Genomic DNA, 72,089 nt, shown 5'->3' on the forward strand with positions numbered 1-72,089 from the left:
TATTTGAGAATTTATGCCAATATACTTGAGCTTTTTAAGTAATTTGTTGTGCGGGACGCGGTCAAACGCTTTTGCGAAATCAATAAATATTGCATCAACTTGGAGTTTGGCATCTATTGCTGAAGCAAAATAATGAGTTATTTCTAGAAGCTGGTCACCCTGGACAAACCTTTGCGAAAGCCGTGTTGTTTTGAGTAAATCAAATTATTTTCTTCCAAATAATTTACTATTGCTTTATTTAGAATGTGTTCCATCAATTTGCAGCAACCGCTGGTTAGTGAAATTGGCCGGTACATTTATGCCTTCAGTTTGTTGCCGCCTTTATGTATCGGAGTGATTTTTGCGCAAAGCCAATCGTCGGGCAGAGTGGCTGTCCTGAGGGACGTCGTAAAGATTACATGCAAGAACGGCACCAGTTGTTCAACATATCGTTTTAAGGAAAACATTAGGCACGTTATCACGGCCTGCACTTTTCTTGACGTCAATCTGCAAGAGCAAGTTAAGAATACCTGGCTTTGTTATCTCTATACCCGGCATTAAGGAAGAGGACGCTGTCGCTGGTGCTGCTACGGTAGGGGCACGTGTAAATACAGATTGGAAGTACTGATTGGAACAGCTTGAGATGGATTCTGCGTCGTTTATAACAACCCCTGCAACTTCCAGTGTAGCGATAGGGGCAACTGGTTTGGATAAATATCGCCAAAACTTATGTGCCTGATTTATCATAAACCTTGTCAACGGGCTTGGAAAAAAATTTTCTCTTGCATTTTTTATTTCTTCTTTTAATCTTCCCGCGAGTTGGCCTACTTCTGCGGAACAATTTTTTCTTTCGCATTCTTTCTAACCTTCTTTTAATATGAATGATATTACGTGTAATCCAGGGCGTTTTCCGTTCTGTGCGCTTCCATTTAGTAGGAATGAATTTAGCTTCGCAAAAGAGTATTGCGTTTTTTAACTTTAACCATAAATTATTAATACTGGCACTGGGCTGAGATGAAAATTCCTCGAACGCTATTTCTAAATGATCGATAACGCTTTCGTCGTTTGCTCGGTTGTATTGCTTGACTGGGACCTTCGAGGAATTTTTAGTGTGGTTCGCATTATGATTTTGGCTACCAAATGTTAGCAAAAGCATTTGGTGATCACAAATATCATATTCTACACTGAGTTCAGGAGTTAAATTACGCGATACAAACGCAAGATCAAGTACTGAATGGACAGTTCCTTTTATGCGCGTGGGCTATTTTACTAACTGTTGCAACGAGAAAGTATACATTATGTTTAAAGGCCACTCACAGCTGCTTACTTCGTGGCTGCCAGTTGTAAGCTGGTCCCATTCAATGCCTCCCAAGTTGAAATCACCTAGCATGACAACTTTAGTGCGGTTGTTTATATTTTGGTGAAGGAAATCGTGAATTTGCATAAGGTAACTTTCAGGGGCGTTATGTTTTCGATAAATTCCACCTACCAGAATAGGAGCATCATTAACCTTAATTGTGCACCACGTGCTTTCATGGTTAGGGCAAAAAATGTTAGTCCGTTTTTTATTCCAATGGCTACGCTCCCTCCACGACCGTCACGATCCGTTCGAACCAGGGTATAAGACGGAAGAATTACTTCGGAATTATGTATGTTAGAATTTAGCCACGTTTCTGTTATAACGATTATACAAGGGAGTACAGCAATAACACCTCTTCTAACTTTTCTACTTTGTTAGAAATACTTCCCGCATTAAATCACAGTAAGGAAAGCGGTATACAATTCCTGATGCGTCACACGTTGGAAGCTCCGACATCTTCGGGTAAATCATAATGGGATTGCTTCAGTTCCACTCGCTTATTTTGCGCATGATCCTAAACGTACAAGCTATTGTTTACTTTCAGTTTGTCATACACCAGAGTAATTTTATCGCCGTTGTCGCGGTTAACTTTTGCTTACTGGCACAGCTTCCGACGCATTTCCCGGGGAGCTAACGAAAAATCATCCGAAACAGATATGTCAAAGCCCTTCAACTTAAAACAATTCCGTAGCACCGCCATTTTCTTCTGTGAAATCGTAAAATCTAATCGCAACAGGCTGCTCTCGCGTGGCATTTTTCGTGCAAACGCGGTGTATGCGTTCGACTGACGTCGCTTTGACCCCCAGCACTTCCTCAAAAATGTTGTTCACCACACTTTCTAGAAGAATTCCGTGATCTTCATCGTCCTTTTCTTTTATACCATACACAACCAAGTTATTTCGGCGACTGCGATTCTTTAAGTCATCGATTTTGTATTCATTTCCTTCACCTCAGAACGAACGGTAGTGATTGTTTACACACTCATCTACCTTCTCAAGAAGTGTGGCCTCAATGTCCGCAATCTTCTGCTCTACGCTCTGTAGACCATCCTGTAAAGTATGTTGTGAGGACTTGATCTCAGTGACAACCTTGAGGATCTCGTCAACAGGACCAGGATTTTCCTCGACGTCACCACTGAGTTGCAACAACAACCTGATAATGCGCACAGTCAGAGCAACAAAGCATAATACACTGGGGGCTCGGTAGCACAAAAAGACAACGACAACTACTTTTGACTGACTTAAGAAATAACCACCTATACCTAACCTGAAGAAACAAGATTGACGATTTCAGCATCATATGCCGGGCGGTGCCACCCAGCCCACTGAACTCGGTGCTTGGATGAGTCTCCTTTTCAAGCGGCTCCCATGCTGTCGCGGTGTCGCTTCTGCGACGAAGGGTTGTTCCAGTCGAGATGGCCAAGATACGCCACCAACGGGAGGTGTCGTCTTCGGCATCGTTGTCACCAGGATGACAGGAATCACGAGCTGGTGAAGCACCGCTGTTGTCTTTGAAGTGGAGGTGAAGTGGTGCGCAGCGGGACGATGCTCAGCGGGAACATACCGTGGCCACAACCAGAGTCCTTCAATGCTTCTCTGGTCATGAAACTCCCAGCCAAGTTTCGTACGGGGACAAAGGCTACCGTAAGGGGCGCCACCGCAGATCGGAGGGCATCGGACGGCCGCCGCTACTCTGTAGCCAGACCGGCAGGCAGAAACGCAGTAGGAGCATGCCCGTTCGCACCAAATTTTTTCGCAACTCACAAAATGAAAAGTCCATTTGAGCGGCCGACGACACGTAAAGCGAAAGCGCACTGCTGATAAAGCGGCGAGTGTCTGTTTTATCTTACTCCGTGGTCCGTTCCTTGCCAAATGCGCTCTGACCACGCCCCTGGTTGACCTCCGATCAACAACAGTGCCGCGGCGCGGCAGCGCATGAAGCTCTCCCATAGCGTGACGGTGAAGTTTCAGGAGCAGAAAGGCATTGAAGGACTCTGCCATAACTGAGCACGTCCACGAAAGCCCGAAGAAACAAGATTGAAGATTTCAGCATCATATGCCGGGCGGCGCCACCGAGCCCACTTGCGCGGCAGAGTTCAGTGACTTGCTCTTCGACCCAGGAAACCCTGTTGTGTGAGGAAACCGCGCGCGAGGTGAGTGCCGAATTTACGACGGGCAGCAGGAGGCACCCCATCGTCTGTCAATCGCGGTTAAGACTTGCAACGCATGTCGAGACGTTATGTTCGTTCGAAACGCATCTCAGGATTGTTTTGAAGTTGAATAAAATGTATGCGTCAAACCCGGGCATTGGGCTCAGGACGTTCTCTGAAATTGCACAAAAGAAGGGCGACGGGGCTTCAACGCTTTCTATATGGAACGTACTCAGGTAAGAGAATATTCATGTCGTGTTATGGCCGTGTTGCATTCAATACTAACGGGAAAGCGTTTGTTTACACTTGTTGGGATAGTCGTAAAATGTTCAAGCACTCCGGCACTCCGCTAGCAGATCAGCCGGCGCGTCATTTCGCAAAACATTCGACAGATGGCGCCGTATGCATTAGCGTGTCGCTACGCAAAACTGATGAGACACTCTACTAAAATTTCCCTTGACGTGTTTACGTAGCGGGACGCAAAAATTTAGCTTTTAGCGTACGCAAAGGCAACGAACGCTGTACTAAAATTCTTTATTAACGCGTAGCGGTTGACCGCCGCGGAGGGGTTTTGCGCGGCAAACTCGGGAAACCGTTTTCCTCCTCACACTTTCGCCACTATTTCCTCCCTCAGTTTCCACCTCCCCCTATCTTCGGTGGCGGCCTCGCTCTCGCCACAAGGAGGCCTACGGCGAAGGATGTCGGAGAGCAAAAGACCGGGCGCTTAAAAGCTGCGCTCTAAAACAAGGTATTTATTTATTTATTTATTCCCAATACTGCCACGCTCATTCGGGAGCATAGCAGGGCCAGGGCGAAGAGGTCGCGATAGCTCTGGCCCTGAAAACCGGGGGAGTCAGGACGATACTGAGTGACAGTAAGAACGCGATACGAAATTTCGGGCGCGGAGCCGTGTGCGGGGCGGCTGCGAGTTTATTAAGGGACTCAGTGCCAGCATCATCTGTGACACTGAAATGGTTCCCAGCCCATGCGGGATGGGACGTGTACGAACATACAGTGAACTGCAACGAGGTGGCAAACGCCGCGGCCCGTGATCTCGCAAAGTGCCGGGAAGTGGCGAACTATGCCGCCGGTGTTGCAAGGGAGACGACTACGAGCCTGGAAGACGAAAACCAGCAACTCACCAGCTACAGGGAAATCCTCGAATGGTATCGCGAACGCCGCCGGGTATTCCCCCCACCACACCGAGATCTCACTCGGCGGGAGGGGGTACTACTCAGGCAGCTACAAACTGAAAACGTTCTCACCCCCGCGTTGGCAAAACACATGTGTCCGGAACTCTATGAAAACGACACGTGTAGCCTGTGCAACCTGGACAGGGCCACGCTGGCCCATGTGCTGTGGGGGTGTGGCAAAAGGGGGGCGACGGACAGCGTGCTGCCGCCGCCTGTGAGACACTGTGTGGGGTCGGGGCATCCCGAAGAACAATTACGGGCCGTCCGGCAGCTCGAGGCTGCGCTGGCCCTCCAAAAGCGAAAGGGGGACACTCCGAGTAGCAATAGGAGGCCGGCAACCTAGCCCCGAGGTCTAGGCCCGGGTGCCACCGAGGTAAAGGTGGTTGCTAGATAGGGTGAACCCCGCGCCCTGCGCGGCCGGTGGGAATCCCGCATGCTGGAACGAAATAAAGGTTATTCTCTCTCTCTCTCGGGAGCATAGCAGGAGGGCGTAGATAATGAGCGTCCAAGAAACCTGTGAATCAGCAGGGTTAATTGGTTAATGAGAAAGAAGAAAAAAAAAAGACCATATTCACGCAAAGGCACAAACGATTACACAACTTTACACATACACACGCGTATATTAGAAGCTGTAGTAACAAGAAGAAAAAATAAACCAAAGAAACAAGTAGATAAAAAAAGTAATAGTGCTACTACAAAGCTATAGCAACAGAAAATACACAAGAAAAGAGCAGGCATTCGGACTAGAAATGCTACACGCGTGCCATGTTCACTTTGCGCAACAATAAATGCTATTACTGCACTGAAGAATCTAGCATTTTGCAGAACTTGGATAAAGAGTCAGTGCTTGTTATCACCCAGTCCAGTTTCTTCCACTCGCGTAACGGGAAGAAAACGAGTACATAAACGTGTCATTACTACAGGAATATTCAGATACGGTGTGGTAGTGTTTGTGACGTGTAAGACGGGTCTGAGAAAGAGATATGTATTTATGCGTATCAATCTTGTAACTGTTGCGAATAAGCTGGAACAAGAATTTCAGGCGAGCATGCCTCGCTCTAACTGACAGAGTTTTTTGTTCCTGAAGCAACCAAGAGGTTAGTGGGAGAGTCATTCCGTTTATATTTATTGTGGATGAACCTTATTGCCTTTCGTTGGACACTTTCGACCTTTTTAATGAGGTTAGTCGAGTGCGGAAACCATATCGTGTTTGCATATCCTAGGAGTGGTCTTACAAATGTCCTGTAAGCTAACAGCTTCGTAGGAGTGGGGGACGTCTTTAGGCACCCTTTTAGGTAGAACAGCTTGCGCAACGCGGCGGCGGTAATATTTTAGATGTGTGCATCCTATCTAAGATCGGAAGTAAGCGTGATTCCTAAATATTTGTGTTGCGAAGGGCATGCCGCTAATGAAGTAGGTAAAAGTAGAAGGCTGTTTTTTTTGTTGAAACAGTCATGGCAACGGATGTTTTAATATTTATGGTCATTTGCCAGTCAAAACGCCACTTCGTTATTTTACTAGGAGACGTGTTAAGCATTAGGTGGTCAGTATAGCTATTAATTTCCCTGTAAATAATGTAGTCATGTGCAAATAACTTGATGTTGCAGTCGATATTGGAAGTTATGTCATTATTAAAAATTAAGAACAATAGTAGTCGGAGCACTGACCTCTGCGGGACACCGGATGTTACAGGTACGGTCTGAGATGGTGTGTTTTCGAAAACAACAAACTGTGATCTGTTCCCGCGGAAGTCTTTTAGCCATGCCGATATTGCGCTTTGCCAATCAGACTTTCCAATTTCTCAATTATTCAGTATGGCCTACACAATCAAATGCCTTAGAAAAATCCGGTAGAATTATGTCCGTTTGCGCGTGGTTATTAATGAATAGTGCGAGGTCGTGAACTACTTCTGCAAGCTGTGTAATAGAGTATAGACCGCTGCGGAAACCGTGCTGATGGGGTGACAAAAAAATCACGTTTCCCAAGAAAACATTTAGATGCTTCAGGATTATGTGCTCAAGTAATTCACATGAAGTGCTTGTTCGGGAAATAGGCCTGAAATTTGAAACGTCGTTTTTGTCTCCTGATTTGTGAATTTTTCACTACTTTTGCTTTTTCCAGTCCTCCGGCAGGATAGATGTTGAAAATGACTTGAGAAAAATTAGGCCGAGGTACTTACTACATCATTCTGCATATGTTTTTAGGAAATATTTCGGTATGTCATCCGGGCCGGTGGCTTTTTTCGGGTCCAAGTAAAGTAATAGTTGCATAATTCCAGGGTCGGTGATGTTAATTTCATCAATTCTGTCAGTAGTGTGCTGTTCTACAGGAGGTGAAATACCATTATCGGTCGTGAATACCGAGCGGAAGAAATCATTATGCGCATTAGACCTTGCTACCTTCTCTTCTGCTGTCAGTGCAGACGACGCTTCAGGACTTCCAAGAAAATGGCTCCAAATTTTCTGAGGGCTACTTGTGATAAAGTTTGGAAAGGTTAAAGTAATGCTGTTTTGATTGCTGCGTCTCTTTTTTCAGTTCCGTGACTTCATTCAATATCTTTTTGTTACCTGGCGAGTTAGCGGGGTTGATGCTCGCCGCCAACGACAGCTCTTTACTTTACTCTTCGCTTGGATAACTTCTCGATTCATCCATGGGTTTTTTTAGTTTTGGTTTTTTTTTGTTTCACAGGTATAAAGTTATTTGTGCAGTTAAGAACAATTGCCTTAAAGTAGAGCCACAACGAACATACATTTGCGGACATATCAGACCAGTTTCAAAAAATGTCTGGAATTCATGCGCAAGGTATGTTTGAATACTATCGTTGTTGGCTTTCTGGTAATTGATAAGGGTTGTATCCAATAGGGCGGGCTGTGCCGAGATGTCCGGAAGACGGGTCGTCGTGGCACGCTTCAAAAATTTCGTCACGAAGGTCTGCGGGGATCACAAGAAGATAATTCGTTCTCGTTCCGGGGCTGAAATTCCTCGCGAGAACGGAGTTTTTCAGGCTGAATGCTGGTAGGTTTGGTTTGAAGGTCCTAGGCACGGCGACGTTGCATCTTTCGAGGTAGTCGATTATGACGCGTAAGTCGGGGTCGGCACGCTGCTGGGCGGCTAGGTCGCTCTCCGTTACGATTCCGAAGAACGCGCTCTATTCATCAGAGTCTTGTGGTGGTGGATCAACGGGAGTGCGCGACAGGCAGTCGGCGTCGGAGTGTTTCCTGCCGGATTTAAAAACGACTGTAACCTCGAACTCCTGCAGGCGCAAGCTCCACCGCCCAAGACGGCCAGAGGGATCCTTCAAATTGGCGAGCCAACAGAGCGTGGTGGTCTGTTACAACCTTGAATGGCCTTCCATACACGTATGGGCGAAATTTTGAAATCGCCCATATAATAGAGAGGCACTGTTTTTCACACGCTGAGTAGTTTTTCTCCTCCTCCGACAGACCACGGCTGGCAAAGGCAATTACTTTTTCGCAACCGCTTTGTTTTTGGATGACGACAGCACCCAAGCCTATATCGCTGGCGTCCGTGTCCATTTTCGTTTCGGCGTCTTCGTCGAAATGAGCGAGCACAGGCGGGCTTTGCAGGTGTTTTTGCAGCTCACAGAATGCTTCTTCTTGCTCGTTTTCCCAGCTAAAAGGGGTGCTATCTTTCGTCAAGCGTGTGAGTGGCTTTGCAATGCGTGCGAAGTTGGCGGCGAAGCGCCGGGAGTATGCGCACAGTCCGACAAATTTTTGCACGCCCCTTTTGTGTTTCGGTCTTGCTAAGTTCGCTATGGCTGAAGTTTCCGCCACGTCAGGTAGGTCTCCCGCTTCGTTGACGACATGGCCCAAATGCTTGAGTTCCTCGGACGCCAAACGGCACTTTTGAGGCTTCAGCAGTAAACCCGACGTTCGACTACGTACTTCAACATTGCAAGGTGTTCGGCGAAAGTCCGCGCGAATACCACAATGTCGTCGAGGTATACGAGGCAGGTGTGCCACTTCAGGCCAGGTAACACAGTGTCCATGACTTTTTGAAACGTTTCTGGCGCCATGCACAGCCCACACGGCATCACCTTGAACTCGTATAGGCTGTCCGATGTTATAAATACGGTCTTCTCTCGGTCTCCCTCGTCCACTTCAATTTGCCAGTAGCCGGTCTTCAGATCCATCGACGACAAGTATTTCGCATGGCAGAGGTGGTCGAAGGCGTCTTCGATTCGTGGCAGGGGGTACACATCCTTTTTGGTGATTTTGTTCAGTCGCTGGTCGGGCTCCATCTTCGGTTATTATTCGGTGTTTCGCTAGAGGTGTCTGACGTAGTTTTAAGTTCGACGAAAAACACTACCTGCAGCGACGCAGCAAAGCCAATAATTTTTTCCGTTCTGCTTGCGGTAACGCCGGATTCAGGTCGAAAGTATTCAGAAGCTTGAAGGTATCTTCGGGTCCGCATTCAAATTCGGCCACAGCGATCACGTCACTTGCATCTTCCGTTTCTTCGAGGAACGCAATTGCAGCGCCCTTGTTTAAATGCTGGTACACGTCCGGGAAATTAACGACCAAAACATGGCATTGGCGTTGCTTGAAGCACTCAATGCCTCTTGCGACGGATAAACTGCGATCAAGGAGCAACCTTTGATCGCTCTACGACAGCGTCGACTTCAGGAGCAGCATCTTCACAGTATACCGCGATCATCAAGTTTGCGCGGGTTGGGAGAGTGACATGATCATCGGCGATCCTTACAGCAGCACGGTGTTCGGGGTTCTGTTCCGGCGTCATGCAGTGATCGGAGGAAAATGATGTAGACTTGGCCTGTAGATCAATTATTGCACCATTGTCCGTCAAAAAGTCCATTCCGAGAATTACGTCGCGGGAGCAGTTAGGCAGAATGACGAACGCCGCAGGGTACGTTGTGCCGTCTATGGTGACGCGCGATGTGCACGTTCCACTTGGCGTCACGAGGTGGCCTCCTGCTGTGCGTATGTGCGGACCGTCCCATCTGGTCATAACTTTCTTCAGTTTAGACGCAAATGGTCCGCTCATTACCGAATAGTCAGCTCCCGTGTCTACGAGGGCGACTACGTCAAAACCGTCGATGGACACCTTGACGTCAGATGCAGTCTTCCTCGAGTTCCGGGTTCGTCGGGGCGTCGTATCTCTGCTTGTACGTGTTGACGGTCGGGCACTGTGCATCGTCGTTGTCGTCGTCTTCTCAACGGACGTCTCGGTCAGGTCGGGTACGCGTCGTGCCGTGTAGCTGTCGTCGTGTTCAGGAGTCTCGTTAGGGCTAGGTCGGGTCGTCGGGTTGAGGGCATGTCGTGAATGATGGTCTTCAGCGAGTCGCTGCGTCGTTGGAGGGTTTTCATTTTTCCGCCGTTGTGCAACTTTACCTCCCGAAGTTGGTGCTTTTAGTTTCCCCCGCGTGGGCTGGGGGACCTTCCACGTGAGAAGTCCGCAGTGCTGCGGCGGTTCGGTGACTGAGACGGGTAGGGCGACGGTGAACGGTTGAAGCGGGCTGGTCCTCGGTTGGTGTTGGAGAGGTATTCTTCGATCTCAGCAGGGCGCTGGCCGTATCGGGGGCGTGGGGCGTCGACGGAGAGCCCACGCAGTCCGAGTCTTTTGTATGGGCAGCGACGGTAAATGTGGTCGGCCTCTCCGCAGTGGTAGCACAGAGGACGGTTATCGGGAGTTCGCCATACGTCCGTCTTCCTCGGCGTCTGGTTTCGGGCTACCGGGGGTCGGGCGGGTGACAGTGGGCGGCGGTACGGCGGGGCCTCTTGACGGCGTGTTGGAGCAGGGCGGGGTCGACGAACAGCCGCGGAGTATGTCATAGCTTGTGGCTCTCGGGGTACCTCGGATGGTGTAGAAGTTCCCAACGCTTGTTGCACTTCTCTAATCACGTCGGTGAGGGAAGCGACTTGGGGCTGCGGCGGCGTTGGGAGAAGTTTCCGCAGCTCCTCTCTCACTATTGCGCGGATAGTCTCGCGTAGGCTGTCGGCCGGGATCCGCGTGCTGCCAAAGTCGTTCGCATTGGCCGCGCCAACAAAGTTGCGGTCATACTGCTTAGCACGCATTTCGAGGGCTTTCTCAATGGTGCTGGCTTCGGTCACGAATTCAGCGACGGTTTTGGGCGGATTTCGGACAAGTCCAGCAAACAGTTCCTCATTCACACACGCATCAAGAAGGGTAACTTCTTTTCTTCCGCCATGCAAGAATCAGCACGCCTGAAAAGCCTCTTCATCTCCTCGACGAACACAACAATGCTTCCGTTAGGTTGTTGTGTCCGAGTCTGCAGCAATACTTCGGACCGCTCTTTCTGCACAACCGTGGCGAACGTCGTTAAAAATTGTGTTCTGAAATCGTTCCAAGAGCTCTCATGGTTTTAGATGCGACGCTGAGAGCATCTCTTGTCGGCGGCCCTGTCCTTCCTGCGTGCGGCCGTCGTCGTTGTTGTTGTCCGCACCGCTGCGCCCCTCCTCCTCTCGCCGTGATAGCGCGTCCTCTCCCCCAACATCTGTGGCGCGCGCAGTGCGGCGCGCTCTCCCACTCCACCAGTGGGCGGCGCTGCGCGAGGCGCAAGCGCGCTGTGCGCATGTGCAGCGCCCTCTCTATCCGCGGTCTCCTCTCCTTCGGGCGCGATGCGCATATAAGCGGAGTGCCGCGCTCCGGCCGGTGTCTCAGTCAGTCGACAGTCGTCTGCGCTAGCTTGCTCTCTCTCTCTCTCTCTCTCTCTCTCTCTCTCTCTCTCTCTCTCTCTCTCTCTCTCTCTCTCTCTCTCTCTATCTATCTATCTATCTATCTATCTATCTATCTATCTATCTATCTATCTATCTATCTATCTATCTATCTATCTATCTATCTATCTCTCTCTATCTCTCTCTCCCTCTCTCTCGCATTACCCGACGATTGCTCACGCAATTCGAGTAATCCACCCAACGGAAGCGCACAATGAAACAACCTTCAGCGTCGCATCACACCAGGGTTCCCTTGAGGGGAGGTGGGCGTAATTTTTTTAACCATATCCGTGCTGAATTATCAGGTAGAACACTTGTCTCAGTGTCTCCGCGTTGTCCCATCGGTTACACAGCCTGACCCGTTCTATCTGCTCCAACCAGTCTTCGGGGCCCTCTGCAGGCGACCCATGGAATGATGGGGGCTCCCTGGGTTGCTGAAGAACGAGGACAGGACTGGAAGTGCTGGTCATGGTGCCTGCGTTTATCATGGCGGTTTTCACGACGTGTTCTTTCTTTATTTTATCCGAAGGCAGTCCAAACTCTGGCTGAAGACCCTGCTGTCGGCGGCTGACACCACTTGGGCCTGCTTGTCGTTTTGAAGAGGGTTTATGGTTCATGTACCCAGCACCTCCATCAGATGTGACCAAGCCAAAAACGACGCAGTTGTCTTGAAGGAAAACAAGTTTATTGGAGCGAATTTGTGCTCCCCTAAAACTCAAAGAATACACATGCGGTGAAGCAGTAGTCAGCACAGTGACGTGCGCAAGCGAGCGTCGGCAATTCAAATGCCGTGGCGGCTGCTCTGCCGGATTTTATCTTTCGGCGCGAGTGTTTCTGGAACCGTCGATTTACATCCAGTACTTTGTAGATCAAAGAAGATTATTCTGGGCTATTTTCATTAGGGGGAAGCAGCCTGCTTATCTGAATGAGATAGCCCGTGCGGCATAAAAAATAAAGAATAGAAGACGCGCTTCGCTTGGGATACAGATAACAGACCCGGGCGTGGCCGGGCAGTAAAAACAAACAATAAATAAACAAATGCATACAGGGTTCGCGGCAATATGAATGAATACCGCGAAACGGCTGTGCTTCGGAATTTTTGTCTGATCACCCGGTCATTATGTTGTTTTATTAGGCTCATTCAAAGTACAATTATTTTTCACAGAGAATATGAAATGCCAGGAATATTTGCTTTGGGTTTTGTTTGGGTTTAGTGTTTCTTATCGAAGCCAGAGAGATATTACCATGCATCCATAAAAATACTTTTTTTGGCTTCACCGCATGCACCGGAAAACCAGAATCTTAGCAATGGAATATAAATACACCGTAACTAGCCGTTGGTAATGAAAATAAAACACACAGAAATGAGACAGATTGGTCTAGGTTGGTGTAACTGAAGGATCATCAACCACGCTTTTACCTTTGCTGCTTCAAACGAGCGGAAACGCCAAACCATAAACCGCCACACTTTGCGCTAACACATGCAAAATACACATGACGCACAACCTCTCATTCCAAGCACCTCTTCCCGTAATGGCTAGACCAGACCCCCCCCCCCCCCCGTTTCCAAACGAAAGTATTCAGCAGTTTTGAAATACAGGGCAGTGTTGAAATACATCAGTCTAGCAATGCATCCTGCCAGGATGTACATTACCAATCATACTACCGGATATACTTTTTGCTCTAATCTTGGAAGTATAATGGAAAAAGAGCTTTGGAAATCTTCCTGAGCAACATATAGAATATGCTATTCTCCTCCCTTGACACCAAGACACCAAGTGCTGCCTATGTGTCGCTTGAGAATTGTGTAGGGTACCGCAGCCATGACCTAGTGGTTAGGGCGCCCATCTCGGCTGCGGGAGGCGGTTGGTTCCAATTCCACCGCGGGGCACCCACCGGTAAAAATGGGGACAAGCGGCCCTCGACCTGGCACTCGGATTTCTCCTATGTGTCCGCTTGTGAAAAGCTCCGCACACTCCGCTGCGCCCCTTGGGGCAACAATTTCGAGCAGCCGAGCCTGCAAAGGCGGTTCCTGTAAATGTTCACTGGCTTGGGAAAAATAGGTGAATCCTGCGCTTCACAATGAGAGAGATGCCCACAGAAGCAAAACATCTGTGGTCATCAATTTGTAACATTTCCATGCAATGGTCGATGTACTTTCATGAGTTCAGTATACATCATATAAATCATCTAACCTTTGCAGGACCGCTTTACTGTGCAATGCACTCATTGGCATTGACGCCGTCTTAGATGCGACGCTGAGAGCATATCTTGTCGGCGGCGGCCCTGTCCTTCCTGCGTGCGTCCATCGTCGTCGGCGTCCGCACTCTCCTCCGCTCACCCTCTCCTCTCCGATAGCGAACACTCTCTCGCGAGGGGCATTGGATTGGATTCGATTGGATTGGCTGGGCTTGGCTTGGCTTGGCTTGGCTTGGTTTGGATTAGATTTGGATTAGATTGGATTAAAGTGGATTGTGTTGGATTGTGTTGCGTCATAGCGGCGGCAGACGCACTGGCGTCGGCGCGTGCCCAGGTGAGAGCGAACACTCTCTCTCAACATCTGTGGGTGTGCGGCCCAGCGCGCTCTCACTCCGCCGGTGGGCGGCGCTGCGCGCGGTGCTACGCATGTGCAGTACTCTCTCTCTCCGCGGTCTCCTCTCCTTCGGACGCGCTGCGCATATAACCGGTGTGCCGCTCTCCGGTGGCCTTTCGGTCGATGGTTGCTCTCCGCTTGCGCTTGAACCCCCCTCAGCGTCGCATCCCACCAGGGTTCCCGCGAGGGGAGGTGGGCGTAATTTTTTTGCCTTACTCATCTCATATCTCTCTGTCCTTGCTTCGCCACTCCCCCTCCTAATATGGGTTAGCTAGACAGAGCACTTCCTCACTTCGACCTCTCTGTACTGCCTTCCTTTGAAGGTTTTTTCTCTCTTTCTCCCCCTATCTTTCACTTTGTCTTTGTGTTCATCAGTTTTTTTGTATTCCTAGTGGCTTAGCTTTTTGATTGTAGTAATCTAAATTATCACCTTATTGTTACACAGATGCTCCCACAGGAGCAATCATCTACTTAAAGGCTGCATATGGCACAGAGCGCCAATTAAGAAAAACTCACTTTAATAGGCTGCACGTTCCCGCGCTCGTAATATGGGGCTCAAAAGACCCGTACTTGTCCGTCGACGTAGCGAATCTGAGCCGCCGTCAATGAAGTCGAGATTTCGTGCGTTACTTTAAAGCCTCCTGACTATGGCCTCACTTGGAGAAGCGGGCTGTTATCAATGCAGCGTGATTCAGCCTTATGCCAAGATGATTCAGCGTACCCGGGAAAGCGCGCCCCGACGCTGGAAGATATTGTGATTTTAGGAGTATACCGATGTGTGTAGAAATTGTAGTTGATCCCTCTTTCATAGGGATTGGTAAAACATCATAGTGAGGTGTGATCTTCACAGGATTAGTTGAATGTTTATTCTGCATCGATATGAACTAGCACATCGCTATTCATATTTCGTCAGTATGGCACCGTCAGCCTTATCAACATTAGACACTGGAATGCACGCGCCAGAGCCCTGAGTGAACCCGAATGAAAAAGCACGCGCTCGCAAACCATGCGAATGAAACGGAACGGGTAGCCAGCGAATCGAAAGAGTATGACTTCCGTGGCAGTCTTGTGGGGTGCTTTGTGAGAGAAAATCTGCTTCCGCAAATATGCGACCACTGTGTCCCTGCTCCATGGAGTGTACGGCAGACGGTTGCGTTGCGAAAAGCTCAGCTGGTGCCAACTGTCGGCTCTCATTCGCACCGCGATGCACTACTTCGCTTTACCTCTCTAAGACGGCAGCACCGTCGAAATAGAGGCGGTTATAGGAAAGATATATGCCGTGCTCATACGGCTGTCTGCGCTTCAGCTGGTAGCGAAACGGCAAAGCGACTGGCACCTCCCGTAGCGACGACGGAGCACGTGGCTCGAATCCTGGAGCAGCCCCGTAAAAACGGGGTAAAAGCGGGGCTGGTGGTCTCATCTCCGTGACGGATATGACGTCAGTGAGATCTTGGTGGATTGCGGAATAACGTTAATAATTTCGTGTTAATAAGAAAATGTGCTTGCTTCGAGCTGTCTTTTGCTAAAAAGGAAAATGGCAGACAAGAGAGGGGTGCTTCGTATACAAAGGAGTATTTCTTATAGTGCCCTTAGCATTTCAATCATATCATCGGGCGCATAAACCAATGTCGTCTTATTGTTATATTCCCATAGAAAAAACGGCTTCCGCTTCCACATTTTCCTTGGGCGACACACTTGAATAAACGTGCCAGCCGCTATATGGAAGAGTTATGTTTCAACAGTAACTACAAATTGTTGGAAACATACGGGAGCTCCAGCGGTGTAGTGCTAAAGACACCGGCTCTAGACGGTTCCTGAGCACAACCCTGCTAACGCTTCGCGGGCTATCGAGTGTTTCGGCTCCAATATGATGCCAATGCGTATCCAGGCGTACGGACCTCAGGGAAATGATATTGGGCCCCGTGTCTTGACAACAATTGATAAGAAGGCCTTGGCTCTGCAGAAGCACTTCCATTTGCAAAATGGTGTACATCTCATTTACGAAGTAAGTCGAAATTTTTATTTGAGCATGAGAAGGTTTCAATGAACGGAATTTAATGATGTTGAAGTTACTCGCTTTATCAAATACAGTGGCAATATAACCCGCTCCAAATGGCTGTTGGACATTTTTTTCTTGCTGCAATATTGGGCAATAATTTTACACCTCAGAGATACCGTTAACATTTCAGGGAACTGCAGTGTGTAAACTGCGCAGATTACCTAAATGAAAACCAGAAACCAAATACGCGCTACTCGCGTTGAGTTTTTTTAGGTAAACGAAGCATGCTGAACACCAAGTATACGACGAATGAATCACCTGCGTTCAAACATTGTGGTTCATAAAAGTCACCTTTGGATGTACACATCTAGAGTTGCAAGGACAGAAATGAATATACCCATAGAAGGTTATGTTATAAAATAGTGGTAATTATTTATAGAAGAGTTATTGCAAGGATCTTAGGATTTAATTTAGGAAAATATCTAATTGTTTGCCCAATTTTTCTCGGTTGGAGCATTTCACCGCAGCAACGCCTGCTTTGTGAACGAATTGACAAGGCTAGACATTGCTGAATGATGTTTCCGCGGCATTCTATTTTGTCACGGGTGGTATTCAAATAGAACTATTGAAAGCACACACTTTTCGGGACTATGTGGGTATTACTGTATCCCTATTTAAGAATAATTTTGCATTTTCGAGATTTTTTAGAGACTATCGGTATCATGTAGAGAAACATCGAGCACGCTTTCTCAAATAGAAATAAGTCTGCTGCAGAAAGTGTTTTAGTTGACTGAAGGGGTGGCAAATATTGCAGCCCGAGCTGATACGAAGAGCATCGCAAGCGGTTGGTGACGCCACGTGCTTGCTTCAATCAAGCACGCACTCTTTTTTGCTATTTGCGAATGTCGCAGACGCGAAGAAATGGTGTGGCAACGGCGACCTCACTGCCACTAATTGAATTCATGCCGTATGGAGCACCGGCCGTGCTGTAGCGGGAATTCCAACAATATTGATTGCTAAATGATCAGCTTATGAAATACGTAGGGGGTTCACGTTTCGGCAAATCTAAATTGTGACATTGACCTGAAATTCCCGGGACGGTCCGGAAGGGAAGTTAAGGAATGCTTCAGAAACTTTGCAGTTAAAGAAATATTCGTCATAGTCCTGCGTTTGTATAGTGCCGCCCCGCCAGTCTAAGGCAGTCGCTCTACTAAGTGACCTAATGATAAAGCTAGTCGTTCCTAGCGCCAGATCTAGTTGATTATTACCTGGAAGGGAGGGACACTTGTTTACCGTCCTGTTAGCCGTGCGTCCTCATTCCCGCACAGCTACATCTTGCAATTTATTGGTCTATTGAACCTCAGAAGTGGGGGTATCGTGAGCATCAAATACACCATAAATAAGCTTCCTTGTCTATATATGTGAGTAAACTTACGAATGGTAAAGGCAGCAAGTTAATATGTACTTCCGCCCTCAAAAAAGTTTTTTTTTCTGAAGCAACTTGTACGGCAAAAAACAATTTGGCGTAAATGCTGAGCAGGGTGACTGACAAACTTAAAAAATCTTGAGAGTTGGGATGTGAATGTGCGCCTCAGTTCTTGCTACGACATTGCCATCGCTGCAATATATGCTAATGTATCTTGTTCCATGGGTTGTACTACGTCAGATAACCTTCCCAAAGCCCTCTGCGACGGCAGAACTATTCCATTCGCTGACGAAAAAAGGTGGAAAAACAAATATTAACATTGTTTATTTGTGGTCTTTGTATTTGTTCCAAAAGGTAGAAAAGAAAGACAAAGGTGTGCCGGAAAAATCTAGTGTAAAGCCATTCCCCGGTTTTCGGGTGGAATATTTGGTTCGGTTTGTGGAAGACATAAAAAAGTAAGTCCAATTGCTGTGCCTGCTCCGCCTTCCTGATAGTATCCTCCTGAAACCTGCGCTAGCTCGTTAATAATGTTTTGAACAATTCAATCTTTCTCGGGCTATGCATAGGATAGCATCTGTGCACGTGTCTCTGTGTCACTGAACCCGATGGTTGATAGAACGCTCGAACGAGAAGTTCGTATGGGCAAATTATTTCTGAATGAAAACAGGTAGCCACCATCACAAAGTCAACATAGGTTGCCAAAATATAAACAACTACACACGTCTGGTGCACAACATGAATACGTAATGATTCCAGCAGCGTTATTTGTTCGAATGTTAGATGCGGCTCTTTTTTGCGAAATACCATAAAAAACATGGCAAAATGGTAATGACGCTAACGTGCAAAGAGCAAAAAAAAAACAAGAAATCCCTAAAAGTGTTTTATGCCCAACAGTAAAGAAATGTTGCAACATGGCGTGCGAGGTAAGTTGGAAATCAGAAAACCAGCATCGAGTTTATCATAGTAATAGTGACAAAGGAGGACGAGACCATGAATGTGGGAAGGGGAAAAATTTAAAGTTGCTAAAGGAGAACAGCGGCAGACAACTACCATTTTTCGAGATTGGCATAAAGAAAGCACACGTGCGCAATTGTTTGCTGATTGCTAGCAAATAACACTATTTGAGTTGATCTGTTTGAGCTTTATTCAAAGGGGTCTCAGTAGAAGTGAGAACATGAGAGTTCGTACTGACTCCTCAGTTGAAACCCCATTCATGTTTAGCCAGAAATGTAACTAGGATGAATTATTATTTAACCACCGTGAATAATACAGAAGTGATTTGACAAAGAACAATGTTATTTTTACAAATCCTAACGCGCAGAGCGATCACGTAATGAACAACAGCTAGTTGACCAATGTCAGCTTGCGAACACCATTCCTTCCCAAACTCCCAGTTAATTGCAACAAAATGCTTAAATGGGTGCGTTGGTGGGTTCACATTCGGATGTTTACAGCGAAAAAAGGATGATGGACGCAACAGACTGCACACGAAAAATGCAGAGCGCCATACCATAAAAAACATGGCAAAATGGTAATGACGATAACGTGCAAAGAGCAAAAAATACAAGAAATCCCTAAAAGTGTTTTATGCCCAACAGTAAAGAAATGTTGCAACATGGAGTGCGAGGTAAGCTGGAAATCAGAAAACCAGCATCGAGTTTATCATAGTAATAGTGACAAAGGAGGACGAGACCATGAATGTGGGAAGGGGAAAAATTTAAAGTTGCTAAAGGAGAACAGTCCTTTTTTGCGCTATTACACATCAACATAAACTGCAATTTATTGTTTCTAAAGCATATAGGCTATGAAGCAATATTGCGTAGCGAAGGAGTAGACAGGACGAAATAACAACGCAGCACAAGCGCTACAGGGTAAGTTAACTTTAGTTTACACGCCTGTCGTGGGAATAAATGACTTGCGAGTCATTTGCGATTCAGATAGCAAAATTGCGATTCGAGTCGCATAGCAGATAGCAAAATTGCGCGTCGGATAGCAAATGTTATCCTCGAAAGCTCTCTTTTTCCTTTGTATTTTCTCCCCTCCCTTGAGTGTGGTGCTTTCGCTTTGATATTTCATGGAAAGTACAGTTAAGTTGCTTTCAGCGCTTGTCCGGCGTTCTTCCTTGCTATTCTCTCGTGCGCTAAATATTCTTTCAGACCCGTAACCCAGTAGCAAACATCAACACTCCGACATGTAGGCGGTTGGAATTATGAATCATTTATCACGGTTATTTGGGCGAAGAGTTCATTCTGATGTCCTACCCACCGCGGTGGCGCTATGGCTAAGGTGTTTCGGTACGGAGCCAAATGATGTTAGTTCCATCGCGGCAGCTGCTGGTTCTTTTCTGGCGTAGGCGAAAAGCAAAAACACTTGTGTCGAGATTTTGAAGCCCGCAAAGAGCGCAAGGTGGTGAAAATTTTGCAGAAGCCCCCACTACGAGCGCTTCATAACCAGTGTAGCATCCGCGTGTTAAACCCAATGACCAATAAATAAATAAATAAATAAATAAATAAATAAATAAATCAATCAATAAATAAATAAATAAATAAATAAATAAATAAATCAACCAACCAATCGACCGACCGACCGACCGACCGACCAATTGAATGATTTATCCATTGATCGGTCATATTTTTTCTTTTGTTTTTTTTACGGTTTATTGACAAAAACAATGTTCAATAGCGATCTGTCTTTGTGCCAAGGCAAGAGGCCTCAACTTTTGACCTCAACTTCCTTACTGTGAAATTCACCTTGAGGGTATGACATTCCATGTAAGCTAGTCCCATTCATAGGCCAAAGTTCTAGTTTAGCATGATGATATTTTTGTGGAATGTAGGGTTAAACTGCTTTGTTCTCAAGTTTCAGCCTCTGCTTGGGAAACCAAGGTTGCCCTGGAGTAGAACTAGGTTACCGCGATGAACAACCTGGTGCAAAGGGAGGATACTACATGTCCCATTGCATTGACACCGACAATGAGATCATTGAGTCCTTCAGTGGGCTGGACCCTCCCCAGACAAATGAAGCCATGTGGTTTGGTATTGGTTTTGAGAGTAACTATATTGTCAGGGTAAGTCAGCTCATATTGCCTTACGTCTCAACATTCTTCTTATCACAATTACAGAGCGAATACGCGCTGCTAAAACCTTCTTCTGCCAGTAAATTGAAAAGAAGTGTGTGTTCTCGCGATTCAAAAGACGTAGCGCAGGAAGAGTCCCGTTTCGTGTGATGTGCACATAATAAACACCTCCGAATGCAGCCAGGCTGGCAGCAAGCATTTTCTAAAGGGTGTTGAGACCTCGCACAACGTTGGAGGCTTCTTTAGCATCATTTCGTTATGAAAATATTTTGCGTTAACTTCTATATTTTCGGAGCATACGAACTCGAAATCAAAAGTCCTTCCTTGTCATATAAACGCGCATTACGGGAGCGGAAATGGACACGGGGCGAACGCTCGAAAGCCATGTTTGTATGCTGTATAAAAGCAAGTCCCCTTGGATACTGCAGTGCACTATCTCTATAGGAGCACTATGTTTACGTGCACTAGTTTCATCAAGGCTACCAGTATTACGGCAAGAACTCCAACCTTCGCTAGACGAGAGCTGCAGAGATATTCAGCCTGTCGGCGACCCCGTGGAACAATTGTAAGGGGGGTGTCGGCGGCATGTCTGGGATGTCCCAAATTAGCGAAGAAGCAGCACAGTTGCTGACGGCAACGTCTTGAAAGAGGAAACGGTAGCCTGCTGCAAGCAAAATGGCGAAAGAGGCACAACATGTTCGTCCGTTGGTTTTATAAAGGAACTGCCACGCCGACAGCGTTCGATTACATTTCTAGTGGGGCGAAGCGTTGGTGTCTTCTTTTTCGGGAACGCTTGATAAAGGACCAGGCACCACTGTCTAAATAATTTTAGTGCCTATGCCTTAAATAAAGAATAATTTTTGCAATGTCGAATTATGCTTGTTTTGTACACTTTACTCCATCAAGTTTCAACGCTCCCCGTAATTTTTTTGCTCTCATAGCTATGTTTTCATGTGGTGTTCAATAAGCAGCCACTCATCGCGGGGCGGCTGAAAAAAATGTTGAGTGTGCATAATGGGAGATCCGCCGCGTCTCTTGTTTTGTCGAAGATTTTATTTATAAAGAATACAGTGTTCAACCTGTCGCGTTAAATAAAAGGGAGAAACTCCAATTTTATAATTCAGCGCTGGGAATAGAATCTTGGGCACTTGGTAGTAAAATTTATTTTCCTCTTGATTTGACGCGCACAGACGTATGAACTGGGAACGAAGGAAACGTAGCCTAAGGCATAATTACTCACATACCTTCTCTACGCCGTTTCGCAGATCTCCCATATCCCGTCAGAGTGGTTTATTAATTGCATGAGTAGGGGTTAGAGTTTTTTCCAGTGATCATTTGTATTCTCACTATTTGCTGTCTTGATAAGAGGCGGCGATACGCCGTCACAAATGAAGTTCCTGCGGATGTGTGTTGGTATAATTAGATAGATGTTAGATAGATCAGATAGATTAGATAGATAGATTAGATAGATGTATAATTAGAGAGACGGCTCTGCCTCCAATCTTTCCACGTAGACACAGATTCCTTACATGACGCATAAGCCTGTGTAAAACATACGCGTACCCGGATCTACACTAAAGCAAGACACTAAGAGCTCCGTTTTTTAAATGTTCCTTATCTTCGGTTTCTATTTTCATCAACCTCACGTTCGTACACCGCTATTTTGGATTGACATGCGATTTTATTTGTCACACAGCATATCGCCTCCTCAGGGTGCACAAAACCGCTTAACGATTTCACGTTGAAAAAATCCGACCCTCGAAGGCTTTGTCAAGCAAAATCTTCGTGCGGCTGTACAGTTTTGAAGACATTGTGTGAAAGTTGTATGTTCTTTTTTTGTGCATAAACGCTACTCCAACACGATTTGACAACAGTAGCTAATAGATATGTCGTTACGTAATTTGTGTCCATGAGTTCGCTCTTGAAGTTGCCATGTTTTCAAATATACAAACTTTTACGGTATTTCTTAGTGCATCAGAGTTCAGCATTTCCACTCTGATATTGCAGTAAAAAATGTACATGTTTATTCTTTGGTTGCTCGTCTGAGTAGACACGACATTTTTGCAGCCTGACTCGTAGTAATGGGGGCGGATTGTTTGGACCTTAAACGTGCACCGGTAACTATCATTGGCAATTTTTTCTTTTTAATTCTTTCCAGGGCTTTGTTAACAATGTAGAATTAGGCATTCAAAAAAACGTCCATTGGGAAAATCTGGACAGGTTGCACTATTTCAACGCCAGTGAACACCATTCAAGCACGCTCTTGGAGATACACCTTCACGGTCAACCTGTTGCGAATATTTTTCGTCTGGTAAGCCAACTTTGCCGCACACTGCAAACATGGCATGTCAATTAACCCAGTTGCGGGAGGCAGTGAGAGCTAGGACCTCACAATCCCCTCTGGGTTTTGGAGGATCCAGCGAAACTCGAAAGGGACCGAGCAGGGTATAATACGCTTACGTATTGGGCGGCTTGTGCCCGCTACAGCCTTTGGAGGCAGATGACGCTATATTAATAATGCTGCGTTTAGCCGCACATGCAACTTCAAACAAAAAAGGAAGAGTAGAGCAGAAGGTATTGCGAAATAATAGGAGGGGATTGTGCAAAAATGAGTATATAATATTACTTTAGGTATTTAAAAAGTTGTAATTTCAGCGGACAAGCTGAATTTACGCGTAAGTACTGACAAATTGTGTCCACCACAATGTATTTCTATGGGTTGGTAGTAAAGTAAACCAACTAAAAGTTCTAATACAAAATGGCGGTGAAAGGGAATACTCAAATACAAAAACCATTGTGGCCCCTATCCTACTACATCACACCAAGTAAGCCGGTGTTTAATTGCAACTGAAGGACGAATTTAACTGGAGATATACCAACACTGAATAAACACCCGCAATCGAAGTTATGTTTAATCAATACCGCATAATGCCGATTTTTTTGCTTGGAGGACCGTATGATAGAAAGTCTAGTTTTCCTCAACAAATATTATTATGAATCGTGAAACCTGCGATTTGTCTGCGAATTAATGAGTGCTAGTTAGTGGGAGGATAATATTTTAAATTTTAAACTACAGGAGCACCTCAAAAAAAGGTCATGGCTGTTAGGTTATACATGCCGCAACCAGCCTATAAGCCGAGTCGCTTCAAAAACTTTTTTAAAATTCTATAGAATATTGAAGAATGCAATGAGGCAGTGATAACCTCATTTGAACCAACCTCCTGTGAACTTTCAATCAAAGTGTTTTGTCCATCCACGGAATATCTCGTATATGGAGCTGTTGCTTTCGTCAAGGAAATTTCAGGGAGGAACAGTTTGCATTACAACTCGCTGAACAGCGCTTTCGGTAAAGCATCTGTACCTGAACCAATATATTTTGTTTAAACAGCGCCGGCAAGAAGGGAGTTGTGTAGACATCTACGTTTATACTCAAAGAGCAGCTATACTGAAAAGTGCTTCATCTGTGTAGGCGTTGTTGCTCTTCTTTCTAAACCTAGTGTTCAAAGTGTACAACTAAACACCAAAACATATTGCAACCGTTCAGTTTTCTGTTTTTGAAGCAAGTGGTACTAATTAGTTTTAGCTGCGCCGAAAAAGACTTAAAATCATGCAACTCAAACGTGTAATAATACATTTCATGTATTAAGCCTCACCGAAATGATGCATCCAGTATGCCATCGCCACGTGCATATGTCCGTGTGGTATTAAACTGAGATCAACCACGTACCTAACTTCGATTTAGCCATCATGCTTGGGTGTCAAACTCCACTGTGGAGTTCATTTATATCAATAAACGTATGAGCTAGCAACAAAGGTTACAGTGGAAGTGAGCACATAAGTTCCTTTTCCAAACCATTCAGCTCATATATACATTTTCACGAGGTAACCCTTGCCCAGAAAATGGAGCAGAGGTGTAGTGAAAATGCAACAATGAGTTACTGATTCCAGCAACAATGCTTCTACGTAATCATTGTTTATATTCTTCCTTTAGCTGACCTGGAATGACTGCGACCTGTACGCTCTTTTTTCCGGTGCAACCGTGCAGTTTAAGTGCCGTGTTGAAGATCCGGGTACCAATTCTTGGTAAGTTGAAAGTGATAATAGGTTTTATTGTGATGCTTGAGGCTTTTGAACATCATATCCCCATTTACGTTTGCGTCAGCATCTTTTATGAAACTACTAAGTGGAGTCAGCCGATGCCTCGTTTTATAATGCAGTTCACAGACCAGTATGGGAAGTCGGCTGCATCTCAAAAAATAAACTGCGCGCCAATTAGCGGGGACAGGAGCACATGAAGACAGCGCATGCGCAGCTGACTCGCAACTTGTTTCTTATTACACACATCAAAATCTTAAATACCCAAGCACCTAATCAACACGCCCTACATGCGTCACCGATCTCGACGCACTCGGCCGCACGTACAGAAAACAGGGCCCGCTTGCACGAACACACGTTCTTATTGGCAGTCTTATTCACAGTCTAGTCTTATTCACGGACTCCAATAAGACATCGAAAGGGATACGGACTAGTGCGCTTGCTCGGAAGCAGTCGGGCCAGGCTACAGAGCGGTCTTATTGATCAGTAAAATTGACAGCTGGGCTAGTTGGTTTTGATTCATCGTAAGTAGCGCTTGAAACGGGACACAGAAGACAAGACACACATGACGGCGCTATCGTATGTGTCTTCTCTTCTGTGTCCCGTTTCAAGCGCTACCCACGATGGACGGTCTTATTGAAGGCTATAGGGACAGCAGGTACCTAGATGAGCACGAGAGAGGCCCCTAGGGAAAAGCGGGGAATACGCCGCAAAACTGCCTTGTTGGCGTCGCCGTCGTTGGGCAAGCGTTTATTTTGAAGCATGATTGGATATATTCAAGAAATGCTGACCATCAGACGGTGTATTTGCGCCTTGTCACAAATACGTTAGAATGATCCGCAATCCTTGGTAGGCCAACTCACGTGGCCGGGCCCCGGTCGCCTGGCCGCGTAAACGAAGTCATCTGCTCGTCTGCTCGAAGGTCGTCTGCTCGAACCGTGGGCCTCAGAAACCCACTGGGCTGACGCAAAAAGCAGCGACGTTATCTCACGTTGTCGCAACACGAGTCGTGCTTTTCATCTCCCCGTGAATTAGAAAGTTGCGAATTGGCTTCGGGTTAATCGTCGTAGACTCGGATGCAACGAGCACTGCAGCGGCTCACGCCGCCTGGAAAAACGACACGATCGCTACAACCCGCTGCCTAGCCGGCAGCACGCTAGCGAGGGCTGCAGCTGTAAACAATTGCGCTGTAGAATATAGCCGATTGTTTATATTGTCGCGTACTATAAACACGCAGATGCTGAGCCGGGGTCCTTGAAGGAGACGACCGGGTCAGTACAAGCAGCCGGAGCCTCTTTAGTGGGATGGCTCGAGCACAGGGTTCCAAGCGCGAGCGCCAGAGCTCTGAATGACAATGTTGGTGGTGGTGGCCCGAAAAATGGCGCATACCCACTTAGGGGGATTGGCCAAGAAGAGTTATGTTTTCATTGCAATCAACAAGCGAGGCAAAATAATGGAGCAGAAGAAAGAATTTGGTCTAGGTTAATGAGAGAGAGAGGAAACACGAGAAAAAAAAACCACAGAGAGAAGAATAGGAAAACTATAGTAAAAATCAGCCCAATCGGAATGTTTTTAACACTGCAGACGAGCTGTCTCCGAAATGAAGGAGTGGATGGCGTTGCACACGTCCCTATGGCATCAGCCCCCCAAACGACAAAAGCACCGGTACAGTCAAAGGCAGTCCAAGACGTAGCAGGGGAATCTCCAGCAGCCTTCTCCGATGGTTGGAAAAACGGCGGCAAAAAAGAAAGAAATGCTCTTCGGATTCAATTTCTTGGCAAAAGTGGCACAAAGGGGTGGTTATCAGATTTGCACTGAATAAATACCGATTAAGTGGTGGCACACCACAACGAAAAGAAGTTATCAATACTTCGCACAAACGAGTTTGGCATAAACTTCTCTCCCAGCGGTACCTGAGGTGTTCAAGTTCAGGAGAAGTGTTCAGACCATGGTCGGAGGCATCTTGATTGAACAGGTATTGGCGATAGCGTGTTAACAACACGCAAGAAAACGGGGGAAGAACCTCGACGATCGGTAAAGCCAAAGCTGTTTTAGCTAATATGTCAGCGGTTTCATTGAGGGTTAACCCACAGTGGCCGGGCAGCCAAACGAGCCGAATCTCCCGCACATGATGAGAGAGCACGCGCACTCAACCACGTCTTCGTCCTCACAGTCGTCTCTTGACGCTGATGAAACACGTGACATTTACCCCCCCTTCCAAAGGAAGCATCATCCCAATGCTTGTGTGGACATACCGACAACCGGCGCAGGTGTGTTATGTCCTTGAAAAATAAGGTTTCATGCGCACTACGTGCACTACGTCCGGGCGCAAGCGACGCCGTCTCGTTGAAGTGCAGTCTTCGGGAACCACGGCGTAAGTGACGTCGCTAAGTTGGTAAAGGACACGGTAGGGACCGAAGTAACGCTTTAGAAGTTTCTCCGACAGCCCTCGACGTCTTATTGGGGTCCACACCCATACACTGTCGCCAGGTTCGAAAGCGGCGTGCCTGTGGCGGGCGTTGTACTGGAGAGAATCCTGCAGCTGCTGTTTTGTGATTCGGTGGTATGCTAGCTGCCGCGCTTCTTCGGCTTTCTGGATGAAACTCTGGACGTCCTCGTCGCCGTCGCCCTCATCGTGAGGCAGCATTGCATCAAGCATGGTTTCTGCTTCGCGTCCATAGACAAGTGCAAACGGTGTCATGCGTGTTGTTTCTTGCCGGGCGGTATTATAAGCAAATGTCACATCAGGAAGAATTTGGTCCCAGCATTTGTGTTCCACATCAACGTACATGCTCAGCATGTCAGCAAGGGTTTTGTTCAACCGCTCGGTCAGGCCGTTCGTTTGCGGGTGGTAAGCGGTTGATTGCCGGAGGGAGGTACCTGTGAGGTTCGTTATCGCGCGTACAAGGTCGGCATTAAGCGCGGCTCCCCTGTCTTTAATAAGAATAGACGGGGCGCCGTGGCGCAGAACGATGTTTTCAATGAAAAACTGGGCCACGGAGAGTGCTGTGCAGCGCTGAAGCGCTTTCGTTTCTGCGTACCGCGTTAAATAGTCGGTGGCGACAATTATCCACTTGTTGCCTGCGTGAGAGGTTGGAAAGGGTACCAAGAAATCCATGCCTATCTGCTCAAATGGTCTTTTCGGTACTTCAACCGGCTGTAGTAATCCAGCTGGTCGGCCCTGCGGAGTCTTACGTCATTGGCATTCACGGCACGTCCGTATGTACTGACTCTCTCTATAAAGTATGGTCGCCTTGACTTCACGGCACCTAGACGTCAGGCTCCGGAACCTCAAGTAATGGCGCAAGCACTTACTCCCCAGGTAACTCTCCAGCAGCGACGTACTCCAGCCGTCTTTCACGGTGAGGTGTTTGAGGACGTCGAGGACTGGCTGGGGCAGTTTGAGCGGGTCGCATCGTTCAACCAGTGGGACGCTCGCCAAAAGCTGCGTGAGGTCAATTACGCGCTCGAACATGGTGCAAGGACGTGGTTCGAGAACCGCGAGGCGAGGTTGTCTACGTGGGAAGAATTCCGGCAGGAACTTCTGGAAACTTTCGCCACCACAGACCGTCGGAACCTTGCACAGCGGCTGTTGAAGTCGCGGATCCAGAAACCCAATGAAACCGTGACTATGTTTACGGAGGACATGGCGCGGTTGTTCAAGAGGGCTGACCCTGAAATGTCGGAGCCGAGGAAGCTGCGCTACCTGGTGCACGGCGTTAAAGAACAGCTCTTCGCAGGTCCGGTACGAAACCCTCCTCGCACTGTGAAAGACTTCGTCAGGGAGGCAACAGCTATCGAGCGAGCCCTGCAAGAGAGATGCCGGCAGTTCAACCGCGTGGACGGAACTTCGTCCGGTACTGCTGGCGCAGTAACAAGCATGGCCAACGAAACAACCCTTCGAGATATCATCCGCTCAATTGTACGAGAAGAGCTGCATTTGAGTGGCATTGGCGGGCTGGAGCCTGCGCCTGCTTCGGTTGCTGATGTGGTTCGCCAAGAGATCCGACAAGCGCTTTCGATCGCGGAGCAGCAGGTACAGCCGCCACAGGCTAGTTATGTAACAGCTCTCCGTCGCCACCTGCCCATCGCACACACGCCACTGCCTCCCCTGTCGCCTCGAACCGACCCCCGATTCCAAAGAGCAGATTCCGCCACGTACTCTTGGTCCCAACAACAGAGTTCGTATGGAACGCAGGTGCGCAAGACGGACGTTTGGCGAGATGACAACGACCAGCCACTGTGCTATCATTGTGGCGAAGCAGGCCACGTTTACCGCCATTGCCCGTACCGTGAAATTGGGCTTCGTGGCTTTTCACCCGCCGCCTCATGACCTCGCTTTGGCCAAAGACCTGCGGAAATTGAAGCTTACCTTGCTGCCAGACAAAGTCCCGCGCCGATTCTCCGACGTTCGCAGTCACCTTGATTGATTGCGGGGTTTAACGCGCCGACGCAACGCAGGCGATGAGGCGCGCCGTAGTGGAGGGCTCCGGATTAATTTTGACCACTTGGGGATCTTTAACGTGCGCCCAAATCTCGTACACACGGGCGTTTTTGCTTTTCGCCTCCATCAGAAAAGAGGCCGCCGCGGCCGGGAATCGAACCCGCGACCTCGTGCTCAGCAGCGCAACGCCTTAGCCACTGAGCCACCGCGGCGGGTAATTCGCAGTCACTTTCCCCGCCGATCCTCGGACGTTCACAGTCACCGTCTAGCGGCTCGTCACCTGACCATCGAGACCCCCGAGGACCGCCGCGTGGAAGATCCCCTAGCCCTGGGCGGGGAAACTAACCGCCGCAACCTCAGGAGGCAAGGTTGCTACCGGCAGGCCATTGCAAGACCTTCGAAAACCAACTGCGCCGCCGACCGAAGACACGACCTCGCCGATACGACAAACGATGAGCTCGTCGACCGAACACGCAGCGTCCCCAGCAGAACACGCGACCTTGCCGACAGCACCCACTATCCCGCCGACGGGAGCCATGACGTCGCCGTCTGACCGCACGGCGAGTAGAATAAGTATCGGTGCTTCGGACTACTCCGTAATCAGCCAAACACTCGCTGATCGCCTAAGAAAAGTAAAGACACCGTGGTTCGGGCTCCAGATTAGATCGGCTGGTGGTCACCTGATGACGCCTATGGGCAAATTTACCGCCAGGATTGGTATCGGCGACTCCGAGTATGTTGCAAGTTTTGTCGTCCTCCCCGAGTGCTGCACGGATTTATTTCTAGGAATGACTTCTTAAGTGAGCACAACGCTGTCATCGACGTTGGGGAGCGCTCCATTAAGTTCGCCGCGAGCAATCGCCGCCCAGAACATGGAGTACGCCGTGCGCCATTCCGTGTTATGCACGCTGCTTTTACGTGCCGCCTCCGGATATGAATTGCTCAAGCAGAATGCGCAATCAAAGTAGAAACCCAAACAATCATGCTTGGTAACCGCTACTTTCGAAGAGAAGGATGGAAAGACACGAAGTCTGCGCAGCTTCTCTTTGAAAACGCGGTATTATTTGACGCTCACGGGCAGAGGTACTACAGGCTGCTAGCGTTTTGCTGTCGTGTGTAATTTTTTTGCCACGTTGCAGTTCTATTGTGAACGCGTATTTGTTGTTCCTGAGTTAATGGGCCTGGTTTTATAAAACAATACATTGGTTCCGTCCTTTCCGTGCCGCCTTTTTGTAGCTACTGCGATGACAGCCGACATAGCAGACGATCACACATTCACACCGGGCGCTTGACCGCCCGATGTCGGCTCGGGACTAATATCGGTGCGCAGACTATCATTCCTGCCCACGTGAGGAAGAAAAAAAGCCGCGCTACCCGGGAAAAACAAGTACACGCCCATAGCGCACAGCGAAAGTTAAAAAAATTCCCGCACCTTCCTTCGAGGGGAACACGAGCAAATGCATAGCATTGGGGCCTCAGTACTGATTGAAGGCAGTGTTGCTTCAATCGCTTCTTCCGTGATGCTGGAGTAGCAGACACGAGTTAACGTGGGCACGAGCGTCAACCAAGGAAGGAAGGAGCAACGCAGTGACTGAAACACGAGCGACCGCTAGCCGCTATATTTGCAGCGCGCGCAGTAGAGGGACAGCAGTATGGGCACTGGTCGGCGACTTCGGCTAGTTTCGGTTTCCGCAATTATGGCGATCCTAGCGGCACGGTGCTGCGGCGTGGCCCTTCCCTTTCCCTCAGTGTTTCTTTCTTTCCACACCGTCAACGCTTCCGCGCCTCCTCACGCATGCGCAACAGCTCACCGGCGCCAATATTTTTGTTTTCTTTCTCTGGGCGCGCACGGCGGGCCAGTTCGGTACGTGCGTGAGCGAGCCGGCGTGCGAAGGGTTGCGCGGGTTGCCTAAACGCTTCCACGGGCGGAAAGTTTCGCTGCATTATAAAATACATTCGAAAGTATTCTAAATATGGGGCAGCGGAGGAAGGAGTGTTACCACTCCTGCGCAGCTCTGTGGTGCAGCAACACAGGGCGGTACAGTTCGACCAAGTTTCTCGGCTTCTCCAAAGACGACAGGTAAGCAAATTAGCTTTGTACAAGTTATAGTGAATTCCTTAAAAGCCGAGTGATTGCACTCTTCTGTTTTCAAAATAATTTGCGCATGTAACGTGAAGTTAATGAGACATGTCACTCGTCTTGGAGTGGAAACTAATGTGCAAATATATCCCAGCTGTGCAGGTACGCAAAGTTTTAGTAGAAGTAAACGCGTCTTTGGCACGAACACACTTGCTCGCAAGATCAATTTGTGGTGGCATTGCCGTTTTTTTGATGATTGCCTTAGTAACTGCTGGAACGTCGATTCAGTATACTTATCAAGGTATTTTTTGTTGTTTCGTGCAGCAGGTATGAGTCTAGGTTTGGGCCCCAAGTCGAGGACGGTTTGCGACTTCATCGGACGTTTCCTCCGGTGACTCTCCTCAATCCATCCAATGTCATCACGACGCACCTGCTCACAAAGAAGGCAAGCTCAACTGTACGCGCTTCTTGCCTTTCATGGCGTACATACTACCACATCGATTGATGGCGTGGAGGTGCTGCGCCCTAAGCATTTTTTCCTCCCCCGTCTTGCTCCAAAACGTATATTTGCGGCGAAACTACTGCCAAGCGTTGCTTCAGAGCCTCGAAAAATCTGACGTAACTCCGCGGTGTTCAATGCAAGTCGATTTTCACATGAAGCAGTGGAAGGCCAAACCGAAATACATGCGTTGTCTGCAGCCGCCATTGCAAGCGTTTCGCTCATTAAACAATAAATAAAACCAAGTAGCATTGCCGGCTTTGCTGTTCAATATAAACTGCGCGCCCGCGCCTTGCCATCTTATCGCGAATGGGTTTGGTGTTCCATAGTTCTGAAGTTAGAATGGTCATGCCGTATCGGACAGGATGAGATAAGAGGCGCTGCCCAGACACGAGTTAGAGGGTAGCTTGTAACAACCTGGCCGATATCTGCGGCTTAAAATCTGCGGCTTAACAGGAAAGCTTCTTTTTTTTCTGGGTGTCTTCTCCCCCCCCCCCCCCCCGCCTTCCCTCCCACCCCCGGTAAGCAGACTGTTAATTCACGCGCCATTAAAAGAAAAGACGGGTGCGTTCGATTCGTGTTCTGTGTTCTACGACGTGCACATGGTTGGGCATTGTTTTTGTACGTAGATATAATCCAGCAAAGAGTGTCTACAGTGCGGTCATTGTGTTGCAACAGTTTTTTATGGCTGCATTTTGTTGGTGTGAACATGATTTCTCGGAAGTGTATGCAGGTTAATGGGCGGGTCAACGCTTTCTTTCAGAGTTTGCGTTAACTCGCCGGAAGGGCAGGGCTTGAAGCATACGTGTACGTGCTTTCTTTTAACATATAGATTCCCAATTATTGTGTCTCTGAAGTGAAACGAATTTTTTTAATGTCTAAAGAACATTCCTGTCTCGAGGTGAGCCCAAGAAATAAGTATACATTGAGTGGAACTTTCAAGTTCTTTTCTTCTCCCGCCGAGGTGTGCGCGAAAAAAAAAATCTGTGTAGGGACTAGAACTTTCGAAGTTCTTCTTTCGTAATCAAGTATTGTGTACCTAAATGTGTATTCATGGCTGTAACTTTTGCGCAACTTTAGACGGAGACCGATACAAAAAGGGACTCGAAGACCTGTACCTGTCACCGTGTAAAGTTGCACAAAAGTTACAGCCATGAATTCAGAATACCAACTAGCCCGCCTAACCGTGTTGTTGTAAATGTGTATGTAGCACGTTTTTTCCGTATTGTACAATATTGTATGCCTAAATTTGCATATGTCATATTTTTGCTTAGTCCAATACTGTGTACATAAAATGTATGTGCAATATATGGGTGTAGTACATGTGTTTTCATGACTTCGAATCAAAGACGCCCTCATATGAATTTCGAATAAATGCATAGCAAAAATAATGTTTGTGTGACACTCCAATTATTATCGCCACAAAGACAAGAATTCGACACCAGAAAACGTACTATTACCTACATGTTTTCTTCGTTCAATTATTAAACACGTTACTGCACACATAACAAACGACGGGCGGCGGCCATTTCGAGTCATCGGCGCCGCTCGTCCAACTTTCGCGCCTGGTGCCATTGCCGAGCGGCCCATGAGGCAGCGACCGGCGGCAGACGCGAAAGTTGGACGAGCGTCGGTTTCAGGGGCCCGCCGCGGGATAAATGACGTCAGCAGCGTCCGCGACGTCAGCAAACGCCCTTTCCCCCCTCGCCACTCGTTGCCATGGCGATTAATGCAACGTTTCTCAGAGGCCACGTACTACTAGGGGAGGATTTGGCGCTGCTGGCGCGAATTACGTGGGACCACGGTGGATGCGAGAGAGGCCGCCCCGTGGTATGGGGGGGAGAGCGCGCATGCGCAAGCAGCCCGCGCCCTTCCACTACCCACCGCGCTGCTATCACGCACCTGTTAGGCCGAGACCGCGACGGAGCGAACGGGCTGACTACGACGCATGCGCGCGCCAGCTGCTGTTGAGAGAGAGGAGGGAAGGAGAGGCGCACCTGCTGCGGACGCGAAACTGTTGACACCGTCCGACGCAGGAACAGGCGAGGCTAAGAAATGCTCTGCATTTAAAACAGTGGCTGGCTGCAGCCAACTGTGCCACATCAATGTAGGTAGGCCTTGCGGCTTCCGGAGCCGGCGTTGTCTGTCCCTTTCCACCCTCTCTCCCGATGGCGTTTCCAACGGCGTCGCTCTCCTCGGGACCGGCATTTATTTCTTCCAAGCAAACGGTCGAACGGCCGCCGCTCGGTATCGTTGGCCACTTCAACGGCTACTGCACTCGTTTTTCACGGTATGGAGGTCGATCTATATGATGAAATGACCGACCACGTCAGAATAAGACTGTGAATAAGACTGCTCGCAGCAGGCTTATTGGCAGTCTTGTTGCGTTCTTATTTATAGTCTTATTCACTGTCTTATAAGTTTCCGGAATGCGTCTTATAGCCTAGGGAAGATAAGACCCCGAATAAGACTGCCAATAAGATTAGACTGCGAATAAGACTGTCTTATTTGGCTTCGAGCAAGCGGGCCCAGAAGTCGGCTGCCATCAGGTGGTGTTCGGCAAAAGGTAAATCGGGGCGCAGTTACTAATGCTGATCCGATTGTCAAATTAGTTCCGGTAGATGCGTTTTGCATGCTGCGTAATCAACATTGTACTGAGGGAGCTCTAAAATTCCCGAAAGAAAGTACACGCCAAACGCGGCACACCGGGATCATCACTGCTAAGAGAGCACTGCCACTTGAAGCCTACTGATCGCCCTCAAACCTTTTTGGGTTCACCCCCAAGTGATAAAAGTGTTGCTGCCAGTGGGAGTTTCACATAAGACCGCTGTAACGTCGGGCGAAATTTTCTGTGAGAACACTGTTGAGGCAATCCGATGCCTTGGCAAACTTGCCACTGCCTCGTCCTATAACGAAAAACTAAATGCCAAATATGTTCGTGCGGCTGTTTCATTGGCGCAAGAAAACAAAAACGCCTGAGTTTTCAGGTATTTCATATAACAAACGGTTCCAATAAGGGCGACCAAAACAGTACGAGCCCAATACTGGGCCTCTAGAAAGTGAAGTATACTTTGAAGTCCACGTTTTTTGGTAGAACATATATCTGTTTCTTAAGACACACTCCTTGTTTGCCACACATTTTCACGAAAACGCGTGCGCCAAGTTCTAGCTAGGAACAGGAAAGAAGGAAATCGATCTCAGGAGCCACAATGACATGCAAGAAAAAACACCCACATGTTTAGGCGTCAATGTGTAGCGTACCGAGCCAATAAGTGAAAGGGTGCGAACATAATAACACATTTCTTGAGGAATATCTATCAATGTGGCTTCTGCATCTCAAACGTTAATGTTATATTGCGTATGTGTTATGCTCGTAGCATAAAGCACCCCTAATATAGACTCCAAGCTTTTCAATACGGGGTTCCAAACAGCCGGCGGCCGAATACACAATGACGGCAAAAGAAAATGAAAAATATACGGAGCAATGTATATATTAAAAGAAATATCCGCATTCTAACGGCACCTTGTGGCAAAAATACTAATAGCTCTCGCTAGAAAAATTTCTACTGCTCCTGAATCAAACAAAGCACATTACTGGCGGTTAGTTCGCACAGACGTTATTTTCAAATGAACAAGCATAGCTTGACGTTAATACGATAGAACCGTAGCCTTTTCAAGCGCGTCATATAAGCGTTCGTTTTATTTTTCTGCAAAGAACAATTACTTACAGTTTACGGGATATGCATCTCTGCAGCGAATATATTATGCGTAAGCAATCGTTTAAAATTTTATGCTTGAGTCTCATACTACAGATTCTCAGGCAGACACAAGCGAATAGAACTGGTCGAGCAGACTTCAAGCTCCATTTTTTCACGTGATCAAAAAAAAAATTACACCATCTCCCCGAAGGGAAATATGTGGTGATGCAAAGCAGAATTGTTGGCGTCCATTCAGCTCATCGGACGGTGCAGCGTGTCACAACCGAAGCAGCAACTGAGGAAGCGGCGCGCGGACCGGGTCTATTATATAGACCAGATGGAGCGGAGAGGAAGATATGAGAGAGGAGACGCGCATGTGCGCTTATCGCGCAGCTGGCGTGTTGCCGTTATGTTGAGTGATCTGGTGTTTAGTAGCGCCAGAGGGAATTCCACGTCCGGGTCCACACCGGTGGCAAAGCCACGCACGTACTGTTGTGTTACGGTGAGTAGGCGGTGGTGCTCGAGGCGCCGAAACTCGTCCATCATGTTCTTGTGGATGTTGTCGTCTCTGTGGTAGAATCGGTAGTCTCCGTCAGCGTTGGTGAGGTAAAGGTTGTTGACGTTGGGGCACCGGCTGAGAGCAACGTACACGCCCTCGTCTTCGCAGCTTTGTCTTCTCCGTCTTCTTCAGCGGTTCCCCTACGGGAAGATGACGACGGTGGTTGAACGCAAAGATCTCTCGTGATGGATTCTTTGGTTGGCTAATCCCTAGGGTCTTCCTGCCAAAATCATCATCAGAAGCGCTGCGGACGGGGCGAAAGCAACGTACACGCCCTCGTCGTCGAAGCTTTGTCTTCGCCTTCTTCGTCTTCAGCGGTTCCCCTATGGGAAGATGGCGACGGTGGTTGGACGCGAAGCTATCTCGTGATGGATTCTTTGGTTACCCAGTCCCTAGGGGCATCCTGCCACAATCATCATCAGAGGCGCTGCGGACGGGGCACGGACGCGGGACATCCCCCCGAGCAAGAGACGCTAACATCCTCCTCTAAAGTTTTCAGTTCGTTGTATCTATTGACGTTCAGCCTCGCGTGCCTTCGTTGTATCAGTAGCTTCTTGGCGTAGTTTGAATGAGTCAAGGACATCAGGCGCGTTCGTAGCACTTGATCCTGTCTCGGTTTTGTAGCACAGTGGGAAGAGTGCCGCGTACCTCCCGTTGCGGCCAGAGAGTCGTGGGATCGAAACCGGGCGCCGCTAACTCTTTTTTATAGTGTAGGGGGCGAGGTGCGGACAACGGACGGACGCCGAACATAGCCCCGAGCAAGAGATGCTTGGCATCTAATATTAGTATTCTATATGACATTTTTTTTTCGAAAAAGTTTTCGTGGGTTTCGGCAAAGGCAGCACACTTCGCAAGTAACGTATTACTGAAAGGAGGGCGCCTCTTCGAAGCTTTTCCTTGATTTAATTAGGGTTTAATCTCTCCCTCTCTCCTTCTCTCGACCACCAAAAAGCACATCAACACAGTCTCACATGGAAGAGGTAATGGGAGATCTAGAAACACAGATGCAAAGACTGCCAGAGATCTATACTAAAATCATTCGTCCTATCCTCCACTATGGTTAAGTTAAACATACTTTGTCACCAGCTCCCTAGAAAGGCGATGATGAGGCATGACAAAGACGCCTCGTCAAGATACGACCGAGTTTTAGCTCAATCCGAAGTGTAGAGCATTCCTAGCTTGAGCGTTATCCTAGGTGAGAGCTGTTTATAAAATAAAATGCCCTGCAAACACATGCCGAAAATAGACAATATATGCCTAGTTGTGTTCTGTGCAATGGGAGTATCGTTGTCCCCGCTCGCCCGGGCACGGTGAGGTGCGAGCGCAGCATAATAATGTCCCACACTTAGGGTGTCTTCTTAAGCTAAACTTGTCTTTCCTGCGCATGAAATGTAATTAGTGAATCTTGACCAGTTGCATAACTGCAATTTACGTGCGCTTAGTCTGTGTAGAACGGCAGTGGCCTCAGCACGTATTGCAAATAAAAAACGCCGGCTCCACCACAACGCCTCGCAGTGTGGATTTAAGCCACAGCAGGCGCTCTTTGGCTACGTAATGTTCAAATACAACCCTCACTACCGAGGGGATGGACGCAAGTGGACGCAAGTGCTTATGCCCGAGGAAGAGCAACACGCAGACCCGCTCCATCTCCGCGCAACGTAAGACAGGAGTAGGTTTTATAAGAAAAACTGTTTACATTAATTGGGCCTGTGAACACAGCATTTCACACCACGGATCCAGTTCGGTTGGCGACTGAATGACCGCCTCCCTTAGTATTTAATTTGACACTTCGCAATCATGGGTTAGCATTATCGAAGTACATTTTTGAAATAACGGCAGTTTTCCAAAGCATAAATGTTTGGATTTGGATTGCTAACGGGGGATATTTATAAATGTAGCGGCTATGTTGTATGTACAAAATACGCAACGTTTGCTCTATTGCCAGACGTGGTATTATCGCAGCTGACGCTTCATCGGGGTAGCATAACTTTACAAACACTTTGTCTACCGGCGCGTGCGCAAGAAATAACGACGCGCTGTGGCGGCTGAAGGACACGCCTAGATAAAAGTAGGGATTCAACGCAAGTGTGTAGCAGCACATTGAAGGCTGATTTACCCATGCAGCTTCTCGGGCCATTAACTTTTACCCATGCAGCTTCTCGGGCCATTTACCCATGCAGCTTCTCGGGCCATTAACTAGCGCAAATTACATGCCAACGAGCGCAACGGCACGTGATCACGATGTGGCCTACCTGCCATCTTCTCATATGTTTATTTGCCTTCTTTAGAAACGAAAACAAAGTCATTCCAGATAAGCCAACTGGAGCCTTCCATGTCGGGAACAGCGCCGACGGTGATATTCATCTCCACTGATCTTTTACATGACCGCCTACCGCCGCGATAATTTGGGAGTTCGGCATAACACACTCCTACAGAGCCATTTGTGACGATAAACAGTGCAGCGGAGATGCAAGATCACAGGTGTTTACTACCTCCCACGGATTGACCGTTGTAACGTAACAGTGTAATTTACAATGTCAGCGAACCTGGCAGATTTCCGCGTCAGCTCATGATCATTGTTCTTTAATGATTTACCTTGGATAACACCCGCCCGTAACAAAGATGACTGCCGACGACCGAGGCTACGGAAGCACTCCAACTCAACGAGCATCAGTGTAACAACATGTAACACCACTTGCCGTGATTCGCGCACGATAATTGTTTGCGCTCCGGCCGTGGTCATGTTTCACTACGAAGACAGGTTACGGCCGTTCCCACCTTACAAAGCGTCTTGCATCATCTTGTTTTTATTTCTCAATTTATTACTGCGGCTAAATAAACCACCTGTTAAACAAGCACACGAAATTTGTATTGTTACGGGAACAACATGTGGCAGGAAAATAGAACGCACTACCCAGCCGGCTATCTACGAAGAAGGCGATGTGCACAGGGCTTCAGAGTCGTCGTGCAAAGCTGGTGACCACCAATTATACTCAACCTCGTTTAGCTCCAGTCACGATTTACTTCTTTTTTCTGCTGCCTTTCAACCTTTTTTCAGTATGATGCAGTTTTCACGCTACCAGTTGCCTATGTTTTTTTTTCGGAAGGCAATAATTATTACAATCATGTGGTTTTTTTTCTCGCAGCGCATTTTTAACATTAAGGAACGAAAGCGGCCAAGCAGAAAAAACACTGAAACTACCGATAAAGGAAGGAGACGAAAGCGAGCACACGTTCAAGCTCTCCATCGGTGACAGAACGTCGGAGCTGAGCTGGAGTGGCGGTTCTACAGTGGTCTCACACACGGAACTGATGACAAGAGAGCAACGTCAAGGCCTCTCGTTTTCAGCAAATCTCGTACTTTCGGACGTATTCATGGTAAGTGCTTGTATTCTTTTAAGATTTTGGTTGTGTGATGCGCGATACTTTTAATGTAAACACATTAAGCTTTTAAAGCAACTAAAGCTTGAAAAGTTTGCATATAGTGAGCCCGCAAGTTTGCATTTTAAGCAACCCATATATTTTATTAAAAAATTGTGCGTTATGTAACATAGAAGAGCAGCCAAAAAACATATTAATAATAAAAAGCTTACCTCAAAATACACAAAGGCGTGTTACTGTTGAGTACTAAGCAACTTTCGTTGCTTTGAGCCCTCTCGTAATCCTTGAATGCGGCGTGCCTCATAGCACGCCTATAATCTCAACAAAATAAAGTACATAAACTCAGAAAAATCCAACCCTGTTGTAAACAGTCTGTGCCGCTAAGACCAATGTGTTTGGCACTGTTTTATTTCTGCTCCTCATCTCTCAACAGGTTTGCACGGTACCAGACAAATCGGTTATCTTGTACAGAGAAGTGAGTAAACTCCACAGAATTTAGTTCTTTCTGAATACAGCAATTCAGCATCTGCATTTAGTACATGCGCGTTCATTCTTAGTATTTTCTTTCTCATTTTCTCAGTTTGCAATTACGCGCAAAAATAGAAGTCAGTTTTACTGGCAGCGTTGAAGTGCGCACTTACCACTCCCCCGGTGAACTAGCATTTGTAGTTTGACATGTCTGAAATGTCACTGCGAATTCAGCGTTCCTTTGTGTGTTTCCCGCCTCAATACACATGCATCTCAGAGAAGAAGCCTTACAAGTTTTAACTGTTGTTGCTACTCCGCTTAAGCATAAATCCGACTGAGCTACACCCAGCTCTTTTGTGCTTGGCTTTCGTATGCATAGTGTTTCTGGCCAGTTTGTTCAATAGCCAGCCAGAGTTCCCTGAAAAGTGCATATTGAACCCTTTTAAATTTTCAAGACACCAGCGTGATTGTGGGGTCCGACAACAGTACCCGATAAATGGATTGCGGGAATTCTTTGCTTTGTTCAAATTAAACGCTGATTTTAAAAGACTCATTGATGAATCTGTAGTTTTAGTTTCCGACTTTAGGTTGGATTTCTTGAATAATTTTATTCAACAAAATTCGAAAGGAAAAAATCTCTCTGCCCAAATTCACTCACGCTTTCTTTTCTAACTGAAACCGGAGTGGGTCAGAAGTCAATAATGTGTGTTTTCTGGAAATCGCTTCAAATGCAGGTATTAGAACAGCACGATTTAATTTAGCCTGCACGCTAAACGTTATAACGGCGTTATTAAAACGTTCTGGAGCATCGAATGGCTTTGTGCACAAAATTGTTTCAGGCCAACTTTTAGTGTTGCACCCCTGGGTCTTCCATCTGCGGCGCGATGCGCGATTAACTTCCCGCTTACGAATAAGACGCCAATAAGTCAAAGTCGGCCACGGCGAATAAGCCGGTTGCCAGAAAACCGACGGAAACGCAACCTTAACCGAGCGTTTGTATCTATTTGGGGCAATCTACCTTTTACCTAGACTGCGCTAAAGTCGTAGTTGAGACCTTATTCATTTACTTATCGCGTTCGGGCGAATGGGCCCTGGTTTATACGGCTGTTTATATGGCTGTGTGGAGGAGAATGTAGTAGAGACGCGCATGCGCAGTGGAGTAGCGCGCAGCCCGTGCGCACACCTGGTTTATACGGCTGTGAGGAGGAGAATGGAGGAGAGACGCGCATGCGCAGTGGAATAGAGCGCAGCGCGTGTGCACACCAGGGGGAATTGAGGATAGACGCGCATGCCCAGTGGAGTAGCGCGCAGCGCGTGTGCAGGTGAACGTCCTTTCTGGGGTAAACGTCCTTTCTGGTGATTTTGTTCAGTCGCCGGTAGTCAACGCAAAATCTTAATGTGCTATCTTTTTTCTTCACCAGTACGACTAGCGCAGCCCGGGGTCTTTTTGATGGCTGCATAATGTCGTCGCTCAGCATGTCTTCCACTTATGTACGGATGGCTTCCCGCTCCTCTGAAGACATGCGGTACGGCGACTGTCGGGATGGTCGAGCTCCATTTTTGGTTATTATTCGGTGCTTCTGTAATGGTGTATGACGTAATTTTAAGTTCGACGAAAAACACTCGTTGTATCGACACAGCAAATCCAGTAATTTGTCCCGATTTTCTTTTAGCAGCGCCGGGTTCACATCGAAAGGATGCGGCAGCTTGGAAGCATCTGCACGTGCGCGTTCAAAGTTGGTAACCGCGATCACTTGACTTGTTTCTTGCGTTTCTTCGAGGAACGCAATTGCAGCGCAATTGTTTAAATGCTGGTACTCCTCGGTGAAATTGGTGACCAAAACGTGGGATTGGCGTTGCTTGAAGCACGCAATGCCTCTTGCGACGGAGAAACCGCGGTCGAGAAGCAACCTTTGATCGCTCTCTACGACAGCGTCGACTTCAGGAGCAGCATCTTCACAGTGCGATCATCAAGCTTGCGCGGGGTGGGAGGGTGACATGATCATCGGCGATCCTTACAGCAGCACGGTGTTCGGGGATCGGTTCGGGCGTCATAGAGTGATCGGGGGAAACGTTATCGACTTCGTCTGCAGATCGATTTTTGCACCGTGGTCCATCAAAAAGTCCATTCCAAGAATTACGTCGCGGGAGCAGTTGGGCAAAATGACGAACGCAGCATGGTGCGTGGTACCGTCTATGGTGACGCGTGATGTGCACGTTTTTCTGGGTGTTACGAGGTGTCCTCCTGCTGTGCGTATGTGCGGACCGCAATCTGGTCATAACTTTCTTCAGCTTAGATGCAAATGGTCCGCTCATTACTGAGTAGTCGGCTCCCGTGTCTATGAGGGCGACAACATCAAAGCCATCGATGGCCACCTTGACGTCAGATGCCGCCTTCCTCGAGTTCCGGGTGCGCCGGGGCGTCGCATTTCGGCTTGTGCGTTTTGACGGTCGGGCAGTGAACGTTGTAGTTGTCGTTTTCTCAGCGGCAGGCCCGGTCATGTCGGGTACGCGTCGCGCGCTGTGGCTGTCGTTGTGTTCGGCAGTCATGTCAGGGTTAGGTCGGGTCGTCGGGATGCGGGCGTGTCGTGAATCACGGTCTTCGTCGCGTCCTTGCGTCGTTGAAGGGTTTCCGGTTTTTTGCCGTAGAGCAACTTCACCTCCAGACGTTGCTGCTTTTAGTTTCCCCTGCGTGGGCTGAGGGACCTTCCACGAGTGAAGTCAGCATTGCTACGGCGCTTAGGCGACTGGTATGGGTAGGGAGACGACGGACGGTTGAAGCGGGCTGGGCCACGGCTGGTTGGAGATAGGTACTCGTTCATTTCACGTGGTCGATGGCCAGGGAGAGGGCGAGGTTCGTCGACGGAGAAACCACGCAGTCCGAGTCTCTTGTATCGGCAATGACGATAGATGTTATCGGCCTCTCCGCAGTGGTAGCACAGCAGACTATTATCGGCGTTTCTCTATACGTCCGTCTTCCTCGGCGCCTCGTTTAGGGCTGCAGGGAGACGGGCGGGCGACAGTGTACGGCGGTACGGTGGGACTTGACGATAGATTGGAGCAGGGCGGGGTCGACGAACAGCCGCGGAGTAGGTCATAGCTTGTGGTTCGCGAGGCACCTCGATTGGCGTAGAAGTCCCAAAAGCTAGTTGAATTTCCTCCCGGATCACGTCGCTCATAGAGGTGACTTGGGGTTGCGGCGGTGTTGGGAAGAGTTTCCGCAGTTCTTGCCTGACGACAGCGCGGATTGTCTCGCGTAGTGTATCACAGCTAATAGCCCCTGCTTTACTCGCCTCCAAAAACAGCGCATTGACTGGACGGTCGTACTGCCTCGTTCGGATTTCGAGCGTCTTCTCCATCGCGGTGGTCTCAGACGCGAATTCGGACACGGTGTTCGGGGGTTGCGACCAAGGCACGCGAAGAGTTCTTGCTTTACCCCCCCCCCCCCCCCCCCCCCATCAGAAATCTTAGTTTCTTTTCTTCCGTCATTTCTAGGTCCGCACGGCGAAAAAGTCGCTTCATTTAATCGACGAAGATCATGACCCCTTCGTTGGGGTACTGCGTTCAAGTTTCAAGCAAAAGCGCTCCACGTTCTTTTCTGACCACGGTAGTAAAGGTCTTAAGAAACTCGGTTTCGAAGTAATCCCAGTTGGTCAAAGAGCTCTAGTCGTTCTCGAATCAAGTGCGATCTGAATCTTTCAAGTAAAAGAAAACATGCCAGAACGTTTCTGCATTGTCCCACCTGTTTGAAGATCCGGACGCGCTCCAGTTTCTCCAACCGTTCTTCTGGGTCTCCTGCGGGGGCTCTTGGGAATGATGACGGTTCCCGTGGCTGCTGCAGGACGATTGGGGACGTTGATTCTTGCACCACGGTGGGGGTTGCAGTGGTCATTCTTTTGGGTCCCTCTGGCAGGAGACCAAACTCGGGCGGGAGGCCTTGCAGTCGGCGGCTGGCTCTAGTTGGACTGGCTTGGTGGCTTTCAGAGGTTGTTGGTAGCATAAAGGGTGCGTACCACGCACCTTCACCAGATTTCACGTAGCCAAAGACGACGCAGCTGTCTTGAAGAAGAACAAGTCTTGGAGCGAACTTGTGCTCCCCTAATAACTCAAAGAATACACAGGCGGCGAAACAGCAGTCAACAAAGTGACGTGCGTAGACTGGTGTCGGGAATTCGAATGCCGGGGCGTCGGCTCCGCGGAAATTTATCTTTAGGCGCGAGTGTTTCTCCAGCCGTCGAATTACATCCAGAACAAAGATGATCATTCTAGGCTGTTCACGTTAGGTCGGAGCGCTCGCCCTATCAGAAGAGATAACTAACACAGGTGGCATAGAAAGAAAGAATGGAACACGCGCTTCTTGACACACACACATCACACAGAACGGCGAATCCGGGAGATAAAAGCAAAACATAAATATACAAACCCGATGCATAGTTAGCACAATATTGCATTTAGTTTTGATTTGGTTAAACTAGTTCATAAGTATACACGTATTCACGGAGACACCAAATCAATACTGGACCTTGTTTTTGTTCGGTCCAATATTGACGGTGACCATCAGTGTGAGGTACTAGATGGTCTCTCAGATCATAAGTGTGCCTTAGTTCAATTTCGGTTCTCTCTTCCAAAGACAAGGTTTAAAACGACTCGTGTACCAATTTTTTCTGCTCGACAGATACTCGACACATTAGCAGCTGCCTATGATCGCTTTTTGTGTAGTTTATGGACACTACGTGCGACGCTAACTCTCTCTGGTTGAAATATAAGAATATGGTACACGCAAGCATTGACCACCATGTTCCCTTCCGGTGTCGACCAGCAAGTCCCTCAAATGGATCGATCACCCGAGACATCATTCATTAAAAAGGAAAATCAGTCCCCTCAACAAACGGTTCAAAATAAATTGTAATACGAAGCAAAAGGAAGAAATGTCCCAGCTCTCTCGTATACTAAAAGACCTAATGCAATCAGAGCGGCATACATTCCACACTGTTCCCTTGAGTAACATTATTAAAGAATCGCCCTCCAAATTTTGGCGAAAAATAACCCCTAAACGCTCGGAAACTATCACTTTTGTAATCGATAACGTTTGTACCTCAGATTCTACACAAATCTCGAATTCGTTTAACGAACTTTTCAAGTCCGTATTTACAGTTGACGACGAAACTACCCCGTCTTTCGATAAATATCTTGAGGACGTTATAATGATCGAACCCGGTATACTTAATCTACTCCTTAACTTAGAAGAAAAAAAAAAATCCCCTGGACCTGATGATATCCCCAATGCATCATTTATAAAACGATACGCGGAGTGGTGCGCCAAATTTCTTATTATTATTTTTATTTTTGTCTGTTTCAACTGGAGTCCTGCCGGAGGATTGGAAAGTGTCCAAAAATAGGCCCCTATTTAAACAAGGGGATAAACAGTCAATTACGAATTACAGTCCTATAGCTTTAACCAGCACTTGTTGTAAATTATTAGAACATGTCATTCACAAACACATATCTACTTTCTTAACGCATTCGATTCTCTCTTCAGCAAAACATGGTTTTAGGCGCGGCTTTTCCACTGTGACCCAACTTGTCGAAACCGTACATGACTTCACCGTGGCTATCAATGACCGTAAACAAACAGATGTTATATTTACAGATTTCGGGAACGCGTTTGACAAGATATCTCATGTAAAACTAATGATCAAACTACCTGCCATTCTTAAAAATGATAAACTTTGCAGTTGGATTCAATCCTACCTTACTTCACGTTACCAATATGTCATCTTCAGCGACACTCCTTCTAAAATAGTACCTGTCACTTCGGGTGTACCCCAGGGTTCGGGTCTGGGCCCGATATTATTTCTACTTTATGTTAGCGACATTGTTGGCGAGCGTGACATGAAAATTAGGTTGTACGCTGATGATTGACTGATTTATTCTACTGTGGACTCTGTAAGATCAGAGTAACCTTAATTTAAAACTGAACGACGTCATTCAGTGGTGCAACACATGGCAGATGTCTGTTAATTATAAAAAAGTGCTCTTATGTCAATCAGAAACAAGAAGCAACCCCTTCTTTTTAATTACACAGCCGATAATAACGTGCTAATGCGGGTAACTGACCATAACCATCTTGGTTTACATATATGTAACAACTTGCACTGTGATAAACACATCATAACCGTTTCTAATTATTGAATGTATAAACTTCACTACTTGAAAAGATCTCTTAGAAATGCTCTAAACAAGCATAAAATTACTGACCTTTAAGAGCATCGTGTTACCCATTTTCGATTATGGAAATGCAATTTGGGACCCTTTCACGGCGGCTAACTTGTCTAAATTAAATCGTGTACAAAATAAAGCAGTCCGTTTTATTTTTATATGGTATGGCCACGCCTCACTTTCCGAACTGACAGTCAAGGCTGGTTTATTGAACATTGCGGACAGAAAGAAATGATGCCGCCTAGGCTTTCTTTTTAAACTTGTAAAGAACCTTGTGGAATCGATACTCATCAATACTTAACATATTTTTATTCAGCTAATTCATCTCGCCACCGTCACTCGCTATACTTAACCCCAATTCCAGCCAAAAAACAATGTCTTTAAGTATTCTGTTTTTCCAAGAACAGTGAATGAATGAAATAACCTTGAAAGTCATTGAAAGTTTGTTGTCGAACAAACTGATATTAACAAATTTGAACGCCTACTTGACTTTTAAACTTTTATTTCTCGTTGTTCACTTGATATGTGTATAACTTGTGCTGGCTCTCGGTGCATATAGTGTGCGGCGGGCATTGATGTCTACTCATCTTTTCGCAGTGTGGGTTGTTTCAGTGCGGGCAGCGGTTTCTTTTTTTTCTTTTTTGTGCCCTTCGCAAGATCTTATCCACGCGCCACTATGAATTGGCAATCAGTTCAATCTTGTGTATCATACTCTTCTTTCCACCCTGCTACGAACCCTTAACTGGGGTCAGTAGTATTGTAAATAAATAAATAAATGTCATAATATAGGACAGAAGACTTTTTCACACCTTTACTTGGTTATTGTTTCTGCAGTTAAATTTGTATTTCTTGAGCGGAACGTGGTCACGGAACCATATGGTAGTGACAACTTCTACCTCACTAAGACTTATTGGGTAAAGACCCAAGCAAATCATCTATTCATAATAGGTCAAATTAACTTAAATCAAACCGGAATACATATACAGGGATATCTAAATCCCACTACACATTCATAAGACACCTTCACGTTGAAGAGGCACCCCAACTACTCACGGTGCTCAGCCTCGACGCCGCCGACAAGACCATTTCCATCGCTTTTCGTGCCCCGCGCAATCAAAAGAGGCCGTGGTGGATAGAGGACTGTAGGCGGGAGCGAGAGACGCAGAACAAGGCGTGTGGCATACTTCGATGGTACCCCACGCCCGATAACCTCGTATTGTTTAAAAGGGCAAAGACGTTTAAATACGTGTGCGTCGTCAGGTAAAACGACGAGTTTGCGGTGTCTCCTAACATCAGTACATTCGAGCACATACACACTCGGGATACGAGCACGCATACATGAACTCAAGCGACAACAGACACACAGCCTACCCCTGGTTAAAAAAATACAACAGGAGACATACTTCAAGACTAGGCTAATGCGCTTGGACAAACTTCCAACTCGACCAGTTCGGTACACTACACAAACCGTTTAATAAAACAGAAAACATGGAAAGAAAAGAACTCTTTTGGTAATAATATTAAGTCAAAGACGTTGAAAAAGCCACACTTTACTTGGAGAGCTGAAGATAACTCCCAACACATTTAAGCGTGAAGGTGCAGGCGTAGACAACATTCAACAAACCATAATACAACACTTACACGCAGCTTGAAGCATTCCTTCATTTTAAAAAAAAATATGTCTTGCGAGGCAGTTTCCAAGGTCTTGAAGGTAAGCCATAGTAATGTTTTCCTGAAGGAGTGCAAGGACGCTGCCTCCCGGAAGCTATAGTTTGTCCCCCCGCCCTGACGAGCTGCCTCTACAAGCTCCTGGAGAAGGTTATTAACAGGAGCCTCGTGTGTATTTTAGTGCATAATTGTCTTCTGGGGAGGTGTCAGGCCTGCTTCAGGGCGGGCCTATCCACAAATGATCAACCGATTGCTTTAGAATCCTACATTAAAGATGTCTCATACCTTAGAGTAAAAAAACTTTCGCTCTTTGCAGCCGAAAATCGTTTCAACCTTAATCCTGCGAAACGTCCCTGCGTTCTGTTCTCAAAGAGAAACGTAATTCGCCTCGATTCTGACGTTAAACTCAATACTGAATCGCTTCCTGAACCAACGGAGCACATGTTTTTAGGCGTAGGGATGAATGAGAAATTCACCTGTATAGGCACGAAGGAATACGTCTGTGCTGGAGACCAGGACGAAGACCGACAGGACTAGACGAGGGGAACTTCTAACTTTTGTCATCATCATAAGCTTGGCTACGCCATGCAGGGCAAAGGTCTCTCGCATAGATCTGCACTATCCACGTCCTGTGTTAACTTTGACCAGTTTATCCCTGCAAGCTTCCTGATCTCATCGGCCCACCAAACGTTCGGGCGCTCCCTGCCACGCTTGTCTTCTCTATTAATCCACTTTGTTACCCTTGATGACCAACGGTTATCGTTCTTTCGCAGTACGTGCTCTGTCTACTTTGTTTTGCAAGAAAACGACAACGCACATATATACTTCCCATCGGTATCACCCGCAAGCCAATCAACAGCCGCATCACTCAATTCGGCGTAACAAAAACCAGAAGTCAAGTAGAAAAGGCAAAACAATTCGGTAAGACGGGGTAACCAAACAGTAGTGCCCAGATAATAGTTCCAACTTGGATACCACACGTCGTCTAAAATCAACACGTATCATACCTAAAAGCAAAGATGCAAGAATAAAATACGAGCCAAGAAGGCATCAAAACACCATAATTAGAATTGGGAGAACGGAGGTGGTGCACAACACACAGGGTGCGTCTCCAACATCTAAAAGAGGCCTAAAATCCCGAGAAAAGTTTTTTTTCCGAGGTTCCTTTACCCATGACCCTACAGGAAAGTAAATATGTAGGTAGGAGTCTTACGGAGGGCATGCTGACGCAGACTTTCCCATAATCTGTAATTCTGATGGATTCAATAATTTTTCTCTATGCTTAACCTCACGCTCATGCTACGAATTTGATATCTGCAAGCTTTGGAACGCAGCCGCAGGTTTTTCAACGCTTATCCAGGTACCACCCCCTCTGAATAAATTTTAACGAAAAGGCTATGCTCGCACGCTTTATCATTGAAATATCGGCTAGTTTGTCCACTGTACACACTTTTGCAGGTCAAAAGAACTTTGTAAACTACGCGTGAAATGCACTTATTGCAGTGTTTTTCGTGTCTTGTTTCGCACGTTCTCTTCTTTCGTTTTAACAGTTACGGACGCAATTTTCATAACTTCACAAAATTTGTCGCGCAGCTAGTTAGTACACACTTGAAGAAGAAAGAAAACGTGGTGAAAACTAGACGAGGACAAAGCAGAGAAAATAGGACACACGCAGTCGCCGAAAAAAAAAAGTCGCTGAAAAAAACAGCGTAACATTTTACCAGCTTGGCCCCTTTTTGTACATTGTGCAGCACCCTGTGGGTGCACGGCATGAGGGGCGAATAGCTAGTTCTACTTTGCTGAAGTCCGTTTGTTAAATCCACATTTGAGTTTCTGGAAAAGTAATTTGCATACACTACTGACCACGAACGAAGGGTAATCTGCTAACTGAAGGCGTGGCACTTGAGTGGTGATGCTTCAGGCCGCTTGTGCTAACGTGATTTAGAAATATCGAAGTGAAAATCCATAACGATGGTCTTTTAACCAACTTTAAATGTTCCCTGCCGAATCGCAAAAATCGCTCTTTCGACCTTGGCTCGTATTGCCAGCAGATTTCGCGGCTGTGAGGCTAAGACTTGCATCTAAAAAGGCACGAGGTTTGGTTGAGGCATTTTGTGGGTAAAATTAAATCCATCGGCGGCTGAAATTAACTGTTGACCAACTTTGCTCACTCGGCTTTGAAGCTCGTTTTCAGTAATTGTAGCAAACATGAGATAGTCATGGACATACCTTAGTACCTTGACAGGCCCCCGCACGGGTCACCTTGAGTAATCTTGGTGACGGTGAGTGGCGACACCGCGTACCGCGAGCCCCCCATACTTAAGCTGTCACCTACTGTGGCTAGAAGCTGAAAGGTGAAGGGTTAGAAGCCGTGAACGGTGGCCGTCGGAGCCTTGGTCAAGCTCTGGCCGATGGGCTCCCTGCCTGTCTACCAGGCAGGGAGCTCCGGGACCCCTTTGACTACCAGGGTAAGGTCAAAGAAGAAAGTACCCCCGTCTCCCTGCTTTTATACTATGATATATGGTTTCCAAATTTTCCAAATCCAAAGATCGGCCCCTAAAAGGGGCCGCACCGAAGTATCCTTTCCTCCGTTGCCAACGGCGAGTTTCCCAAAGCCGGACAACTATGCTAGGTTTTTGGTAATCGAAACTGTTGATGCGTCGAACCCCCTTGCCACAAAGTCTGTCTTCCTGATCTCCAAATTTCTTGAGGGCATTGTTGGTCAGTCCTACAAAGCCAAAAAACTCAGAACACGAGAAGTTCTTGTAGAAGTGAATAACAAGCAACAAGCTACAAATCTCTTGACTCAAACTCGCATCGCAGATCTCGACATCAGGTTCACACCCCACCGCAGCCTTAATAGCTCCCAGGGTGTGATCTCTGAGTCGGATCTAATGAATTAAACTGACACCGATCTGTTGGAAGGTCTTAAGGACCAAGGTGTGACAGCAGTGAGGCGTATCATGATTCGTAGAGATAACAAGGAAATCCTAACAAAACATGTAATATTGACATTTGACCATTCCACAGTTCCTGAATCAGTAAATGCAGGTTTCATTCATTGCCCCGTAAGGCCATACATCCCCAACCCCCGCCGGTGTTTTAAATGCCAGCGGTTTGGGCATGGCACTACCGCCTGCCGTGGTCGACTAACATGCGCCAAGTGCGCACAACACGATCATCCATCAGACAACTGCCCATCGCAAACCCTCATGTATACTAACTGCCAGGGGCCCCACGGGGCCTACTCTAGAACATGCGAGAAATTCAAACAGGAGAAGGAGATCATCAAGGCGAAAGTCACTGAGAACCTTACCTTCCCAGAGGCGCGAAGGAGGTTCGCCTCTTTCCGCCTGGGGAGGTATGCCGACGCAGCTCGCCGGGGGGCGGAGCGGCGTCTGGTGTCCACAGGGACCCAGTTCAGCGAGTCTGACCTGGTCCCTCTTCCGCACCCCGCTGGGTTGCCTCACGCAGCCCAACCCGGCACCACGCCGCTTGCTGAGGCAACAGCGGTTGTGGTGCGAACCACTTCTGTTGGGACCGGTGCCACTCCCGCCTCCGCCTCCCCGTCCTCCAGTGCGTTTGAGGGTACCGAGGTGATGGACACCACGGGCCCCGCATCGGCTCCCACCGCCACCGCACCGCCCGTGCCACTTTTGGAGTCCCCGACGCCCGCGGCGGTGGCGGCTCAAACGAAGGGCTCCCGAAGTGGGGCCAAGTCCGGGGGGCCCGGTCCGTCGGGCACCCCTCGGACATCCGACGACGAGATGGATGTCGGGCCGTTCCTGCCTGCAACGCAGCGCAAGGAGCGGCCTCCGATGCCCAAGCCAGCAGCAGATAGGCCCAAAAAGCCAAATCCTAGAGTAACAGCCCCGAAAGACACGTGAACACACATACACACAGACTTCAGTAGCTTCTAAATCTCCATAATGGGAATAGAAACTATTACTCAGTGCAACTGTAGAGGCCTCATTAAAAATCTTGATGATGTCCATGAGATATTGCATTCGAACCAGCCAAGTGTCATGTGTCTTCAGGAGACGCATTTGAATCCCAATCACACAAATTTCTCAAATAGGTGCATGGTATTCAGAAAGGATAGGGTTGGCTGCACACACTCTTCGGGCGGTGTAGCCATAATAGCCCGGAAATCCCTAGCATGCCACCCTATCGCTCTCAACACCGTCCTTGAGGCTGTAGCAATACGCACAATAATTTTTAATAGGTTGATAACGGTATGCTCAATTTACATTCTTCATGATTATGCACTTTCCAGCTCTGACTTCGAGGCGCTGGTCGACCAGCTGCCCGAACCGTACATCCTAACAGGCGACCTTAATGCACACAACCCTCTTTGGGGCTCCTCCAGAACGGATGCCCGAGGTTGCCTGATAGAGAAATTTCTTACATCTTCAGGACCATGCCTTTTCAACAAAAAGCAGCCTACATACCATAACTTAGGACATAATACATACTCACATCTCGACTTGGCTATTGGTTCTGCAATTCTCTTTCCATGTGTTGAGTGGGGCATGGGCACTGACCCATATGGTAGTGACCACTTCCCCACTTCCCTAACATATATAGGTAAAGGCCCATGCAGTCCATCTTCCCATAAAAGGTTTAATGAATCAAAAGCAAACTGGAGCACATTCACACAAACATCTCAACTACACCACACATCCATAAAACACCTACACGTGGAGGAAGCCGCCCAACTCGTCACAGCGCACATCCTCGACGCCGCCGAAAAGTCCATTCCCCACGCCTATGGTGTCCCGTACAACCAGAGGAGGCCGTGGTGGAATGAGGACTGCAGGCGGGCGCGAGAGGCCCAGAACAAGGCGTGGGGTGTCCTTCGCCGGTACCCCACATCAGATAATCTCATTTGTTTTAAACGGGCCAAGGCTTTTGGGAGGCGAGTGCGCCGTGAGGCGAAAAGGGAGAGTTGGCGCACCTTCCTCACTTCCATCAATTCGTACACAGACACACACAAAGTCTGGACACGTATACGAAAACTAAAAGGACAACAAACACAGAGCCTGCCCCTGGTTAGTACAACAGGGGACACACTGGAAGACCAGGCTAACACACTCGCACAACACTTCCAACACGTGTCCAGCTCGTACTTCAGTCCCTACGTCCCCGATCGGGGACAGTAGGCCGATTGGGTGCAAAGATTCAGCAAGCGCGCATTTTAACTCAAGGTTTGAATTTCCCGCTTCAGTAGGTACAGCTTTGTCTAACCTCCGAGAGATGGCGCTCCTAGTCCAGCGAAATCCGAGCAAAGCGCGCTTCAAGATGGATACTCCCACGCACAGCGCACGCTGCCGACCTCGTCGTAAGTACTTTTAATTTTCCTCGACATTTTTCGCCTAAATTGTAATTGGAAAATTTCAGAGCTATTTCAAGTGTTCCCGCACAGTTTGAGTTAGAGTTGCGCGGCGTACATTGCTGCAGTTTGTTTGTGAGGCGGAAATAAACTCTGTGTCCCCGAACGGGGACAGTGGGTCTTAATTACTACTTTGTCGCTTTCAGCGAGGTACTTGACGGACGACGAGATCCACGCTCTTCTTGACGAAAGTGATGCCGATCTATCAGATTCTGAAGACATCGACAGTGTCGCTAAAGATCTTCAAGAAGATAGCGATTCGGAGTCAGAAATGGATGACAGCCCTGAGGACACAAATCCCCTACGACGAGGACAAACTGCACTGAAGTGGAGCAGCGGAACGTAAGTATTTTTGCCTTTCTATACTAGCCATAGGTAGAAAAAAAAGGCAATTGGAGTGTAACAGGATACAACTTTGCGTATGAATGCGTCGTCTTTCCTTTTCATTCAGGTTTCCTGCATTGACAGTAGAAGACGAAGTGCTCAGTCAAGAATGCGAAAACCCCGACACTCCATTGAAGTATTTCTTGAAATACTTTCCTGAAGAGTTCTGGGAGGAATGTGCATTTCAGACGAACCTGTACTCTGTGCAAGTAAGAGGGAAGTCTGTTCAAACGGACGCCAAAGAACTGAAGATTTTTGTGGGTATCCACATTGCCATGGGGATTCTCAAGCTTCCAAGGGTCAGACTTTACTGGTCGCGGATGTTTAGAGTAGACTTGGTTGCGCAAGCGATGCCCCGAAACAGGTTTTTTGAGCTGAGGAGTTACGTTCACTTTGTGAATAAGCTTTCGATCACTCCGAAACAGCGGGAGGAAAACAGGCTCGTTCTGGTAAAGCCCATTCTGACCTCGTTCAGAAATGCCTGCCTGGAGTTACCTCGGTCTCGTGAGGTGTCGATCGATGAACAAATGATTCCTTTTACCGGAAGGTGCCCTGTGCGGCAATGCGTTCCTTCCAAGCCAAATCCCGTGGGTCTCAAAAACTTTGTAATGGCATCCCCAGATGGCTTGGTTCTGGACTTTGCTATCTATGTTGGCAAGGGTACCGTGAATGAGGAAGACATGCGGGAGTTTGGACTTGGAGGAAGTATCATCAAGAAGCTTGTTGAAACGCTCAATAGGGATCGAGATACGTTCCTCTTTACCGATCGCTATTTCACAGTTGTGAAGATTGCTGAGCACCTGGTCGAAAAAAGCGTCTTTCTGACCGGAACAGTGATGGCCAACCGGACTGGAGGTGTGGCACTTGTAATGTCACAAGACCGGGACATGAATCGCGGAGACTCAGACTGCAAAGTACGCAGTGACGGGAAAATGTGCCTTGTGAAATGGAAAGACAACAAATCCGTTCTAATTTTGTCCACTGCATTTGGCGTTGCACCAGAAGGAAGCTGCCAGAGATGGTCGAAAGACGAGAAAAAGAAGGTCAAAGTGCCGCAACCAGATGCTGTAGCGAAGTACAATCAATTCATGGGGGGAGTCGACTTGATTGACCGTTTTGTTTCGTACTATCGCATCTCGATGCGAACAAAAAAGTGGACGGTTCGTGTGTTTGCACAATTCCTCGACATGGCCTGCTGCAATGGGTGGATTGAGTACCAGAGGCTTTGTGAGCAAAGTGCGACACCGAAGCAGCAAAGGCTTGACCTCCTGAGGTTCAAAATGGACATTGCCATTGCTTTGATCAAAGCAGCAACGGCGCCACGATCCAAAAGGTTGAGAGAGGCCGAAGTCGACAGTGACGAGGAAGATGCGCAAGCAAGTGCAACAAAGAGAGGCAAGGTCACTGCTCTCCCCCCTGATGATGTCCGGTATGACATGATGGGGCATTTTCCCGAGCAACAAAAGCTTGGATCCCACAACAGGTGCCGAAATCCAGGCTGCAGTGGAAAATCAAGGGTGAAGTGCTTGAAGTGCGGTATATTTTTGTGCCTGCAAAACCGCAACTGCTTCTTGGAATTTCACACCCGTTGAGTCCCACAGTCCCCGATCGGGGACAACCAAGTTTTCGCACTTCCCTTGTTTGTTCGAGAATAATCTCTTTTTCTAAGCATGTTTGTACATAGAAGTGTCAAATAAACGAGTTTGAGAGAAACTGCACCAAAATTGTGTTCTTGGGACTGAAGAGGGTACACTACACTAATACTTTCATGCACCACAAAACATCTGCAGAAAAGAAGCCCTTACGAGACAAGAACAAGTCGAATTCTGCTTACAACTCTGAATTCACACTTCATGAGCGGAAGGTTGCTCTTGCCACTTGTAAGCCCTCAGCTCCAGGGGCAGACAGCATTACATACACCATGATACAACACCTACATGCAGACACTCTTGGGACACTCCTACACCTCTACAACAGAATATGGCTTTTCGGGGCAGCTTCCAAGGTCTTGGAAGGAGGCCATAGTTGTGGCCTTTCTGAAGCAAGTTATCGTTCCATCGCCCTGACAAGCTGCCTGTGTAAGCTCCTCGAGAAGATGATAAACCGTAGGCTCGTGTACTTTCTGGAGTACAATGGTCTTCTCGAGGGCTGCCAGGCAGTCTTCCGGGCAGGGCGATCCACAAATGATCAGCTTGTTGCATTAGAATCATACATCAAAGCTGCCTTTATACACCAACAGTATTGCATGACCGTATTTTTTGACATCGAAAAAGCGTACGATACGGCATGGCGTTACGGCATCCTTGCAGACTTAAAATCGTATGTTGTAACAGGAAATATGTTGAACACTCTTGATAGTTACCTGTCCAAACGAACATTTCGTGTGAGAGTCGGGTCGGCACTGTCAAGAGTTCACATTCAAGAAAATGGCGTGCCTCAAGGCGGAGTTTTGAGCTGCACGCTGTTTATCGTCAAGATGAATTCGCTTCGGAAAGCATTGCCTGCATCGATCTCCTGTTTTGTGTATGTGGATGATGTCAAATATCTTTTAAATCTTGTAACATACCCATATGTGAGCGTCAAGTCCAGCTTGGGGTAAAGAAACTCTCTCGCTGGGCAGACGAAAATGGTTTCAAACTTAATCCCACAAAAAGTACCTGTGTCGTATTCTCAAGGAGACGTGGATTGAGGCCCGATCCTGAAATAAACCTCAATGCTGACCCAATCCCTGTTAAAAAGGAACATACGTTTTTGGGTGTGGTGATGGATGAAAAACTCACATTCATATCTCACATCAAACAACTCAAACAAAAATGTCTAAAAACCATGAATATTTTGAAAGTCCTGTCTCACCAATCATACGGTGCAGATAAACAACTCCTGCTGCGCATTTTTACCGCTTTGCTAGGGTCTCGTTTGGATTACGGTAGTGTTGTCTACGGGTCGGCTACAAAAACAGCGCTACAAATGCTCGACCCAGTGCTGCACCTGGGGCTTCGCCTCTCGTGTGGTGCGTTCCGTACAAGCCCTGTCCAAAGCCTGTATGTGGAGTGTGACAAGTGGTGCCTGGAGTACCAGCGAATGTATGTTGATCTTTTATATGCTTGTAAAATATCATCAATCGACAACCATCCTTTTAAACCTGTTTTTATGGATACATCCACGTGACAGCTATTTTTAAATCGCCCATCTCTGTCTCTGCCTTTCTCACTTAGGGTGAGAAGGGAAGCTTCTGAACTGTCAATCTCCTTTTTGGACACGTTCAGAACATCTACCATTGAATTTATAGCCCCCTGGAAATTTCGCCCTGTATCGTGTGACCTGTCGTTTACACAATTACAGAAAAGTAGGGTACCACAAATCGCGATTTCACAACATTTTCAGTATCTGCAGCAAAAATACCAGGCTGCAGAATTTTTTAGTGATGCATCGAAAACTTCCATCGCGGTGTCTTGTGCTGCGCACGGACCCAACTTTACGGCCTCTACATCGATGCATGTAAATTCGAGCATCTTCACGGCGGAAGCGTATGGCATTTTTCTTGTTGCTGGTCATATTGTTCAACATCAAATTCAAAAGTCCATCATCTACACAGATTCACTCAGCGTTGTACGTGCATTATCATCCCAAAAGCGTTCTAAAAATCACGTCATAAATCTAATTTTTAAGACTTTAATGTCAGCGTATGCCAAAAATCTCGAAGTGATGGTATGTTGGGTACCGGGTCACTGTGGGATTGCAGGAAATGAGACCGCAGACCAAATGGCCGCCGCTGGGGCACACACGAACACAGTGGACATTACAAAATTACCGTACATCGACCTCAAGCCACACATAAGAGAACACCTTCGCAGAACCTGGCAAGCCGACTGGAGCACACAGACAACAAGTTATACCTAATTAAACCACACCTAGGACCATACACTACTGACTCACACAACAGATTCATTGAAGTTGCTCTAGCTAGATTGCGGATAGGCCACACACACGCAACACACTCCCATCTGCTCACTGGTTCTCCAAGACCCTTGTGTAGCATGTGTGGGGAGGGCCTATCCGTACTTCACATTCTCATTACATGCAGAGCACTCCACAGAACAAGACGCAAATATTTCCCACGACTATACAGACAACACATCCCACTACATCCAGCACTGTTTTTAGCGGATGATCCTATAGTCCCTATACAAAGCACTTTTAGGTTTCTTAGCGAAATCAAATTTTTACAACTTATTTCCTATCACGCGTAATTCTTGCACATAGTTTCATGCACTGCACTATCACACCCTGGCCTTTTACACCAGCCATCCTCATTGTCTCACTAATTTTACTATTTTAATCTCTGCTCTTGTTGGGCAATCTTAGGGGTTACATCTTCAACCGTCATATATAACCATCGCTTTGGCGCTCTTTGCCCTAGTTGTCCTTGCGCCATAAACATCCAACCATCATCATCAGTACCTTGACAGGCGCGAAATCTTTAGGCTGCATCTCTGGTATTTGTCAGACAATGCTGCGTAAACATCAGAAAGAACACGAGAGATTGATAAACCTATAAAGACGCCTGATTTTGAACCCAAAAATGATCCTCATGTTTGACAAATGTAGACTTGAGGTAAAAATGAAGAAGCTGGATAAACGTTTCGCTGTTAAGATTGAATTGGGTGCGGCGGCTGCTCGAATTGTGCAGCTGTTCGAACTATTAGAATGCGGTGTGGCGGCTGTTCATGGGCTTGCGGGTGACACCGGTGGAAGGTATCGGTGTGGGTGTCATCAAATGCAAAATAAAATTGGAAGTTGCGATCGTCTTGTCCTGTCTGTCTTCGCTCTCGTCTTTTGAGCAGACTGATTTCTTCGTGGGCAGGAGACACTATCCAGGAACCAAGTCCAATTACGTGATATTTATACGTCATATCAAACAACCTAACAGACATTCCCTAAAACAATGAACATCCTGAAGGCTCTGTAGCACTAATACTACGGAGCAGACAAACAACTCCTAACGTCTTTATACGCCTTCGTAGGTTACAGGATAGGCCGCGGCAGTGTTGTGTATGGATAAGCTACGAAATCAGCGTTAGAATGCTTGGCCCAGTACTGATATTTCGGCTTCGACTTTCTTGTGGGCCTTTCGCACCGGCCCTCTACATCTACACAGCCTTTATGAGGGATGCGACACATGGTGCTTTGCGCACCAACGAACTTATGTTGAATGCTTATATGCTTATAAAATCTAATCAAAAGATAATCATTCATTTAAACGTGTTTTTCATGATACATCCCCCATCCCAGGTATTTAAGGCATCTGTTCATTTCTGTTCCTATCTCACACAACCTGAAAGAGCACGCGTCTGAACTTGCTATCGCCTTTTTAGACACCCTTAAGACGTCTATTAGCGATCTTTTAACACCTTGGCAGCTCCTCCCTGTGTCATGCGACACTTCGTTTATAAACACAGGGAAAAAACGACTCCCACTTACTCGAATGCTGCAGCACTTCCTGCTACGGCTAAATGAATATATATGCGAACGCAGAAGCATAAAGTGGTGCTTCAAAAGCAGCCTCCACTACGTCGTGCGCAGAGCCTGGACCGTTAACATAAAGTGCAACCGTCAACAGTGCAACCGTTAACATAAACAGCATTTTTACAGTGGAGGCTTGTAAAAATATTGTTGGCAATCAGATTGCCAGGTCGGTCACATGCACACATTGACTGGGCGTCGTGCTTCCATTTTACCCAAGGGAGACGTTCATGGTTGAAAATTTGTATTTTCGAAAAACTCATAGAGCTGCCATCATAAGAGCACCACGGAGGCTTCGGAAAAAATTTGCGATGGTCTAAATGGGAGTATTTTTTTTTTTCGGAACTACATATAAGAAAGAACGCTTCGTTTATATATTACTACCGGAACGTTCTTCCGCAGCTTTATGTGGGACGTTTGGCTGCGGTTCTTTAGAAAAGTGAACACATAGTCAACTGTAGCGCTTTTAAATCTAGCAATTCGAAATATATTGATAAATTTCTAGAACAGCAGATTTCATATCGTCTGAGCATAAAGTGGAAAATTATGCACCGGGACAAGTGCTATGAACGTAGTATCCAGGTTTCCGCGGGACTTTTTTGTACACTAAACTAATGTACAGATTGGGCAAAGAGCAAGAATTTTATAAATGTAAAGTATTCCGGTTGACAGTTATTCTAATAACGACTGGTGGCTAGTACAAGACAAACTATACGAGTAGAATACATTCTCTTGTTCAAGCAGCATAAATAAATGTTACGGTAGCTGGAAAATGAAGATAAAAAAGTGAAATCACTTCATTTTCAAATAAATAAGTGTACCTTTTCTGTGCAAAACATTTGCCTGTGAAGAAGTGAAACTGTTCTGGTGTCAAACATATGCCCCACCCCTTCGGACTATATTTATATTCATACTCCGCCTTTTCGTGCACATGCAGTAGGCTCTGGAATTTTACGTTATTGACACGACATCGGTCAACAATTGAAAATATTTCCCATGAGTCCGGGCATATTCGTTAGCTTACAGTAACGAATCTGTTAGAATAAGCTCTGAATTCACTGCTGGCACAAGGTCTTGTTAAATTTCCCAAGTAATTGTATACGCGTTTACATTTTGCAGGCAACAATAGGAGATCCTTGGAGGTCATTGTCGCTGGGTCATCATATTAAGAACGAGTACATATAGTGAAATTTCACCGGTTTTTATTTGAATAAACGTTGCATTCCAAACATACTTTGTCATACGTGGTTTTGGTTTGGAGCACAATCTCTGTTCAAGCTTCCATGTTGGAAAGCAAACGCTAAATTAAGAATTTTTAGCTTACTTAATGAATGACACATCAACGGATAATAAAGTAGTTTTATTTAGTTTGTTCGTTGATATTGTTATCGATTTTCTGTTTCAAGAAAATACTAGGTTGCTGTACTAAGACCTGAAAGGGTGTTACCGCGGAAGTTCACTTTCTTCACCAACGCTCACAGAAGCATTGATGATGCTGATACTTGGTTTTTAGTGCACCCTCAACCTCGTCAGCTATTCCACTCTACGCATAATATAAAGAAGTGACAAACGAAGGGATTTCAATTTGTCTTTCAAACCAGATAGGCTTATGTTGCCTATTATGTTGCCTAACGAGGTTCTTCTACTTCCCATAGGGAGAGCCACGTTCGTGACAACGTGTCATTTATGATGCACTGACATTATCGCAAACAAGACAACCCAAGTTAAAGGGACGCGCGCCGAAATGGTCATAAGCCACCAGAAGGCAATAATGCCTAAACCGAAATCTCACCTTTGGCCGGCACAAGGTGCCCATTATTGTTTTAATATTTTAGCAAATATTTATACCTAAAAGTGAAAAAAAATATACGCATGCTCGCTTTTCCACCTTTCTACAAATAAATTATAACATGTCCGTGACTCAGTTTTCTCGATTTTGGTGTCCTATCGTTTTCACTAACGAATGAATTTCCGTAAACTATTTAAATCGGCCAATACTCGTTCGGTAAGCTAAGCGATAAGGCAGGTGGAAAGGAGTAGTACATAAACAGATGTCTCAACGCCTGCGAGCTACCATAATTTACACTTCTTTGGCTAGAAGGAATAGCTCCACATTCCGTAGTGCACTTTCAAACCTAAAGAGTGTGTGGTGACTTGATACTGTTTACAACGGCTGCTCCGCGAACACTTGTATCTGCGTAATGACAGCGTACTTACCTCACATACTCGCGCTCATTTCAGTAAAATATCTTGCCGACAAGCACTACGCTCTGTTTGCATTACCCCAAGAAGTTTTAGTATTCACTGAACAAAGCATGCGTTGTAAAATTCGTTTGTATTCTGACAAGAAGTAAATTTTCCTCAAAAAGAGTATTAATAGCGAAAAATGAGGGGGAAAACTCAAGTAAAGCGGAAATTTATATTAGAAATTTTCAGGGAGATCGGGACGTTTCGGGACATGCTAATGTAAAGGATTTCTATGCATTGACCATCTCCACCTCAGTGTTGCAACTTAGTGGAAGTTGTGAACATGAAATATATAATAATGTCATTATGGCATAAAATGGCCAGATTGTGCTCAGCGTTTTGGGCATGAGTGCTAAATAAACTACTGGAAAACGAAATGGCGTGTCAGAATGGCCTTTCTTATCTTTTCGGTGTAGAGTGCATCCTTCGTGAAAATTAACGCTGACGCAACATATCCTTTCGTTAATGATGTGTCCTTTGGCCAGTAAATTTATGATAACGATACTTGTAAAGGATGAGAAATGGTTAAAGCCATTGATAGATGAGGACATGTATTTCGTGCAGTTTGTAAATACTCGTAATGTGGCATCGCCGCGCGTAAGGAAGCAGGAGCTACCAAATAAGTGCAGGTCGGCTGCAGCGTCGCTGCGACGACAAAGACGTCAGCCAGGCTTTCGTTTAGATTAAAAACACATGTTGGTTGGGAGAAGCACTAATTGCGCCGACCTCAGAGAAACGCTGTTGTCGTGTTATCTGTTATCTCTGTTGTGGCTGAGCGCCGGGGTGCGCGGGCCGAGGTGACGTCATTGTCTGAATTGTATAAAACGCGACTGTGAAATAAACACGGGGCTTTTTCTTGGTTGCGGCTACATCGGAGTGGCGTCAGTCTTTTGCTCGCATCACCGCTCCCCAAGGAGCGGACACGACATGGTGTCAGAAGTGGGATGAGCCTCCTCTCCCTCGGTGGCACCCTGCACTCGGTCATACGATGACGGCCCCGAAAGCGGCAGCCAGCCCACCAGCGGCTGCCCTGCCACCGCCTGCACCGTTCAACTTCGCCAGTACTTCGGAGTGGCCAGAATGAATTACGTCCCTTCGATGACTACCGCTACGCATCGGGGCTCAACGACAGAAAGGAGGAAGCCCAGGTGAGGACGCTGTTGTACACCATGGACACGCAGGCCAGGAAAATTTTTCAGACGTTCGGCCTGACGGAGGAGGAATCCCGAAGATACGCGGTGGTGAAGACAAAGTTTGACGCTCATTTCGTGGCCGCCAAGAACGTAGCCTATGAAAGCGCAAATTTTCAACGCTGGAAGCAAGAGCCCGGAGAACGCGTCGACAAGCTTGCGACAGTCCTTCGTGAACTAGCCGACCGCTGCGAACTTGCGGAATTCAGGGAGCGCATGATCTGGGACAGATTTGTCGTAGGCCTCCGAGACGCACAGCTGTCAGACGCTCTCCAGATGGATGCCACTCTTACGCTAGCAACCGCTCTAGTGAAGGCCAGACTCAAGGAAACAGTTCAGACAGCAACGAGGCAACGACTGGAGAACTGGGCACAATTCAACGGACACCGAGGGAGCCGTTCATCAACCGGGAGGGGCGCACCACCGAACAGCAACGACAGTCGCTGCAGCCATGGTCACGGGGACACCGCCGGCTACCAGGGTGCCGGTTCTGTGGACGTGAGAATCATGCGAGAACGTGGTGCCTCGCACGTTCATCACGGTGCCACCTTTGTGGAACCAAAGGACACTTCGCCGTGGTCTGCCAGAAGTCTAAGAAAAACAACCAGGTGGGCGAGTCTGAGTTAGAAGGCGAAGGACAAATTTTTTTTCTTGGGACACTGCAGCTGTAATGCCAGATACACGGAAGTGTGTATAGGCCTCCTGCGCTGCCCCGGGGGCGCTGCGCAAGCGGCTTCCGGGCAGTACTTCCGGGTAGTAAAAAGCTGCGTGGGTCCCATAGGATCCCGTGTTGACAGAAGCAAAATGAGCTCGATGCTCCCGATTATTTTGCGACGTGGTCACCAGCTCATCCCCGACGCGTCCGATCTATTTCAAGGAGCCATGAAGAGAAAATGCAAGTTGGTTTTATTCGAAAGATTTCGTGTTTTATAGTGCCCCCAGCGCTTGTCCGGATACAAACGGTGCTTTATTCACTGACAAATTAAACAATTTCGGTTAAAATTTTGATTTTCCCGCTCAATCGTGCGTTTTCGTGGTCCCAAGTGACATCACTGGAACCGACCGCTCTGCAGCCTAGAGTGCCCTCATTCACGCATCCGCCGTACAGGGTAGAGACACGTATACGCTGGCGCCGCCATTTTCAGTTGCTCGCTCGCCGCCGAAGCAAGTCATTGTGTCAAAACCGCGCTAAAATTATCGCCGCAACGCGGTTTACTGAAGAAGCTTGAATCATATTGTCTATTTCGCGTTGCTAGGTCTCGTGGGAAACGAAAAGAATAACGCGTTGAGCCCGTTGGCCCAATTGCGGCGGCACGGGACCGTTCAAAGGTTGTCTCCACCCTGTACAGCGGTGTTGGCAGTGTTGGTTTGCTCCCGCGTTTCTTTACGTTCCGTAACCTAGATGGCGCCACCATACCGTGGCAAGCGTTTGGTTTGTTTTTTGCCCGCATTTAAAGCTGGCTTGTTTTTGTTCTGGGAGAAAATATTCGTTCCCTGAAACAGTGCTCGCTCGACAAATGGGGTCACATAAGACACCGTTGCTTGCGTCAATCGTCCAGTGTCGTCTGAGACAACCCCAAGCCCCGTAGTGCTGTGCAGCAAAACACCAAGCATGCTGTGCGCAGTACGAACAGCAGAACGCATCAGTACTTCTATGTTTACATGTGCTTTCGTAACTCCCACTGTTTGTCCCATCATTCTTATTGCTTTGTAAAGAATGTGCCCTAAATTTAAGCTCAAATCGCTCGTTCGTCTCGTTTGTAAGTTCTACCTAATTTGCGTCTGCTTCTGCCAGCCTCCGCCAATCGCAGAGCTTAGCTCATGTGACGACATAGGTTCTGTTGCGCGAAATGAGCTGGTGGGTCGCATGACCATTCCCGTTTTTCCTAATTATGTAGCTTATTTGAGCGAAGTTTACGTTAAAAGTGGTGTCAGTATGATTCTAACGAGGCAATCTTTTGAATGAGCCAAACTTGTGTTTTCTCTTCATGGCTCCTTTCAGCGATCAACTTGGCATTAGGGGGAAAAGCTATGCAGCGCTAAACACATTGACAGCGCCAACGAAAGTGCCGGGACCGTGACGGCGTCTGCTACTGGCAGGGTCACGATCGATGGTCGTACGAAGTGAAATTTTAAGTAAAATTTCTAGTTTAAACTAATACTCTAGGTGACAAAGACTTCTCAAAAACAGCCGGTCAAAAAAGAAGAGTGACGCAATCGGCGATGATCGCGCTTTAAAAAGCCAGCGAGTCCGGCGGACCGCAGGCTCACTTACTGCGGTGCGCCGCTCTTTTGCGTACCTGCACACTATGCGTGCACTTTCATTAAACAGTGCTCGTTTGCGTCGCCGTTACGAATACATGGTGCAGCGTTAGCTTGCCGCTTTGTTGCGTGTCTCTCTCAGTGACAAAATGACGCGACCGTCAGAAGCGTGAAATCTGTTTTGCGATTCCGAAATTAGTGGCCGTAAAACAAAGTTGTAGGCCGCTCGCTTTCCTTGTTTGCTCTCACTTTACTTAATTATGCTCTTGCAGCATACATTCCCAGTTCGCACTTAATAGCCTAGAATGAGGGTCAGCAACGGTCGAGTTCCATGCAGCTGACGCGGCGGAGGGCTGGACGGCAAATCGGGGGGGGGGGGGGGGGGGCGAGGAGGAAGGGGCTTTGAATGAAAAGAGAAAAAATTCAGCGAATTTCTAATACTATTTGACAATATTCTGGCGAAGTGTGAACATGGGGGGGGGGGGCAATTTAACTGGAGGACGCCAATTCTCGTGTCGGCGTTCAGATTCGACGACCCCTGCACTAGAAAACCAACACAGTCAGTGATGATCGTATGTAAATATTCGGGGCCCCGAGCCGTGTATGCGGCTGTGTTATGTTATGCTGTGCGTGTTTTGCGTCCTTTAATAGCGCTTAATTTGTTTAATTGGCGCTATTGCCCCACCTACTCGCTCGTATACATATACCCTGCCGGTCGTAAATCGTGCGGCGTAAAACGTTACGCAAGAATAATTTAGTTTGCGAAAATACGAAACAAAATTTCCATTCGTTTCAAAGGTGGTGCCAGGTCAGCAGTGTCAGCTGAGTCGGCTGCGCAATTCTTGCGTTCGCTTGCATGCTCCCGCTGAAGCAACCTTTTGCAGTTACCTCAGGATATAGGATGAGCAGCGTTCCGTGTTTATGCTACTCGTGAACTCCCCTTTGTCGACCGCACGCAAGAAGAAAAAACTGTAAATGTCGTCCAACAGTTAAACCACCCGACCTAGCGATACTGTCCCACGCCGCGACCACCGCGACAGCTCGCTCAAAAGAAAGCCGACAAATCGGTTTCTTTTAGCGGATATTATTTTGTTTAGCCTCTACAGCTACTTTAAAGGCTATTTGATACAGTATGCTGTCATTTAAACACGCCGCAAAGCGCCACAACCAACTTTCACTCTGGCTTGTAATTGAAAACACATGGAGGGAGGCGAGGGTCGTCTGCTTTTGTACTACCCAGAGGAGTCGGCCGCTAGGGGCGCTGCATGTCGCCAAAACTCCAGCGCAGGAGGCCTATTAACAATGTACGCTTATGTGCAAAAAATGATTCGGCATCCGAGGTCACTGTCGTTCTGCCCGATTTCCTCGGTGTTCCACCTCGCATAGACAAATCACAAGCTGTGTTGAGAAGCACCGCAGATGAGCGCCTTGATGTTAAGGGTTCCTTTCTTGCTGATATAGTTTGGAAAGGCAAAACCGCGTGACAAACAGTGTGCGTTGTAGAGTCGCTGCAGTGTGTTTTGCTAGGGCTCCCAGCCATTGAAGCCCTCGGCGTGATCAAATTTGTTGATGCTGTTGATGATAAACAGTACGAGTACATGTACCCACAGCTCTTTCGTGGCCTGGGGACGATGCCCGGCGAATACAACAATCGCATGAAGGAGGGTGCGGTTCCCTTCGCCATTTTACACCTCTACGAATACCCATTCCGTTAAAAGACCCCATCAAGCTAGAGTTGGACAAAATGGCCGAAAGTGAGGTCATTCGGAACGTAGACGGCCGAACTAAATGGCGGCAGTAATAGTGCCGGTAGTAGAACCATCAGGGGAAGTGCGAATATGCGTGGACCTAACCGAGCTGAACAATAGCGTCCTACACGAACAGTTTGTGTTGCCAACTATAGACGACGCCCTTGGGCAATTGGCGGGGGCCATGTACTTTTCAAAATTGAATACCAATTCCGGGTTCCACCAGGTTAAGTTGGCAAAAAAAAAGCCAGGAGCTGAAAACTTTTATCACCCCGTTTTGCTATACCTCCACAGAGCTCTATGCTTTATTATAGCTGCGTTTCGCTTTCCCTTGCCCTTAAGTTGGTCCTCGTGAGTTCTTAATGGCTATCTCCTTCGTTTATCCACACTATCATATATTTATATTCTTTGCAGACAACTAACGCCATCTGGCGTATTTAGTGACAACTTCTTGCTTGATTTTATGTTTGTTTATATTTCCCTTGTAACGTACCTACAACTTGTATATCTTAGAATACCTAAAATAATTTATACACTCCCTACAATAGCCTATACATATTGTATGTATCCTGTGAGCGCGAAGCTGCAAAGCGTACAAAATCATTTATTTCACTTCCACATTATCCTCATCATCAAATACATCGAAAAACGCCTCGTCTACTACGGGACTGATCGTCATCATCGTTGGTTGCTGGACCGGTGTTCGGAGACGGCTTTGTCGTAAAATAAACGCCCTCCCTCGCCGAGTACCCAAGGCCCTCACACGTGGTAGAGGTTGCGCTCGATCCCCTCCTCAACGCCTTCAAGCAGACCCCTGGAGCTCCATTCAGGTAGGCGATTGCCTATAACAGCGATGGGGCGTGAGGCCGGAAGCAGTCCCGCTGGCACCTCCCCTGCTGCGCCTCTGGCATTTGCTATCACCAGCTGCCAGCGCGACCCTCTTAATTTCACCGGGCTCTGTTAAATAAAGGGAACACGTGCCTCCAGCATACACTCTGACTTCTGGAACTCTTGTAGACCGGAAGGGAGCTCCGCATACTATGACAGCACCCTCAAGCCGCCAAGGGGTATCGTCCGTCTGTCGCACCGTCCGATATGCGAATACCTCCTACTGCTTCGATTGACTCACGAGGTGACAAAGCAGCCGCCAGCTAAGCTCGAATTAGAGGACGTCGTGTTTCTAGAAGACAAGTCGCTGCCTGCCGTCTAACAACTCGCCAACCCTCTTCACCTGTTTTCCGGTCACGACGGAGTTGTCGACCATGTTCCTTCTGCGAGTGGATTTCCGTCCGCCTGTCATCGGGGCTTAAGATACGGCGACAGGGTCCGCAAATGTTCATGTGCAACAAGTCCCTGCTCAACTTGGGGGCCACGGGAGTGTGTGAAAAAAAGGAGAATGAAGTGCGCCACGCGCGCAGCCAGCGGAAGCCCGCTCGATGAGCGTGGCTCACGCGGCAGTCAATCGTAGCCATCTTTGATAGCCGGACGTATGGTTTCCTCGTTCTCTTTTTGCTACAGGCTCTATGATGAAGACTTTGATGAGTGGCTGGATCAGTATACTCGAGTCAGTGTGTTGAACCGTTGGGATGACGTGGCGATGCTACATGACGTTGCGTTTTCCTTACACAAGGTGGCACAAACATAGTATTTTAACAATAACCACCGGATCGCCGACTGGGCCACCTTTTGTCAGGAGCTGCACCAGACATTCGGTAGGCCCACCGCTGGGTCGAACATGGCGAAAAGGAAGCTGGCCAATCGCCTTCAGCGCCCTGAGGAGACGTATGCGTCTTACATAGAGGACGTTCTCGCTCTTTGCCGCCGTGTGGATGCCGGAGGCCTACAAGGTTCGTGTAACCGTGCGCAGTCATGCACGCTTGCCTGTATCTAGTGATACGCCCCGTACTGAGCCGTGTATATAAGCGCCGGTCTCTGTCAATAAATGCTGATTGCCAGACCAACCTTCGTGCGTGCTACATGGTGGCAGCGGTGGGATTCGAACCCACGCCCCCGAAGAGACTGGTGCCTGTATCTAGGGATACGCCCCCTACCGAGCCGTGTAGTCCCGGTTTCTGTAGTCCCGGCACTGGTTTCTGTCAATAAATGCTGAATGCCAGACCGGTGCTTCGCGCGTGCTACATGGTGGCAGCGGCGGCCGATAAGAGCGACGACGGCCGATAGCAAGAGCGGCAGCGGCGGCCGACAGCAGCGGATCTACAAGATAGCAAGCCACGCCGGGCGGCTTCCAGCTTCGCTTCGCAGAACTTCGCCATGGCCGACCCACCACGCCAGCAAGCAGCCCCGGTCACCACGCTACTTCCACCCCCAAAAGCCCTGGATACCTCCGCGGACATGTGGCAGAGCTGGACAACGTGGAAGCAGGAATTCGAGCTGTTCGCCGCGGCTACCTGCCTGAACCAGCAGCGTAAAGAGGTACAGGCCGCCACCTTTCTCATGGTTATTGGAGAGGATGCTCGTAAACCTACAGCACGTTTGTGTTTGACGAAAGCGAAGAGAAGTCGGACATAGCAGTCTTAAAGAAGAAGTTTAAAGCATTCTACAAGCCGTCACTTAACCTAGCGTACCACGAGTATCGTTTTGGAATACGTGACCAGCGTGACACAGAAAGCTTTAATGACTGCCTAACCGAACTGAGGGTATTGGCCATGAGTTGCGAATTTGGCGAAATGGAAGAACGCATGCTACGCAGCAGAATTACCCTTGGCGTGAACGATAAAAAGCTTCAGGGAAGGCTTATTTCGGAGAACGGGAATTTTGCCAAAAAAGTAGAAATATGCCGCACCCGGGGGCAGGGCAAAGAGCAGTGGGAGCCAATTCAAGCAGGTGCGCATGGCAAATCGAATATCAATGCAGTCTCCGGAAAAACTGAGGCGTTGCGGCAGGTCCGCCACAAAGCACGAGGCTAATCACAGATGCCCGGCGAAAGGACGCACATGCAACAAGTGTGGCCAAAGAAATCATTTCGCTGTCGCGTGCAGAACGAGGAGTGATAAGGCGTGCGTAAGCACAGACAGGCTTGCAACAGTTGAAGCCCAGGAAGAAAATTTCTGGATTGACGCGTTATCACGAAACACCGAGAAAGGCGATCGCTGGTCAGCGACAGTGAAAATAGAAGGGAGGCCCATCTTGTGCAAACTTGACACCGGCGCCGATTGTTCGGTGATATCGAAAAAGAAACTGCGTGAAATAACCCACAAAAGAGACGAGAGTTGCGACGTCATGCTGAATACGTTTTCTGGCCACCAGAAAAAGGTAACACCTCGCATACGGTTCGTTGTCGCCGGAACTGAGTCTAGCCTAGAAGCTAACTTTTTCGTCGTCGAAGACGAGGTTCCCGTAACACTCAGTGGTTCTGACGCAGGACAGCTTGGGTTACTGCGAAGAGTCACGGCGGTAGAGCAACCACAGCTTTACGAAGTTGCGAAACCTTACGATGACGTATTCAACGGCCTAGGCATGTTCACAGGAGTTACCTATCGCATTAATCTTAAGCCAGAAGCCCAAGGCGTGATTAGGACGGCAAGAAGGATCCCAATAGCGCTGCAGGAACAAACTAAAGCGGAACTCGACCACATGGAAGAAGCGCAGGTGATCAAAAAAGTAACCGAGCCAACGGAGTGGTCTAGCCACATGGTGGTAGTCGAAAAGAACGGCAAGACACGAATTTGCATGGACCCTACAGAACTAAACAAAGCTCTACTGACGTAGCACTTCGAAGATGTCGCGCCGTCCCTTGCCGGTGCTCGGTATTTTTCAACACTAGACGCTGCGTCAGGGTTCTAGCAAATAAATCTCGATGACGAGAGCTCTCGAATTTGCACCATGAGTACTCCTTAAGGCCGTTACCGGTTTCTACGCATGCCTTTCGGGATCTCGTCTGCTCCGGAAGTTTTCCAGCGTGCAATGCACAAGGTCATGGAAGGCCTCGAAGGTGTAGCCGTCGTAATGAACGACATTCTTGTGTGGGGCCGTACCAAATACGAACATGACAGGAGCCTGGTAAACGTTCTCCAGCGATGCCGACAGCACAATTTGGAGCTAAATCGCAAGAAGGGTCGTTTTTTGCAGGACACTGTCAGATACCTAGGGCATGTTCTGACACGTGATGGACAGAGCTTGGATCAGGACAGGCTGCACGACATCCTACACGTTAAAGCGCCAAGCGACAAGAAAGAGCTGCAGACATTCCTGGGTATGGTCAACTTCGTTTCCCGGTTCATTCCCAACATGTCGACGGCTACAGCTCCACTACGAGAGCTTTTCAAGAAGGATGTCGCATGGGTTTGGGAGTACCGCCACCAACAAAGCCCTATGGCTCTCCGAGGGGCGCTTTCGAAAGCTACAGTTCTGGCGTACTTCACAAAGTGCCAAACTTTAACATTGGCAGTCGACGCAAGTCAAAGCGAAGTTGGCGCAGTGATAATTCAGAATGGCCACCCCCCCCTAGCGTATTCGTCTCGTTCTCTAACGAAAGCGCAGCAGAGGTACGCTCAGATCAAAAAGGAAATGCTGGCTATTGTTCACGATTGCGAAAAATTCCACGACTACCTATTTGGGCATAGCCACAAGCTGTAGTGGAATCGGATCACAAACCGCTAGAAGCGATTTTTTGCAAACCGTTGTACCAGTGCCCACTCCGACTGCAGCGCATGCGTCTCAACCTGCAAAAGTGCCCGATAGTTGTCAAGCACACGCCGGGGAAAGATTTTAAGTGCGAATGCACTTTATAAGCGACCCCAAACCTTCCGCCGTCCGCAGTCCTCCTCTCCCTAGCAACGGCGTGGAGCGGAGAGGAGCGTCGGTAGCAACGGCGCGGTGACGTCACTTCACCACGTGACCGCGCTCGCTCCGCCTCCTCGCCGTGGTTGCGCGGGTGCGCGCCGCTCCCCGCACCGCTCCTCGCGCCGTGACGTCATGGTATGACGTCACAGCGCGCCTCCTCTCCCCAGCAGCTGCCGCGCGCCTCTCTCTCCACCGTGACGTCACACTCTCTCCTCTCCCCCTCGCTCGGCTGCAGCTGCCGTGCGCCGCTGTCCCTCTCCCCTTGCGCTCGCCTCCTCTCTCAGCCACCTGGCTCGGCGCGCTCGGCGCGGCGTACCCCCCTATATCTGCAGCGATAAACTGCCAGACCTCCGTGGGTCGGCTCGCGCGCGCTCACGGGCGAATGCCAACGGATTTTAACTTTACTCCCCCTCATAGCATCACCCCGTGCATTCGCACTTAACCATGTTCACCCTCGGGGAAATGCTTGGGAGTTTTTTGTTTTCATTGCTGACGCGTTATCGGGCTTTCCAAATGCATACGTTCTAAAGGAGCAGGATGAACACTTCCATGTCAACGTCATCGCTAACCTGCCCATTTCAGACAGGCGCCTGATGCAGGTACGCGAAAAGAGGGCCAAGGACCTAACAATGCTCCAACTTCACCACTACGCAAGCACAACTTGGCCAGACAACAAAAAAAATCGCGCCAATCCACCCCGTGAATGTGGTTGGAAAGCAAAGCTGTAAACGGCACCCATAACGATTACTCATGCGACGTCACTTAAAATCACTCACATCGCTCTACAAATAGTAAAACCAGAGAGAAGTGAAATGCACTTAACCACACCATTTATTACTTCAAAGAGATATTCTTGGTAAGGTTAAATCAATGCATGATGCATGAACGGTGTTTGGTTGAGTTGTATTGGTGTAGCACAAGAGTGAAAACTGTTTTTT

The 72,089-nt window shown here is 47.7% G+C and overlaps 1 long non-coding RNA gene across 1 annotated transcript; it reads left to right on the forward strand.

Annotated features, from left to right (window-relative positions):
- Window positions 1-22,657: 22,657 nt before the first annotated feature.
- Window positions 22,658-39,723, forward strand: LOC144151504 (uncharacterized). The gene is made up of 4 exons (XR_013318885.1): window positions 22,658-22,802; window positions 24,483-24,574; window positions 39,013-39,244; window positions 39,681-39,723. It is a non-coding gene; the product is annotated as an uncharacterized LOC144151504 (long non-coding RNA).
- The last annotated feature ends 32,366 nt before the right edge of the window (window positions 39,724-72,089 follow it).

This window comes from Haemaphysalis longicornis, unplaced genomic scaffold (assembly GCF_048455015.1).
Source record: "Haemaphysalis longicornis isolate Haplotype H1 unplaced genomic scaffold, Haemaphysalis longicornis Haplotype H1 scaffold_9, whole genome shotgun sequence".
In the NCBI taxonomy this organism is placed as follows: Eukaryota; Metazoa; Arthropoda; class Arachnida; order Ixodida; family Ixodidae; genus Haemaphysalis; species Haemaphysalis longicornis.